Source organism: Notolabrus celidotus, chromosome 5 (genome assembly GCF_009762535.1).
Source record: "Notolabrus celidotus isolate fNotCel1 chromosome 5, fNotCel1.pri, whole genome shotgun sequence".
Taxonomy (NCBI): domain Eukaryota; kingdom Metazoa; phylum Chordata; class Actinopteri; order Labriformes; family Labridae; genus Notolabrus; species Notolabrus celidotus.
Window position 1 is genome coordinate 22,587,135 of NC_048276.1, and position 61,551 is coordinate 22,648,685.

At 38.5% G+C, this 61,551-nt stretch overlaps 3 protein-coding genes across 5 annotated transcripts; 2 read left to right on the forward strand and 1 right to left on the reverse strand.

The window, feature by feature from the left end:
* Positions 1 to 8,381: 8,381 nt before the first annotated feature.
* Positions 8,382 to 25,875, forward strand: slc37a4b (solute carrier family 37 member 4b). 3 transcript variants are annotated; one of them, XM_034684554.1, is made up of 11 exons: positions 8,766 to 9,049; positions 9,200 to 9,362; positions 11,155 to 11,654; positions 13,858 to 14,090; positions 18,634 to 18,880; positions 20,842 to 20,994; positions 21,074 to 21,159; positions 21,246 to 21,359; positions 21,442 to 21,507; positions 21,598 to 21,736; positions 24,845 to 25,875. In XM_034684554.1, exons 3-11 carry the CDS (start codon positions 11,507 to 11,509, stop codon positions 25,009 to 25,011), a joined length of 1,353 nt encoding a protein of 450 aa, XP_034540445.1. In that variant the 5' UTR covers positions 8,766 to 9,049; positions 9,200 to 9,362; positions 11,155 to 11,506; the 3' UTR covers positions 25,012 to 25,875. The 3 variants fall into 3 exon arrangements, with proteins under 3 accessions (XP_034540443.1, XP_034540445.1, XP_034540444.1); XM_034684552.1 differs by lacking the exons at positions 8,766 to 9,049; positions 9,200 to 9,362 and adding an exon at positions 8,382 to 8,728; XM_034684553.1 differs by having other exon boundaries at positions 8,766 to 9,362.
* A 4,318-nt stretch (positions 25,876 to 30,193) lies between these two features.
* si:ch73-1a9.3 (non-histone chromosomal protein HMG-14B) lies at positions 30,194 to 33,655 on the reverse strand. The gene is made up of 6 exons (XM_034684178.1): positions 33,454 to 33,655; positions 31,811 to 31,834; positions 31,626 to 31,655; positions 31,494 to 31,535; positions 31,290 to 31,397; positions 30,194 to 31,204 (listed from the first exon to the last, which is right to left on the reverse strand). Exons 1-6 carry the CDS (start codon positions 33,469 to 33,471, stop codon positions 31,157 to 31,159), a joined length of 270 nt encoding a protein of 89 aa, XP_034540069.1. The 5' UTR covers positions 33,472 to 33,655; the 3' UTR covers positions 30,194 to 31,156.
* A 14,122-nt stretch (positions 33,656 to 47,777) lies between these two features.
* Positions 47,778 to 59,684, forward strand: igsf5a (immunoglobulin superfamily, member 5a). The gene is made up of 5 exons (XM_034683611.1): positions 47,778 to 48,213; positions 50,626 to 50,717; positions 51,195 to 51,279; positions 54,447 to 54,761; positions 59,365 to 59,684. The coding sequence occupies exons 1-5, from the start codon at positions 48,186 to 48,188 to the stop codon at positions 59,682 to 59,684; spliced, it is 840 nt and encodes a 279-aa protein (XP_034539502.1). The 5' UTR covers positions 47,778 to 48,185.
* Positions 59,685 to 61,551: the final 1,867 nt, after the last annotated feature.

Here is a 61,551-nt window from a genome sequence, read left to right on the forward strand (position 1 = left end):
TTTTGTAAGTAAGTAGGTAAGTAAGTAAAATTTTATTTATATAGCACTTTTAAAACGCTCAGTTACAAAGTGCTTTACAGGCACAAAACAATAGATCAATAAAAACAAACAAAATAAAAACAAAATACATGTGCATAAATAATCAAACAAACAAAGCAATAGACAGACAACAGTAGAGGTTAGATGGGAAGTTCTATGGAGGCTTATGTATACAGATGCGTTTTGAGTAACTTTTTGAATATAGTTTTCAAATTTAGTCTTTAATCTATAATTGTAGAAATTACAAGAAACTTTCATTTCAGTAGGATAGTTACATCATCAATGTCTCAAACTGAAAGTTGCAGAAGTCTGCAATAAATGCGTTCTAATGTTGATTCTTCCATAGCTCTTTCTCTGTTATCTGGTAGAATTGATTTTATTTTATTTATGTGTCATGCACACCAAATCTCCACCTTCAAGGGTTACAGAATATTGCAAATATAGTTGCAGAGGTACAATAACTTATAACAGAGTTGTTTCAAAGTTGCGTGTCCCTTTTTCAGCTCATTTCATTGGAAGGATTTCACCTGCTGTGGGCGGACAGGATACAGGAGAGCAAGACTGAACTAACTGGTGAAGAAGGTCAGCTCAGTCCTGGACCCTGTGGAGGTGGTGGCTGACAGGAGAATTATGGCCAAGCTGTCGTATCAGATGGACATTTCTTTTCTATATATATTCTTGTTGAAATTCTGGTACAGTACACCTTCTTTTTTGCTGCTGTAACTTCGTAAATTTCCCCGTTGTGGGACGAATGAAGGAGTATCTTATCTTATCTTAAAAATTGCTATTTTCCTTTTCTTTCAGGTCTGCAAATAAAATCTAAAAAAGGCCCTCTTCAAAAGCACATCTCATGTTTTTCATGATCATCCAACCAGACGAATTAACATTAACGGAGATCATTTTACTAAAAAGTGCACTCCTTATGTCATTATAGATCGGACATTGAACCTGCTGCCCTCTAAAGCAATTGGTAATGTTCCTGAACGTAACTGGGTGCAGAGGGATTGTTTTCTTTGATTAAACTATGCTTAATAGAGTTCTGCACAATAGGTGTTCATTATGAAATAATAAATATGTATTTTTTGTTTACTTCAGACCATTTTTCTTTGTACATAAAACAAGAAACATGTTCCTCACAACTCCTGAACTTCACAGAGTAACATACTGAAAAATACCAACTCTACATTATTTAACATATAGATTTCCCCTCACTGGCCCCGGGTTGATGATAAAATCCCAAATTAATACTTTTTAGTGAGTCTCTGATCAAGCAGCTTTACAAGTCTATTCCCAAAACATTTGTGGCTGATATTTAGAGGCTCCCATCCCACATCTTCATTCCAGGGAGGACTGATGTGAACTTATGAACCTTCAAGAAGGACCTGATAACTCTTTGATGTCCAGAATTACAACTTGTAAGTTCACAGAAGTAAGTAAGTAAGTAAGTAAGTAAGTAAGTAAGTAAGTAAGTAAGTAAGTAAGTAAGTTTTATTTAGTATAGCACCTTTCATAGAATACAATCACAAAGTGCTTCACAGAAAAATATCCAACACATTAAAAGAAACGGAAAATAGCATAATTAAAACATTAGTCTGAACACGGTGAGTCGAAGGCCTGTTTAAATAAATGTGTCTTCACAAGTTTTTTAAAGGCGACAACAGATACAGCTGAACAAACATTTACAGGAAGAGCGTTCCACAATGTTGGTGCCACCACTTCAAAAGCACAGTCACCTTTTGTTCTTAGATGAGCTTGAGGGACAACCAGCAAGCCCTGGTCAGAAGACCTGAGTGACCTACTGGTGAGGTAGGGGTGGAGCAGGTTGGCGATGTATTCAGGAGCCTGACCATGCAGAGCTCTGTACACAAAAACGAGAATCTTAAAATGAATCCTAAATTTAACTGGTAGCCAATGTAGGGAAGATAGGATCGGAGTGATGTGGGTTGTCCGGCTGGACTTGGTCAACAGCCTTGCAGAAGCGCTCTGGACTAATTGAAGACGACGGCGGGATGACTTACTGAGACAGGTGAAAAGTGAATTACAAAAGTCCAGTCGGGATGAAACAAAAGCATGAATGAACATTTCCAGTTCAGGATGTGACACAACAGACCTAAGTTTGGCAATATTTCGTAAATGGAAGAAACATGACCGGGACAACTGTTTTATGTGGTGAACGAAATACATGAATTGATCGAATATAACTCCAAGATTTCTGAGTTTAGACTGGATAGCAGAAGAGAGGGAACCAATACACTTAGCAACCTTGGAAGCTATAGTATCAGAACCAACAATAAGGACCTCCATCTTGTCAGCGTTTAGCTGCAGGAAGTTGTCAGCCATCCAGTCCTTAATGGCAGTCAGACAATCAAGCAAAACTATCAGTTTGTCTGTGTCATCAGGCCTAAAAGACACATACAGCTGGATATCATCAGCGTAACAGTGATAAGAAATACTTTTGAATTTACTGATAATGTGACTGATGGGCAGCAAATACAAGGCAAATAATATAGGGCCCAATACAGAACCCTGAGGGACACCACAGGAGAGAGCAGCAGTTTCAGACATGTATGGACCAAGTGACACCGAAAAACTCCTGTCAGAGAGACAGGAAGAGAACCAATCCAGGGCGCTCCCAGAGACACCCACCCACTGCCTCAACCTCTCAGTCAGGATACAATGATCAATCGTATCGAAGGCCGCACTAAGATCCAACAGCACCAAAACAGAGCATTCACCAACATCAGAGGACATCATAATATCATTGGACACTCTCAGAAGAGCCGCTTCGGTAGAATGCTTCTGGCGGAAAACAGATTGAAATTTATCTAAAATGTTGTGTGAACCCCCAAAAACCAGAAGCATAATCAGACAGAAGACATCACATGAATTATAATGCTGTGTCTCAGTAAAGGATTAATTAATCTTTAATTCTTTTCACAGAACATACATGAGACAGTCTTAAATAATTGAACACCAGGTCGAGGTATGTGCTGTGTGTTTTCATACAGAGTTGTCTCCCTATTGAATCACATATAGATTGCACTGTGTGCTGTAAATATCAGCCTTTGTTTTATCTGATGCAGAGCAGTAAACTCTACAAGACATAACAAATGCTTCTACTCTGAAGGACAGAGTTGAAAGAAAAAGTGGAAAGAGATTGATCAGTGTGCTCTAGAAAAGTCTGAATGACCTTGTAACACTGACATGGAAATCCCCATAAAGCTCTGTGAATGAGCTCTTTCAGTTTTGCATGCTGGGATATAGTAGAGTGTGTTGATCAGAACAGGCTGTTTGTGGGATGATGTAGTGTCAGTCATGTGCTCAGTCATGTTGTCTACAATAGGATATTTTTGTACAGTTCTGTCTTTGTAAACACGTAGTGATCATGCACGTTAATGTTTGACTTTGTTTTTCTCAGGAGCTACAAACCATAATGAGGCTTTTATGAAAATATCTTTGTGAAAACAGCTGGAGAAAAACAACATTTTTGTAATAATTCTGTCTTTTCGGAGGTCGTTGATCAGGACTTGAAAAACACTAAACACCAAAGTTGCTTCTGAGCAACCATAGTAGATTAGAAAGAAGGATTTTGACATTTAAACTGAGTAAAGTGCAATATCAAGTCGATTTGCCTCAGTCATCTGTTGATAATGTTTTGTCGATTTTAATCTGAACAACAACCAATTCACTACACATTATCCCTAACAAAACAACTAGGTCTGTAACATGTGAAGCATTGTCACTTGGACTAATCCAAAAAGAAGTTTGAAACAGTATGATCTTTCATGAAAACTTTTCTTGCTGTTGAGTGCAGTGTTCAGTTTTGCTCCTCTCTGCATCAATACAGTGTATTATTAATTGAGCTATGTCTATGGGTTTTTCTTTTGAACTTTCCTCTAAATATTTCACAAATGTCCAAAAAGTAAAGATGCATCTGTGTTACAAAATTCTCAATTCTCAACTTTATCATCTCATGATTCCTCTTCTCACTTCTGGGTTGGTTTTGTTATGTTTTATATACACTTAAAAGAAGTAAGGTGTCAATCCAGTAAAGAGGATTAAAACATTTTTAGAGCAAACATCATGTATCATGGATGACATCAGCAGAAATAGGCTTAGGATTTTTTTTATTCATAATAATTGAACTTATCTTAATGTGTGTACAACCTCCTGAATACTTTATCCTATTATTTAGACACCAATGCACACACTTCACCCTCTCTGTGAAATCACACTTAGATAATGAATTTATTGAGACATGCCCGTCTCACTGCACAACTCATCAACTGGAGATATCATACTACTGTGGCTCCATCTGTTGGCACAAAGTGTACATATCAGTATAAAGACAGATTTTCTGTTCTACCGTTTATTTTTTATATTTCACAGATTTTCTAAGAAAAAGTCAGGAATGTTTGCTGTCATGAAGTATTTGCAACTCTAGTAAAAACACTGTTGGATGGAGTTTAAAAAAAAAAAAAGATTTAGTCTTTTGAAGACAAGCATGGCTATTTTTTAAGCTGACTTTAGGTACAGGATGCTAACACAGAGGTCTGAGGACTAATGCCATATCGTTTTCACTCTGAAGAAATACTGGTACATAAACAAGTTAACCAGTTATGGTATGTGTATGCCATGCTGGCTAACTTTCAGAGGTCTTTCTTATGAGCTGCTAAATCATGGTGGACAAACATCATACCCTTCTGTGCTGCCAGTGGCTTGATATTTACACCCGGTAAGACCTCAGAGGCAGGATGATCGGACCAAGTTGTCTTTCCTCTGTCATGCTTTTGCAGCACCACGATGCAATGTGAAATAACACGCCTGCAAACCAGTATTACGTCATTGTGGGATCAATATAAAATTGACGTCAGCAGAGCTTCGTTTTGGCACTGTTGCAGACTGAAATGTTCACAGTCGGTCCTCTGTAGTACTAGTCATTACCCATATCAAAGATCCTATGAGGGTTTTTTAGTTGATTATGAAACAGACTGAAACCAACACTGATGATCTAAAAGTGCAAATAAGTCCATCAAGCATAACAATTATTATATTTAATCACTGCCATGTAGAAGATGTCAGACAAAAAGAGTAACAGCTACAGCTTACTGCTACAGGAGCAGCCTTTGTTTACACTCCCACTGAAAAGATCCAGATTGAATGATGATGTTAACAGAAAGCAGGAGAAGATCACAGAACAAAATCCTTAAAGAGCGAAAAGGAACCACTTTGTCCACATGGGGGCGTTAAAATCAACACAACCTGAAAGTTACTCTCATGAGCTATAAAGAGCTAAGGACACGTTTGAACCAGAACTGTTTTCTACTTCATCAGAGGTGTTTTCTCCTCATATATACTTGGAATATTTTGGTAATGCTTGTTGAAATAATTTAATTTATATTGAGAATAATAGTTTGTATGTCATAAAAACATGTAATTTAAAAAATGTTCATTTAAGGAAATTAATTGATTCATAATTAGTTTGATTTTGATGGTTTAAGACTGTTTCTTGAGATAATTACAAAGCTTCGTAGATAAGTTTCCAGAAGAGAATGAATCACAGATGAGATGCTTATGCACAGGACTGCACTCACATGTTATTATTTTAAGGTAAAGGAAACATTTCTCTGTGGAAGCTTTTAATCCCTTAAACTCAGCTGGTTTGGTTCATTTAGGATGGACACAGCCTTTTAAAGGATTTTGAGTTTAACACAGTACCCAAACCATTCAAAAATATACCAGCAATTTTGCAGCACATGTTGACAACACAAAGCTGATAAAAGAAGAATGTATAATTGAAATAGTCTATTTTGAACATATAAAAAAAAGCAACAAACCTACAAACAGAAACAAAAAATCAAAATTTACAAACAATGCAAACAAATATAAATTCAATTTACATACCTGACAAGAAGCAGGAAGAAGTAGCATTCATTGAATCCCACCCCTTCTCCGTTATTGTTAATAAATAATGATCCAGCCAGCTTCCTGTTTTATGTACCAACATAGAGGCCGGCTGGATCATTATTTACTAATCAAATAAGGGTCCAGCCAGCTTATCTGTGTTGATATATGCAGTGGGAACAACATGGGGTAAAGCGCTGCAAGCCAATATAATGGGTAATTTAACTATGAGGCTAAACCAGCGCTCCGGCATTACCTCACTAACACTAAACGTTTGTGAACCAAGGAGACCACTTTTCTGAGTTATGAAAGTGAAATATCGTCCCCTTTTTGCCTGATTCAGGGTTGAAGCTGCTCATCAGGTCGAGGTCTTCTTTGTTGTATTTCATTTCATGATGCATCATAATGGTCAACAAGTCGGGACTGCAGGCAGGCCAATTTAGCACGCAGACTCTTCTGCTACGGGGCCATGCTGTTTTAGTACGAGCAAAATACGTTTTGGCAGTCTCTTGCTGTATTATGTAAGGTCTTCCCTGATTAAAAGGCACCGTCTGGATGTTTCTCCAAAATCTGTCTTCCCAGATGTGTAAACTACCCATGCCATGGGCACCAATGCATCCCCATACAATCCCGGATACTGGCTTTTGAACTGTGCTGATCACAAGCTGGTAGTCGATTTCCCCTAGAGCAGAGCTTGCATTGTCCATGATTTACGAAAAGAATGTCCAATTTTGATTCAACAGACCACAGTACAGTTTTCTACTTCACCTCATTCCATTTTAAATGGGCTGGGCCCAGAGAAGTCAGTGTTTCTGGAGCGTGTTTATAAATGGTGTCCTCATTGCATGGTGAAGTTTTAACCTGTATTTGTGGATACAATGACAAACTGTGTTCACAGATGACATTTTTGGAGATGTTTTGGGCCCATGCAGTGATTACTACAGACTCATGTCTGTTTTTAATGTGATGCAGCCTGAGAGCCAGATGATCACAGCCATCCAGTATCAATTATCTGTCATATCTCTTTTGTACAGAGATGTTTCCAGGTTCTCTGGATCTAAAATTTTACTCTGAGGAACATCATGAAATTGTTGCTCACACAGTCTCACAGAGTGTTGAGCCTCTTCTCATCTTTACTTCAGACAGACTCAGCCTCTCTAGATTGTATTTTTTATGCCCACTAATGTCTCTAGACAATTTTCTCCCTGATGAAAATTAACCTCATTGGTCCGTGATGTACCTCCATGTGTCCTCTGATTATTCTTATTGTCCCTGTTCCAACTTTTTTTAAATGTGTTGCTGACATCAAATTTAAAATTAGCATATTTTTCACAAAACAATAAAGAAAATCAGTTTCAACATTTGATATGTTTTCTTTGCACTATTTTTTAGTTAATCATAGGCTTTAAGTGACATTTCACACAGCATCCCAACTATTTTATAGTTAGGATTGTACAATGTAAAGTGCTTTATTTTTTCTTTCAATACATGGAGGCAACACATTCAATATCTTTAACCCTCCTGTTACCCTCAAATTTACTAACATCTTTTATCCTTGGGGTAAATTTTACCCTAGCACCTCAAACCTCCAGAAACTGATTGTTACCCAGGTTTATGTGTCAGGTACTTTATGTTTCTTTGTTGCCTACCTAAATAGCCCTTTAAATAAAATATATTTCAAGCATAAACATAATTTAAAGCATTTAGAAGGACTTTATTTGTAAAACAGAACATCAAACTGCTGTGAGTTTGTCATGCTCTCGTCTGCCCTGCCTTGTTTCTATGTCATCAAACATATGACACAGGACACATCATTGAATGTCTTTAGAGACATGATGGCTGGAAATATTATATCTCAATATAAAGGTTGGCGGTTCGATCCGAGCTCCTGCAGTCACATGCGGAAGTGTCCTTGGTTATAGTGACCTCTATATCACCCAAAACAACCAAAACAAATGTGTGTGAAATGTTGATATTTCTTGTTTTAAACAGCTAAAACAGCCTGGAGTCAAATTGACCCCAAAGAACACTGATGCGTAATTTTTTTTTCAGGAAATTTGAACATGTCAACATTTTAATTTTATGTTTTCCCAGTTGTCCCCATTAAATTAGGAAAAGTCATGAAATATGAAGCCAAAAAAATTATGTTAGTCATTCATTTAGAGACGTTTAACATTGAATGGGGTCCAATTGACCCCAAGGATAATAGGAGGGTTAGCTGCTTTCTTATTCCAAATAACCAACCATTTGTACTTTAAAACCTCTCCTTAAAAAAAAAAAAAGTTTTCCCTCTATCTCATTCTTTTCAGTGCAGCCGCACTTCAATGTCCCACAGCCTCCATCCAGCAGAAGGGGGCAGTAGTGAGCACTGGGAGGATAATTCAAGGATTACATTGAAAGAACGAGATTATCGATAATGCTGAATTAATCTGCAGGTCCAGTTGAAGTAGACGCAATACTACATCTTTTTTTAACCTCACGTTGTCTACGTCGTATAAGGACACACATATAAAGTCACACACATTTAAATGGAGTTTGGTGACGTGAGATTTCGCCACATGCACAATGACACTGCAAGTGCACTCTCGCACTGACTGTAATGGTGGTGCTACATTGAAAACAGCCTGCTGCTGAATTTGCCTCCGGTGTTTGCCACTGCAGCTCGAGACTGCCCCCTTTCTCTGTGTGTCGCGGGGACGCGCTCGAGACGAGAGCTGCAGACTCGTGCGCGCGCGTCGTCACCAGTCTGCATGGATGGGATCGGCAAGAGGGGCACGAATGAAAGGTAACTAGCTCTACCAGGATTTCCTCATTCAGGCTATCAGAGAGAGGGTACATTTATGTCTCAGGCAGCACAAAGCGTCAAAAACTGCTGACTTCTTTCGGTATTTTTTAAGAATGTAGCTATTATGGGAAGGTCCGCCCCGTAAATCAGTCCGCCACAAGAAACAGAGGGTATTTGTAGCAACTTAGGCAGGAATGGTGCTGTTTTCAGAGAGTAGGATGTTGTTGGATACTAAGTAGCCTATATGAAGTTCCTGGGAGGCCAAGTGAGATGTAATGGTTTACATTTACAACCAGTAGGACATTGATCGCTTGTTTCCGAGTAATTTAAGTTAAGCTTCCTACTTATTACTAGAAAGTGTACTTCTAGGTCATGTTAGCTCATCTTAATGTATATATTTCTAAAAACAGACTGTAGTCACGGGAGTCCTCTGAGTTTAAGTTGCCTGTGCACGACACTTGATATTTTCAGAGTTGTCGGAGAGACCTCCAAACCAGATACCCAAGCGTGCTAAATCAGAGGAACCACTTTGACATTTGCAAAGCAGCCTACTACACTAGTGTAACTTAAAACATGACGAGATGTTGGACTGAGTTTCACTTTATCCTGAACTGAACTTGGGACGACTGAAAGGGTAAAAATAACAAGACACATAACATGTATTAGAAAATAATAACACTATCTTTTTATTGCAGTCTTGTGTTTTTTTGTACTGTACCGAGTCTTTAAAGTCTGCTTATATGTAACTAACACATTGTATATAGAAATACATGTCACCTATGTGTGTATTCCTTTGCTCATGCTGAATTATAAAGGGACTCTATTAAACACTAAGGCAAATTCTTCTGCTCTGATTGGATCAAAATCTAAGCTTTTTGGTAGTGCTGGGTGATATTATGTATATATATATATTGAATTTCCCCGTTGTGGGAAGAGTAAAGGACCATCAAAGGACCAGGCTTTTATGATTCGATACAATACTGAATACTTTAGGCAATTTATTCAATACCAGATACTGATACTTTCAGTGATTTAAAAAATATATAAAATGCAACACTTGAAAGACAACTCCCATGACAAATAATGTTCATCTAACAACTTTAATATGCAAATCCTTTGGTGGCCTTTTTTTAAACAATGAAATAACTTTAGAAAAACACATAAATAATTAACATCCTAAACTTAAATTCTCTGAGTGGAAAGCTTTAAACAGCCTCTTTGGTACAAAACTTAATGTAAGTTACCATAAAAGATTCAGAAGTGACACATGCGCTTTTATTTCGCATTCATTGATTAGTATTGATATTTTATTAGAGTAATCGATACTCAAATGAGAAGTGTGTGAGAATCGATATATCAATACCACAGAATCAATACACCCACCACTACTTTTTGGCTCAGATCTTCATGCACATTGTATATCTGTAAAATAGGATTCAAACAGGAATGTGACACATTGCCTTCAATATGTCTATTAAATAAAATATGTTAAACCAATGGGATTAGGTGATGACGTGACCGGTTGAATCTTTGTGCACAAGCTGAAGCTACTTCAGACTTTTTTGTTGCTTGTTGGCATGTTCTTTCCCAGTCATCTGTTGATACTGTGGATATATCCAATGTTGAAGGCAAACCATTTTATATCAGTTGTGTCCCAATTCAGGAGCATCAACTTTCAAGGGCGCATTTGAATATTGATTATGTCAATTCGTCCCATCCTCCATAAGATCCTACCCCTGGATTGGGACACAGCTTGTGTCAAATTCAGTCTTGGGGTCCCCCATATTGGATATCTTGTAAACATTTCACAGTGGCTACAGCTGTGTCCTTGTGAGATCCCCCTGCCGCATTCCCGTCCACCATGTGCATGTGTGAACAAGCAACTTGGGAAGATTTCAGTGGCTGTCTGTCCAGAAAATCCCTGGAGTACAGTTATAAGAGAGTATAAAAGAGCTATACTGTAAGAAAGGCAGTATATTGTGTTTTGTTTTTTCAAATCTAATTTTAGTAAATAAGATGTAATAAGAATTCCATAATTTAAAAAAGAGGAAATGGTTGAGTTTAATCACACTCCCTGAAACATGCTAACAATGCATGGAAAGTATGAGCAAAGTTATCTAAATTTACGGGGGACAGAATGTTAATGAGATGAATACACCCTGTCTTATGATATGTATTATATCAGTAGATATTGCCACTACACAGCCCTACTAACTAAAGTATTACAGCAACCAACATGTGGAGGAATCCTTATCTATAGAGCCTTTATTCTTTAGATTATGACCTCTCTGAAAACATAATGTCAGATGTTACATTTGATCTAGGAGTGTTCATGTAAAGAAAAGTTTAATATCTCTATCTGCAGAGTGACCAGTCCCATTTCTGTCTGCCTAAAGTTATTTTTGTTATGTTGTACTCATTTTCAGACGGGTGTCAGGTTTCCCTTCTCTGTCCTGGCTTCTACAAGCAGCAGCCTCACAGATAGACTGAGCAGCCTGCCTGCAGGACGACTCCTGTCAAGACTGCTTCTCTTTCAGGAACTGAAGGGAACTGGGCTGTCAGGCCAAAGCTGCACCTGGTTTTGAATCTTCTTTGTCCCGGTGCAAACAAGTAGTATACGGCATCAACTTTGCACTAAGAACAACCCAAAAGTAACACTTCTCAGCACAATTGGCTTTAATCTGGATGCCAGAGGTGCAGCTAAAAACAAGTCTCCACTAAAAGAAAGGCTGAGGATTTCTGGTCTCCATCACCACCGTTCTTCAATCAAGTGCAATCATGGGGGCCACGGGATATGGCTACTACCGTGTCGCCATCTTTCTTTGCATGTTCACCGGCTACTCGCTGTACTTCTTCAACAGGAAAACCTTCTCCTTCGTCATGCCGTCTGTGATGGAGGAGATAGCGCTGGACAAAGATGACCTGGGTAAGAGATAAATGCTGATTTTTAAAATATTTATTTCAACATTTCAGTTTGCATTGAACAAACACCCAAAATTAGCCTAAACCTAGCTTATTCAGCTCACCCAAACATGCCCAGTGCAGAGGTATTTGCATTAACTGTTGCAGATGGAGAACTACTGGACAGAAGTGCTTCCAGTCTGCTCAAGCTTTTTATCCTAAACTTAGTTGAACTTTGAATGCTGGATGTCTGCTTCACTCTCCGCCGTCTGGCTGCTCGTGCACGAGAAGTGGATTCAATTTCTGTTTCGACTATGTGAGGCATCTGTTTGGGTAATGAAAGAGATTCTCATCACCTCACTTGACCTTAAAAACATTCACTTTATAGTATGCAAATTATAGTAAAATAAGAGTGTAGTGAATATTTAACTGGATACAAACCATCAATTTAAGAGCACAAGACCAATTCTTTTAGTACAATTAAATGTTTAACACATTCGTTGATTGCTTTAATGTGCAAAATCTGTCTCTACAGTTTGCACATTTCAGTCACTAGCTCTCTATATATTAAAAAGAAATGTCTTTGCTTATTGCTTTGTAAAATAGAGAAAAAATACCCCCCCCAAAAATGTGTTAATAACTTTTCACAAGAAACCTGATTTTGATAAAGAAGTGAAGACATGGGACAATCTGCACGCTAACAGTCTCACTGACAGTGCTAGCATGGGGTTGTTTAGCAATTAAAATTCACATGTTTACCATCAAAGTTAAGCATTTGAGCTTGCATTTGCAAACTAGGAGTGAGAATAGTCAACCAATCGATCAATCAAGCAAGCAATCAAGCAATCAAGCTTGATTTATATAGCACCTTTCTCACAAATCAAATGCAACCCAAAGTGCTTTACAGCGATTGAAAAACAAGAAAGAAGCAAAAATAAAATAATGGCAAGACATATTAGGGAACAATAATAATAATAAGACTAAAAATAGTAATAATACAAATAAAAATAGAAATCTAATAAAATAAAATAGAGACTAATGCACACCAACAATATGTGTAATTAAAATAAGTTAAAGCATCAAAATTAAAATAAAATAAAATAGAGACGAATAGTGGATTAAAAAATGCTTGCTGTTTTGATGCTACATGTGTTTTTTGGATCCAGAAATCAAAATATATATGACATATTTGGCAGGATGAGATGCAACGATTGAGAAATAAGAGCAGACAGCAATACTGATTTTTTAAAATAACAGTTCAGCTCATAGCCAATTCAAATACCAAAGTTTTTGTATCGCTTCTTTGTAATCCCTCGTCTTTTTTTTTGTACGAGCCAATAGATGTTAAATCGTTTAATTGATGCTAGAGGTCCCTCTTCTTGAAATGTCACTGGAACATGTCTTACAAACATGCATGTTGTTAATTAGGTGATTTCTTCTGCCTAATAGAAACCTCTTCTCTTAGGCAGCAGTCAGGTATACTAGCTTGCTAACACTAAATTGATACGATAAAGATAGAGATGCAGTAACACAGAGATAAACATTGGAGCATGGCACATTATTTGTTAAAAGGCCAGAGTCTGTTAACAGGGTAAATATCTGCTGAAAAAGACGTTCAGCTGATACACTGGAGAATGTATTTTGTCACCAGGTCACCATAGTATCAACTTTTAAATCATAGATAGCCCTGCCCTAAATAATGCCTTGCTTTATCGTCTAATATACTTTAAAAGCGACCATAATTTACAAAATCCACATCATGCTGTATGGGAGAAGACTTCAAACTGGCAATGCAGACCATAAACTAGTTTTGGGAATATTTACTGAGGTGATGAAGCCACTGAGAAGCGGGCGCATTATCTGGTAGACTTCTCAACAGTCAGAGTTTACCTTAAATTGACCATGAGTACATTGTTTAGTTGCAGCTCTCGTCTGGCCCACACTGACCAGCTTACGTTTCTCTCCCTATATTCTCAGTCAGTGTAGCCTAAAAAGGACGACCTCCACCGCCTCTGTACTCCTTCATGAATGCTTGATAATGAGTTCAAGTCGTGAGAGAATTAATAGAGTTTTATGTTATGATGGTTCAGCTGAGGATAATCTTGAAACATATATAGGAAGATGACGATGAACAGTGACTTAAAACTCATGCTCAGTGTCATTCAGTGAGCACATGTCTCCTCTATTTGAGCAGCTCTAAAAGTGACTATCATGTTGTGTCCCTGCAGGTCTGATCACAAGCAGTCAGACCATGGCCTACGCCATCAGTAAGTTCATCAGCGGCGTGTTGTCGGATCAAATCAGCGCTCGCTGGCTCTTCTCCATCGGCCTCTTTGTGGTGGGCGGCATCAATGTGGTGTTCTCTTGGTCCTCCACGGTGTCCATGTTCTCTCTGTTCTGGTTCATCAACGGCCTGGGACAGGGCTGCGGCTGGCCACCCTGTGGGAAGGTGCTTCGCAAGGTAACACCACCCAGGCTACTTACTGCAGTACAGATCACTTATAATTGATAAGAACTAGGGTTGCAAAGGGGTGGACAATTTCAGATACATTTGCGAAAGTTTCCGGTAAATTTCCATGGGAAGTTAAGCTGGGGAATTTGGGAAATATTCCAAATTAAAAAAACTATGGGACTTTATGGGAATTAACTGGGAATTGAGGGTAATTTAATTGAAAGGTATCATATCCAAGCATAAATATTTGTTTTGTTATAAGCAGACATCCATCCAAAATAATACAATTAAAACAGATTTATTTGTAAGTAGAACTTTATCAAGTGTTAATTATTTTATTGAACAATCAATTCATTGAAGAACAAAAACATGAATTTTGAGTTAAATATTACTCATCCCCCCGACCCAACCCATTCAAAAATTAACAAAAATGTAATCCCAACAAAGTCCCACCCAAAATGTTAAATGAAAAGATCCTCTCTCCCTCCAAAAAAAGTCCCATTCAACATTCAAATAAAAAAACATCTTCTTGCATGAAATCTGGTTGTTTTAGTCAGGATTATTCTAAAATATATTTCCCCCAACTATATTTAAGTTCCCTATTAAGAGCAAACCTTCAATTTAGTATATTCCTGGTTTATTCCAATAAATTCCCGTAAATTCCCATGGAAAGTTTCTAACTTTGAAAATTCACAGAATTTTGCAACCCTAATAAGAACCTGATATACAGAACTTACAGAATGTATATCATGATGGGGTTCAATGTATTGTGATATACAACAACTTCTGACTACTGATAGCGTATAAAGATGGACGACACACCTCTATATCCTCCCATTTTAAGAAGAATGGAACCAAAATAGGACCCACATGTGTGCTGACCATGCACTGTATAAAACATGGATATCATCTTAGTGATGTCTCCCCTGGTGGTTGGCATTGTAGAAATGCTAAGGAAAATAGCTATTCAGGCCAAAACCATGTTTTGAACCAGTTTGTAAACGTGTTAAATTTTGCTATAAATATAGTTATTCTTATGTTGGTGTCGATGGGGTTCCCAGGGATTTTGGAGGCAGCCTATAGTGGACAGATGTGGAACTGCAGTTTTTTTGCACTTCTGCGTTGGCCTAGTTTCTCACTGGAGTGAGCGTGTTAGAGCTCACATAGTGGGCTGGTGACTTATTTTGGAGTTCAGGTATGGGCAGAAGTCATCTGGCTGGTAGATGCTGCATCAAAGATCCCTCAGGTTGATCCAGTCCACAGCAGAACAGATTCTTATGTCGACTTGAAGCAGACAATCATGGTTATGGAAAGTTTAGAGACTCTTTAAATCATATTCATGTTTTTATGTTTTCTCTCACGTTCCTCCTTTAGTCTGATGATTCGGTAAAGAGCACTGCAGGAGCCTCATTTGTCAACAGAGCTGTCAATCATGACATCATAGTCCCTCTTTTTTAACATCAAATACATTCTTAAAACTAAACTTCTCGGAAAAATTAACACAAGTCAGTATGATAAGAACGAACTATAAGGATTTTATAGTTTGACCCGTCTTCCACCTGTTAACATGGAGGAGGTGGGCTTTTTGGCTTCACTTTTAGGGAGGATCCACGTCTCATTTGTTTTTTTATACAGATTATGTTTCTGACTGATCTGATGCATTTCATTAAGACTCTGTTTGCAAGACAATATAAAAAATCTTCTAATTTAATACAATTCTCATACTTTAGAGATGCACCAACATATGCATGAAAGTTAAAAACCATTATTTTATATGCACTCAGAGCAGTTCAGCTGGTATATTTATCCCACTCCCAGTAATATCCTACATAATAACATTAGTTTTTGCGCTATGTGAGCAAAGGAATCAACATTTTCCTACTGCTTTTTTGCTGTATTTTGTAGCAGTGATTACAGATCCACTGTGTTCATGTTTCCTGCAGTGCTTTTTGGGGATGACAATAAAAGGACATAAATCTGCACTGGTAGTCACCTGCTGTTAGCATCTGTTTTTACACTCTGGTGGACACCTGTCTGTAGGTTGTAAAAGTGAGTGGAGGAATCCATCTCTTGCAGTCATTCAGAGCTGACCTCTGGGTCAGAGGTGGCACATCCTAGTTGGGTGAGATACCAGTCAGATATCAACACTGATTATCACAGGCCATAGTTTTCATATAATTGATTACCTAAATTGACTTTTTGCAGACAGAGGAATTTAAAGGAGAAAGTCTTCAAGCATAAAATAGCAGAATGCATTAGGGACCTCTTACGTCTTGTGAGGAGCTGCCCTTAGTAACAGTGTGCAAAGGTGGGGAATAAATAGACTTTGGCATGTGTTCAGCAAGCCCAAGGGGATCAGATTACAGCAGAAAGTATTAATAGAAGATCCCCAGCAAATCTTTCCAAAACAGGACAACTTTGACCAAAGGTTTGATTCTTTTATAGTGAGAGAAACATCTTTAATCGTACATCTCTGCAGCTCCTGTTCACAGCTGAGTCAACATGCACACACAAAGGATCAATGCGGGGTTAAATCAGCCTCTGAGCTGCCTCAAATGTTTGCTCAGTGGATTCTCAAGTTGCTGGTTACTGTGCCACTCTGTTGGGTTTCTGTGAGAGGAATGCTTCTGGGCGACTTCAGCGGTATTACATCATGAGGGCGTGTGGCTCTGACGCCATGAGTCCTGAGGCAGTTGTAAAGAGAAGAATAAATCCAGTGTTTTAGATGTAAAAGTATGTTGATTATGACAGAAAACTTTTGTAATGCTTTTACATGTTGTCCCTTCCTAAATGCCCTCTTAAAACCACAGAAAATCTAGCTTGAAATTTAAAAATTGAATACAAGTAACAAAGTTCAGATTATCATTAAGTATCCACAAAAATCAGAGTGAAACAGGCATTTATTAGGGGTCAAGAAAACTTCATACAAAACAAGTTATTTTGTGTCTTTGACCAATTTAAAGACTGGCTGATCGAAATAATTATGATTTAACATTGGAGCAGATTTCAACTGTGCATTCGGAGTTGTTTCAGAATCAAACGTCCTTTCATCTAAAATACAAATCATTTTAACTAGTCACTGAATGTAATTAACAAAAACATTTGCTATACATGTAGCTGTAAAATGTTTCATTTTTCAGCACTTTAACACCACTTGCTTTATACAATTCTATATCCATTATTTTAATGTTCCATAGTGTCACTGAAGCTTATAGAAAAGAAAAACAGATCTATGCTCTTCATTTAACCAGAAGCTGCCACGAGCAAATGAAAGAGAGCGACGGAAAGTGAACAGAGGTGGTCGATAGACATAACAATACAATACAATGCTATATCTCCCCAAACACAGGTCAGCAAATACTCAGTTTTTGTTCAGTCTTTGGCGTCACGTAAGATGCACATGTTGCATTTATGTCAGTTGCAGACAGACGGAGAGCAATGGAGACAGACAGCAATGTCATCTGGTCCATGTATGACTTGTATTAGTCCTGACCTGCAGACTGCTGACAGGGACCCTTACAACGCAGCACAATGATTGACGTCTGTGACAAGTACGAAAGAAGTACGAAAATGAAAATAGACAGAGAACACACACTCGGCAGATACACACACCAATACACGCCTCACCTGGATTATCATGAATGCTCCTTTTGAGACTTTCAATGACTTTTTCTGTACAAGCACTCATTTTGGGTGTGCAAGAGTTAACTCTTGCACACCCAAAGCAGGTGTTAGTATTGTTAGATTTTTTCTGGTACAATTTAAAATTCTGTTATTGTGACAGCTCTATCCATGTAATAATTAACAGACTGAATACGCATCATTAGCTGAGAAAATACTATATATTTTTAATAGCTAATAAAACAATGCTAAATTATGTCTGCGTAGTGTTACCTAGTTCTAAGTCATTACAAACGTAAAGTCAACATGCTTATTAACTGCCCTCAAACTAGATCATTGACAAGCTGCACTGAAGTCCTGCAGCTTAAAATAGACAATCATTATCAGTACTTTGCACGAAGCTCATGTTGAGTGTAAACAGCCAAACAGCTGCCGTCTGTCTGTTATTTTATCTAGTGCACAGTAGTATATAGGTCTAGTATATAGGGATGCACTGATGTTTTGGTAGTTTGTTCCCAGCGGGTCCTCGTCCAGTAAACAGGGCCTTTGCCTCTCTGCAAATAAAAACATTAATCTGATGTTTCTGTTGTGTTGGATCAGTTTAATGAGGGCAAACTACAGTAGGCGGTGAGAAACAATGCAGGCGCGGACGTGCTAAAAACTGCAGTTCCACTAGTGTCCACTTGAGGCTGGTTTCAAAAACTCTAGAAACTACATGGACACCCATTCAAAAAACTCAATCTTTACATCAAAAATAAACATGTGTCCAGTCTGGTTCAAAAGACAGTTTTGGTCTGACTACCTAATTTCTTTATCAGCACACATTTTACGGGGGGTGAATTTCTCTATAACTCATTAGTTTAGAAGATATTAATATATTCATTATTTCACTCTGTCTGTATTAATGTCTGCTGTGTGTCTCCTCCATCAGTGGTTTGAGCCATCCCAGTTTGGAACCTGGTGGTCTGTCCTCTCCTGCAGTATGAACCTGGCAGGGAGTCTGGGTCCGATCCTGGTCACAGTGCTGCTGCAGTACTACGACTGGAGGACCATCATGACCATGTCAGGCATCTTCTGTGCTGCCTTCTCCTTAGTTTGTCTGGTGTTTGTGAAGAACGAGCCGAAGGATGTGGGTCTGCCCAGCATCGAGCCTGCAGCCAAGAAGGGAGCAAAGGGAGGTGAGTAAAAATAGCGGATACGGTGGGTAGAGAGGAGACTTGAAAGCATGTCAGTCACATGGTGCTAAGGTAGCTTTGTTTTTTCTTATAACATCCCAACAGCCAAGACAAGACATTTGTGAGTGTGTGTGGACCAAGCCGTATCCTCCGGTCTTAAAATATTAAGCCAATGCAGAAGTTCTAAAAACTGCAGATCCTTAAGTGTCCATTTGAGGCTGGCTGTAGAGGCACCAGAAACCACATACACACCCGTTCAAAAAAGCTCATCTTTACAGCAAAAATAAACATGTTTATAGCCTTGTACAAAAAAAAGTTTTGGTGTGAACAGTTCATTTCTCTATTGGCACACACTGTTTGGTGAAGCTATTAAACGTATAAGTTTTGCCTAATTAATGGCATGGCTGACTTGACTGAAAGGTGTGTTGCTGTTAGCAAAGAGGCTAAAGAGCCCACCTCAACTCTGTGTCTTTGTGTCATACTAGATTGACCAAAGTTGGGTTCAGTCAGAATATTCAGTATAGAAACTGCAGATGATGTGCTTCAAAACTCTGCTTCAGAAACAAACCGGTGATGTCACGGTCTGTGTATTAGAGATGTACATTTTAAGTATTTTCTGTGATCGATTTTTGGAAATGTTAACGATCAATTATCGCTTAATCAATAAAAAAAACATTATTATTCTTATGTCAAAACAATGCCAAATACGTTTTTCCGCCTAATTTATATTTTCTACAGCAACAAAGTGCATATAACTGACGGTATTGAATACGGGTACATGTTTAACACTGATTATCAACATTCAGGCTCATAAAAATACTCTCTGTGGACATAATCTTATAATGTGAAGGCTCATAATACTAACAGCAAAGTACTCCAGACTCACAGTGTCCAGTTTTCTGCCTACTCATTCTTATTGCGAAAAATAAACGTGTATTCGATCAGGTGTCAGCCGGGAGCACAACCATTGCTGGTCTGCAAACATAGCGTATTAGCAATTCCCAACAATCTGTTAGCTTTGTAACCAAAGGTGGAAAATGTCCTGTTTAAAGTTGTCAACCTTCGTGTCCATGTCGTTGTTGGCAGCAGTTGCGTATTGATCCTCTTTGAAAAGCGCTTGTGGAGACCTGACGCACAGTCGCTGCCGCCTGCTGAACGTCTCCGCTGTGCGCAACACCTTTAACAGCTGATTCACATCAAAACATGCTTTAAACTTAAAACACCTACCTGATAGCTGAATGAAATATCAGACCACATGATGTTTGTTCCACGTGACGGAAAATTGAAAACAAAAATGCATGTTTCGAATGTCTTTACAATCAATTAATCGATAATCGATTAACATCCCTACCGTGTATCATACAGTCTATGTTGGGAACATACTAAGTGAAGGAATTAGAGTCCTGACAAGGGGAAGGGATTTTAAGCAGCGTAACCACCAGTTCACTATACATTACCCTATGTATTATCAGCTACCAACCAAAGACAATGACAGGTTGACACAAAATATTGATTTAAAGAAGTTTTTATTGATTTTAAAATGATTTATTTGATAGTCAAGTTAAATAATTTGCCAATGTTTTTTGTTATGATAGACAATGTTACTGTCAGACAAACTGCATCGGACCTCTTGCAGGATTATTTATGTTGACTTTTTTCCTCGTTCAGCTCTCCTTCTTTTCTAACATTACAAGACTTTTCAGAGGTTTCTTTGCAGATCTATGTGACTGTTTGTTTGTGGGATGAGTAAAAACAGGCAGACACAGAATAATATTACAGAATAACTACATGTAAGCTGCATATGTAATCCTTGCTAATCAACACAGGGCTTGACTGCACTGTGGGAGAGATATACAGAATAAAAAATCCAATCCTGATATAACGCATACATTCTCATAACTTGCTGTAAAGTGCCTGAATCTGTATCAATAAACTGTCAATACCTCCCTATCTTTGTTCACCAGGAAATAGTGAGAGCACCCTGAGGGAGTTCCTCCTCTCTCCCTTCCTGTGGGTGCTGTCTCTGGGTTACCTGGTGGTGTTTGGTGTGAAGACGGCTGCCACTGACTGGGGACAGCTGTTCCTCATGCAGGAGAAAGGACAGACTGCTCTCATGGGTATTTATTTCAACTGTGTAAATCTTCTCACTGATAGAAACTTAACCATATGTTTGCTGACCTCAGCTTTAATTCACAGGCAGCACGTACATGAGTGCCTTGGAGGTGGGAGGTTTTGTGGGTAGCCTGGCGTCAGGTTTCATCACAGACAGAGCCGTCGCTCGGGTGAGTAACAGACAACGATGAATATGGCAAAATACTTATTGTTAAAGGTTCAGAGTTGAAAAGATCCTGTCTTTGACTTCATTCAGAAAGGCCTGGGTACTCATGGTAACCCTCGCCATGGTCTGCTCATTCTCATGATGGCCGGTATGTATGTGTCCATGTACCTCTTCAGAGTCACCATCACTCCTGAAATCCCAAAGGTAACCGCAAAGTTATTTCTCTCATCTGCAAACTTTTGAAATTAAAAATGTGTCTTTACTGAAAATATATTCCCTTCTTCAGGAGGCTCCTCTTTGGGTACAAGTAATTCATCCTGTCTCTGTCCTTATTGGTGTGTCAGAAAAGGAGGTACGTGCAAGACATATTATAGGAATGAAAGTGTACTAAACTTCATCTCAGAAAAGCTTTTAAAACACATTTTCTTCCTGTCACCAACAGATCTGGATCCTCTTCCTTGGTGCTATGTTTGGATTTTCTTCTTACGGACCAATTGCCTTGTTTGGAGTGATAGCGAGTGAAAGTGCTCCTTCAAACTTTTGTGGAACCTCCCATGCTGTTGTAGCTCTGATGGCTAATGGTAAGCTGCAGATTCACATGACCACTAATGTGTCAATGCCGAATTTTAAGTGTTAGGTTGTCAAAATGTTCTATTCTTCAATATTTTTTAATGCAATACAATCTTGTTTAACTCTGGATGGCATGCAAAAGCTCAGAAGCCCATGAAAAACACAGATCTTCACTCATATTTTCAACCTAAAGCCTAAACACAAGGGTCAACTGATTACATGCTGTGTGTCTCTGTGCTCTGCCCTCCATCGCTGCTTACTCTAATCACTGACATGTCGGCAAGTACCGAGGTTTGTTTGGTCCTTTTAGCATCTAATAAAGATGCACGTGTGATGTTTCTGTCTGTTGCACACAGACTAAGAGCAGAGGACAGAGATGGTGGTATCACTTCGTCCCTCAATGTTTTGGTCCCGACCTGTAGACTGTTGACAGGGAGCTTCACAGCACTGCCTGCACTACTATGACGCTCATAAAATGAGAAGATCCGTGAGAAAATGAGAAAATACAGGCAGAAAACACACACTGTCTGCAGACACACACACACACACACCACATACACCTCCTCTAGATTATGAATGATAGAGGAAACATTTCACTTTGGTCCTCCATTATTTTGAAGAGAAATCTTATATTAAATTTTGTCTTTCATTACTGTTAACAGTGGGTCAAATGTTAGTGAGACTTTTTCAGTACCAGCTCTGTCTGAAGTTTGAAAATCTAAGATACTGAATGTATCTCTTTTTTTGTTGGTGTCAAAACAGAGAACAAAGTTCTTAGTCACATATAATGACAACTCTATTTTAACGGCAATCATCCATCAATCAGTGTTTATATGTAGCGCCGATACACAACAAAAAGGTTCTCGTTTCACTTTACATATTGAAAAAGTCTTGCAGGTCTATTTCTTTTTGTAACTGTATTTTTAGGTACTTGACTTCATCCACCATGAGTGGGCTTTTGGCAACAAAAAGGTGGCAGGAAAAAAATATCGTTTTAACAGGCAGAAACCTTGATCAGAACTGGACTAGTTGGGCTGAGAGAGAGCGATGCACAGAGTGCAACAGTCTTAACATCAATAGATATTATATTACGAGAGATAATGAAAATACTAAGTTAATTTATCTTATTTCCAGTCTAAGTATCTCTTCACCCTCAATGTAAGCTACATTGACCAGACAGGTTCGAATTTAAATGTTATTTTAAGATATTTTAAGACAAAATGTTCTTGATAAGTTCCTGGGAAGAAGTATCACATCATGTTTCAAGAAACTTATTAAGAAAATGTTGTTTGAAATATCTTGAAACAAGCCTCTGCTCTGCCTGTCATGACCTGAGTGTGCAGGGATCTCAAAGTGCTATGCTAATAAAACAAGCTGTGAAATATTCAGTAACCTTCACCCAGATAGGCACACGGTCAAAATCACTTCACACATCAATGCTGTTGGTTATTTTTAAACAATTACTTTGGGAAACTGTGCTTTTACTTGAGTTGGATGGCATATCTTACTCCTCACACCCCCACCATGTGTTCAAATTAAGTACTAAGAACTCACTAGTTTTAGTACACTTCAGATAAATTACTTTATACTTTCACTTTAGTAGATTAACTGACTGGTAGTTTTACTTCTACTTAAATAAAATGTCAATAAAGTAACTGCTTTTGCTCAAGTAGAGTAGTTAAGTACCCTTTCCAGCCTTGGGAAGCGGGGCCAGAGTTGAGCTAGACTCTCGAACAGGAAGTCAGAGTTTCCATAACCTCATCTCAGCGTTTTCACTGGAGATTAAAAGACACTGAGTCTCACTACCATCTGTAGTCTTCGTGAAGGTGTCTACTCATCTCCAGCTAACAGTGTAACGTGTACAACCCATGTTCACATTATCTCCATGACTTTGTCATCATGTTTGGGCTCTGTCACATTTTAACAATCTGTAAATATTTAAACATCATTTAGAGAGGCCCAGGCTTCAGACTAGTTAAAGCAAACTGAACTGACCTGGTGCATATCTGAAAAGGAGGTGTCATGCAAACTCTGGTGATGGATGTAATAGTATTTATTCACACTTTGTATGATGCAGGCCCAGACAAAGTCCTGCTTCTTTATGGTGGCTGTTTAACTCTGCTGCTGAATATTTTGGTTCTCAACCTTGAAATCAAACCAAAGACACAAGGTATGACATCAGCCTAGACCTGAGGCCCTTTAGTGGGAACTGCCTCCACATGGACCCAGAAGAACAAAAATAAATGCATAATTTGACCTTAACATGAAGGGGTTCCATAGCCCTCTAGTGGGTGTAAAGTGTACCCATGGCAGCAAAGCAGTCCAAAACCAATGTCTACATCAGTGCTTCCCAAACTTTTTCTTCAGGGCCCCCCTTTGATAAATGAATTTTTTTCAAGCCCCTCCCCTTCCCCTAAACATACACATTATCACACAAACATGTGTCCTAGAGCAAGCTATCAGACATATCCTTTGCACACAAAAAAAATCCTACACCTTTAGAATTTTGGACAGTCTGCCAAAATACAGTATTACAACTTCAGTGTGTGACATGGAACTGAAAAACCAACAAGCCACTTTTAGGAGGGGAGAAATTGAAAGTGAGGCTACAGAGTATGACCACATTTTCAACATGTGTGCAGCCCATCAATGGTGGAGATCCATTTTGGGCGAGATACGACTCTTCATAATTTATTGTCATTGTTTGAGTAGTTGTTATACTTCATTTTCGGCCTAACCTTTACCTGGCAGTGCTTTTACTAAATTGGCCATGCTGTGAAAGTAGTGCAGAACTCTGTACCCCCCAGTTTGGGAATTACTGGTCTACAGGAACCTATGATTCAAGAAGAGAAAGAGAGAAGGATAGAAAAGCTTGGTGTGGTAATCTAAGCCTGTTGCAGCATCACTAGGGGCTGGCCAATACCTAAGCTAGCCCTGACTATAAGCCTTAAACTCTCAAAAGTAGAAGTATGTCTGCCTTTAAGACCACCACTGTAAGATGGCAGACAGGAGAAGAGCCTGATATGTTTGTAAGTTTTGTCTCCCATAATACTTTTGGAGTCGTGACATTCAATAACTAAACAACCCTCTTTTTCTTCTTTTTTTTTTTTTTTTTACAGTGGGTGCCTTCATGGCTGGGCTACCCTTCAGCACTATTGCCAAAAAGCACAGCTGGGACATGGCATTCTGGGTAGCTGAGGTGTCTATGGCCATTGCTACTGTCGGCTTCTTCCTGGTACGCAACATGCGCACCAAGATGGGACGGATCGCAGAGAAATTGGACTAATGTATCTCACTAAACTCTTCATGTAATATGACCAGATGAACTGTGTTTTGCACTTGTGAATGCTCAGTAAACAGAATACTGCACATGATTACAACTCCAATCTGACCAAACAAAACCTACCGAACACAGACTAAAGTCAGTATTTTTTACAGATCAATGTAGATGCTCACAATAGATGTCAGTCATAGCCCATGTTGGGATCACAATCCTATGAACACACAGTTTTTCATCATATTCACCAGCATGGAAAAGATAACAGTTCATCTTAGACTTACATTTCTGTGCTTCCAAATTGATAATGTAGGCTGGAATGAACTCAGACTTTAAGTTAATAAAAGCCTGACTGAAGTTTAAGATACAGTGAACGTGTGCTGCTCATTGCACACCTTTACTTCAGTGAAGGTCAAATCTATTTAACTCACTGAATGTGCACTAGACACCCTGTGAGTTCTAGACGATTATATGTCTAGGTATTTGCACAAATATTGTAGCATGCATCACGGTCATTTTACTGATACCTCAAGTATTTGTTCAAATGTAAATGGCTCGTTGTTTCAGTGATAAGAATAATAGGAAATCATGCTATTTTTTTACATAGTTCTATGCTTCGTGATACAGAATTACACTTTGTAGGCCATGGAAGAATTTATAATCTGGTATATTTATAAGGAAAATTTTAAACAGACATGCACTACAGGTGTTTTGTCACTGCCAACATAGGTACTGTTAACTTTCTCATCTCTCAAATATGTAGTAATTAAAAATGAGTCTACACTTAGTGCCATGTCGGCATTTCTGTATCTTACTGGAATTGTATGATGTACCTAACAAGTGAAGGGCATCTAATAAATGCAGTTAACTTTGTATTGATTGAGTGTGTTTTTTCTTCAGTTTATTTTGTTTTACTGTGAGATTGTGTTTATGCAAATGCTTTGCAAATTAATTTGTATAGAAGAGGGTTGCACCTTCTAAAAGCTACAAAAAAAGAGATGTCTGCTCATGCAAGATTGATGCACAGTTGTCACTTATCTAAGCAATACTCCTGGAAAAGCTTTCAGTTCCCTCCGTCCTTAGTAGTTACAGAATTGCATGCACTCCACTAGAGCTCATTTCAAGTATTTTGTATTTTGTATTATTGTATTTCCCAAACTTAAAAAACCTTACTTTGTCCAAAAGTATATTCACATTAACTCAGTAAGATACACTGAATGGAAATACAAAGAAGACTGGGAAACTGACTGCTGAGTCCTCGTTAGCTTCAGATCCTTGATTGGCATACTGAGTCCAGTCAGGGACGTTATCATTCGTTATCATGATCAAAAGTACATTCATGTTTCTCTCATTTCCAATGCTGATGATTACAGGCACATTATAACAACCCATAAACAAACACAATTGATCACTGAAATGAAAAGAAATCAATTAAAACTGATACAATTTGAGACACAGTGGCTAGAAATCAAAGTCTCAAACCCTCCAAGAGAGGGACGAGCTTTAATCTTTGGAGTTTGTTGGAGGGTACTCAAAGAGTTAGGGGCATCAAAGGAAAATACAGATTAGTCGAAAGAAGGATTTAAGACATAGCAAAAGACATAGCAAAAGCACAGAGGTTTAATAGAGGTCCCCACCCTCCATGGCTTAACATTGAAAGGACAGAGTTGAATGGTGACAAACCATCAGACTTGCTGTATAAATGGGATAAAAGGCAATCCAAAGGGTAACAGACAATCCTCTTATTAACCATACTGTTCAAATCTGGTTAAAATTGCACAAACTTTGTAAACAAGAGGGATTTCTCTCCCCTAAAACTCCTTTATGGAGAAATAGATTGCTAGCAGTGACCCTTCAGAGTATTAAATTTAAGTTATGGTCTAAGAAAGGCATAACCCACCTAGAGCACTGCTATGAAGATGGAATTTTTATGTCTTTCGAACAGCTTAAAAATAAATATAGTTTGACAAATAAGAATGTTTTTCTGCTATCTTCAGCTACGTGACTTCATTAGGGTAAACAACAAGGGCAGGTGGACCCTACCTACTTTGACAGCTGTAGAGCAGTTATTTAACAGTGACCGACCAACCTTTAAAAGCATCTCTAGGATTTATGAAGCTCTCATGTCACATCTAACTATACCTGACTGGGACAAATCTAGACTGAGATGGGCGAAAAACCTGGGGATTAATCTGGATCTAGATCTGTGGGGCAGTCTTTGTAGAGATAGTGTAAAATCTACGTTAAACTCTAGATATAGATTGACACATTTTAACTTTCTTCATCAGCTCTACATGACCCCACAGAAACTACACAAATACAACCCCAACATATTGTCCCTTTGTTTTAGATGTGGCATTGAGGAAAGGACATTCCTGCACTCTACCTGGCAGTGCTCTAAACTTCAGGGGTTTTGGAAGGGAGTATGTGATACTATCTCTAGCATTTATGATGAAATTCTTCCATTGGATTCAGAGATTTGTTTGCTGGGCAACCTTGCTAATTTTAATTTCAAAGATAGCTATGCTATCAAGCTCATACAAATCTTGCTGATCATTGCCAAAAAATGCACTGCCTTAAAATGGAAATCAAATGTGGACATTCCTGTCGGACTCTGGCGCTCTGAAATTAATAAATGTGTTCCGCTAGAGATGATAACTTACAGCCTGAGAAATAGGAGTAAAACATTTTATAAGATATGGCAACCCTATCTGGACTACATGGAAAACCTGCCATCTCACATTATTGACTGTGCCACTGTATAACAAAATTGTATTGAGAATGTCTTGATGTTTCATTTCTGTCTCTCATCTATTTTTGTAATTTAAAAAAAAAAGTATTATTTGTATTATTAGTCTTTCTTCTATTGATTTTAATCGTTATTCTGGAACTACCTATTGTCTGTATTCTGTCTGTAATATTAACTCTTCTCAGACAGTAGGCTTCCTTATATTCCTTTATGTCCTTTGTATAAGTCTATTTTCTGTCTACGTGTTTAAATTTGAAAAGCAAAATAAAATATATATGTAAAAAAAAGACATAGCAAAACCTTTGCTCAATATTTGGAGAGATAAACAAGTCTTGAATTTCCTCGTTGTGGGACGAGTAAAGGACTACCTTATCTGAGAAGTGTCATAGTCACATTCAAGTCATCTGACTAAAGTAATGTAAATTTGACTTCTGAATGTCATTGGATGAAAAAACACCATCAAAGGTGTTTGTTATTGGGATTTATAGAACACTTAGTTCCCACCAAGAAATCTGATTGGACAAGAGGCATTCTATGAGTGCTAATATACAGTAGCCTATATTGTAGAGTACAACTTCACTAGGACTATTACGTTGTGTATCATTCCGCTTCAACCAGATGTTCTAAGTCCTGGGTATTAGAATAAACACATAGTCACACATACTCTTATTTCAGTGGTTTGGCGATATATTCAAATGAAAAGAAAACGTACATGAAGCAGGAGCTGATGTGTAAACACTGACACAAAGCTATACCGATCAGTCGACTTTCAGTCATAATTTGGTAGTTATTACTTTACGAGCTGATTGAATGATGGATGTATATAATGCCATGCTTTCATACTAAGAACCAGCAGTGTTGTGTTATCTTTGATAGCAGTGATATCTATGACATTACTCAGACTATGCACCGCGGTGACGAACGTTAATGATTTATCCATTAACGCAAGGGGTAACAGTAAGGGCCGTCTTTTTTAGTCTTGCATATACCCTGGACTGTATTTTATTGCCATAAGATACCGTGTGAAAGCTGGATCAGAGAAGACACGATCAAAGTCTATTGCAGCTCCATTATTAAAACAGATGGACCAATCACAGAACAGCCGGAAGTGACCGCGCTACGACTAACGGGGGTGCGCGGTTTGTTTACCAACACTGGAGGTTAATTAGTCTTACTTTTTTATACGAAGGCATCACGAAATGAGGAGGAATAAAAGACAATTCATCAAGTACATCAACTGATTCACCAGAGAGCTTAGGAGCTGTCCCTGGTGCTGAAACTATGCTCTTTCTGTAGTCAAGGGCATACCGTTACTGGATAGAGATGATGTAGTCCTCGTCTCCTCTGAATAACGCTTTACTTCCAGTAAGTGCGAATGTAAGTGTCAGTCTTTTTTGGGCACATATATTCTTATCATACCTGGAGTACAGTTACAGTTTTAGCTGCCTTTTTTTATAAGGGGTTATCGCTCAAATTTGCCTGTGCATGAGATATTTAAACTTTCCCTTTGAGCCATTGTTTTATGTTGTACCTATGCCAAAATTAACATTATTTTTTCCTTTCCTGAATACACACATCATAAGTTGAACTGGGTAAGTGATAACTCACATCAATTCAACAGTCTTTAAAAGACTACAGAACGTTCATATAAATTCAGTAATCATTCACTGATCAGATACAAAACTCTAATCATGACTTACAAAGCAGTAACCAAAACCGCTCCAGTTTACCTGGAAACCCTCATCCAGGTCTACTGCCCTTCTCGCCCACTACGCTCAGCCTCAGAAAGGCGCCTAGTGCTTCCAGCACATAAGGCCTCAAAATCACTGGCTTGACTCTTCTCTTCTGTTGTCCCTAAATGGTGGTCAACTCCATTCAATCTGCAGAATCCCTCTCTACCCTCAAGTAGAGTAGCTTAAGACCCAGCTCTTTAGGAAGCACTATGCACTTCGCTAGACTGTTCTCCACTGTTGTCCCCAGTGGCAGATCATGTCGTCCAGCTACAGTTGACTCACAGTCCTGCTCTACTCTGGGAATCAGTGTTCAGCTCTGGAGTGATCCAGCACTTGGCTTGTTCCTTTTTTTATTTAAAAAAAATAAATAATAATAATCATATTTACTTTTGTGCATTGCCTTTACACTGCTTGGCAGTACCTGCATCCAAATTGACTTGAAGCACTTTGTTACTCTTACTGATCTTGTCTAAGTCTTTGCTTGTGCTGTTCTTGTTCTCGTATGTACGTTGCTTTGGATAAAAGCGTCTGCTAAATGACATTGTAACATTGAGTTTATCCAACCTGCCCTACAACTGTGTACTTTTTTTTAAAGAAAAATCCCGTTTTAATTTCAGTCAACCTCATCTGAGATAGAAGTTTGACCTTCACATTTCTGCACTCATTTTGTCAACTTAAGAAAATCAAACATCTTTTCAGAATGAACGAGTGCAACAACTACCAACCGAGTTTTATTGTTTTGTTGATAACAATCATTAAACAGGTACACCTATAAACAAATAAAAATAAACTGCACACTTGTACTTGATACAGATACCTAAAACTCACATGAATATTGCTACTGCTGGTATGCATTTGACATCTCAAATAAATGTACAGTTGTCTACAAGCCTTTAAGAAGCTCGTTTCAACAGATGTTTTTAAAGGTTATACACCTCATTAGCTTGGCTAAGAAAACAAATTCCATTTTTACCATCCTGAAATTGTACCATGACACACTGCATATAGAAAGATTGAAAATTCTCGTCACAGCAGCTATACAAATTTATTGCAATGCTATCACAGAACAGAGACACAACCAACACACGCGATGCACAGTTCTGATAGGGAGAGCTCCAGTACTAGCGATTTTAGGTTTTATTGATCAGATTTGTTAAGAAAACTGCATGAGTACAAGAGTTAACATAGAGGAAGCTTACAAACATTCTAAAACACTGTTCTTCATCATAAACAATAAAACAATGAGTTGCCCTGTGACTCTGTCCAGCCCCACCCCAGCAGATTACATACAATGTCCCTTATAAAGCATATGGAATGTAATCCACGCAGGCAAGTATCTTCCCGTTGTTTACCCAGTTCCTGTGAACATCATGCTTGCGTGTTGTCACTGTAACCTATCCCTCACCCTCCCCTCCTTCACATTTAAAACTGAAATGAAATCCACCAACAGTAACAACAATGACCGCAATATTCTATGGCGATTCAAAATTGTGGGATGTGATGAAATTCCTGTCTCCAAATCGACTTTTTTTCTTTCATTAAAAAAAAGTGTTCTCTACAATCAAACTACTAAAAAACCTGTATTTAGAAAATAGTTGATAAAAATATTCCCCTGAATTGTACAAGAAAAGAGGTACAGGGAGCACTGGTAAAAGACGCGGTTTGAGAGGTGTTATTCTGCTGCCTCATCTTTTTCATCAGCTGCTTCTGTGGCTGGTGCCTGGCAGACAAAATTCAAAGTGTCAAAGTTTCATCAACATACTTTTATTATTATGCATGTTTATATTTCCTTTTCTGACTCTTACCTCTTCCTCAGCTTTGGCTTCGCCATTCTCTGCAGGGGCCTCGGGTTCTTTCTCCTCAGGCTTGGCCTTCTCTACCTCCTTGGCTTTCTTAGGCTTAGCGGGTGCCTTCTGTGAACAGAGATATTAAAATGTCAATCACTGTGTCTGCAGTCAGTACTGTAAAAAAAAGCGTTGCATCAGAAACATTTTGAAAAAAGTTCTTACCTTTGGCTTGGGTTTGGCCTCAGCCTTTGTAGGTACAGGTTTCTGCAGAAACAAAAAAAATTAGTTTCAAAAAGAGGAATGCAATGTCACGCTTGCATTTATCCAAGACAGTCTAGACTTGTCTGTACTTACATTTTCCAACCTGCTAGATCTCCTTTTGACCTGCAAAGGAGGGAAACAAAAAACGGGGGTTATTTTCAAACTTTTTACTTTGGCATGATGCTGACCCCTGGTGGTTGGGTTCAATAATGGTGTATATTTTACATTTAAATTAAACTCAAAAACTGAAAGAGTATCTTAAATAAGTTTTAACTTACTACTGGTTCTCCTCCTGCTGCCGACTGTTGAGAAAGAAAAAAAATTAGATCAATCAGATGTCTGTGCATATGTTTTGCCAGTGGTGGGGAGTGGATTTAAATAAGTGTTATGTAACTCAAAAGTGGGCGTCTCCCTACAAAATATTAGCCTACGGCTGCACATATAGCTTCATGCATTTTTTAGTTCGGAGCCAGCACTGTGATTGGCTTCAAAATATGGCACAATAGAGCTGGAAACCCTGAAAAAAAATTGTAGATAATAACCATAGTACTCACGGAGAGAGAATTTACATTGTCCATTTTTAAACTGTCACTGCACTACCTGCACTGTGGACATAGGCTGTTTTATATAACTTTATTTTATTATATTTTAGATTTAAATTTTAAATGTTTAAAAGCTGGGAGAGAGAAACAGCATCTCGTTTTTCCTGTATGTCTGGTATATATAGTGAAATTTGACAATAAAAACCTTTGAATCTTGAATTTGGAGCCGCACTCATTAGTCAGCATGGCCACAGGGGTTGTATTATGCACAATAACATGATACTTGGTAACAATAAAATGAAGGTTTGTTTAGGGACCACTTTTGATTATTAAATGGAGCTCAAGCAAAGGGTTTAAAGGACAAAATAAAAACATCTCGTTTATACAGAGTCATGTGCTCGGGCACTCTTTGCCGACTGTAAAACTCCGGTGGAGGAGGGGGCGGACTCCGCCTCCTACTCCCACCATTCATTTGTAATAAATGGGATTGCCAGTGAACGGAGAAAAAAACCGAGCAGTGTTCCCGCCATGAATTTGAAAAGAGCCCCTCCGAGATGCTCAGCGACTCCGTCGATCTGGTAGCAGAATCTCCTAGAACCCCCAGCAACAAGAGCAGCGCTTCGCTGACGGAGGCTCGCCATTGCATAACCTGCGAGTGGCCTGAGCCGACAATACACCGAAAGCACACACGACGAATGCCTTCTAAGAAATGCATTATCACGCGTGAAAAACAAGGGCCGCCATGCAAAAATAACAAATCCACATGCATGGAGGATTTACTAAACAGAACTATTATATTATGAATCGTCGTTAAAACTTATATTTTGTCAAAAAAATGTGTTCGGATAATAAACAATCCCATTAAGAAGCATAAATCCTGCAGACTAACTTGGTATGGAGGCTTAAAACGATTCCAGTGTCCCATTTTTTGCAAGAGAAACTTTGGTATCCAGCGTGACGACCCCCATTGGAAACAATCAATATGCCGCCAACTTTCTCTGCAGAAAATGCCCTACATCGACGGAGAAAACGACCCCGCGTTGTCCTACACGGCAATAAAGTGCAGTAAAACACAACTGCTTTCGTGCATATCACAATCATGCGGTAAATTAGCCCCATGCACACGGAAAATCACTTGGCACAAAGATAATCACTGCACGAGAAGAGATAAGACCAAGAATCAGCCACTTGAGAAAATCAAAACAGACGAGTAAAACTCTGACTGCTGCACGGCGGTAACATTGAAGACATTGAGGAACACGGATATATGTAATAACATCTAAACAACTACGGCTCTGTTACAAGCCAATTTAACACATTGCTGTTGGGGGTTATTAACGCTGTATTACTGAATGCATGAAAGATGTCGGTCTACTCACTTTGCTCCTTTTAGGCATGGTTGGTTTGTGTGGTGTGTTTTTAAAAAGACGAAAAACGAGCAAAATAAAAGTCAGTACGGGAGAAAACACAGTGGTATATTCAGGATAAAGCTGTGCCAGTACAATGTTAGACAGCGCAGCGAGACGTTAATGTTCCATTGGAAGAAAAACTAGCTCAAACCGGATTGGATTCTCCCCCTCCCACCCTATTCACACCGTTATAGTTCCAGCGTGATTGACGGGGCTAAGTCCCGCCCCCGCGCGTCGCTGATTGGACAGCGCAGTGGTCAGCAACACGATTTCAAATCCGGGCTCTCAGTTGTTTGGCTACGTCACACGTCAGTTAGTAAAAATGGCGAGATATTTGTCTGTGTGCAACCATCTGCTTTAACAAGGCGAAATTCTCTTTAAATCTGCCCTCCACGTCTCCGAACAAACCTTTCTTTGGCATTAAATGAGACTCATCGTTGGCACGTTTGGTCATTGTGTACGTGATATCACAAAAAGTAGCACATTTTCTGTCTTTTACACGAGTGGTAACAGAATAGGCTTGTGTATTAAGCAGAAGACTGAAAAAGGGGTGTGTGCTCCTTCAGCCAAGTCTTTTGTATTTTAGCTTAGGAAAATGGCGACAGGTTTCGAGCGGTTAGAGAGCGTCCAGCATGTTGGTGCCCTGAAGCAGCGTGCTAGCAGGATACTCGCCGTCTTCTTCCTCCATTGTGTGTGTGCAGTCTGAGCATGACTCGAGTGGAAACCTCCGCTGTGTTCCCTCAGCTTTGTGAAGAAGTCATTTCAGACATTTCAGCTAGGAAAAGGTTCATTCATTTCCCCCGAGAGAATGTTACAGACACAGTGGCCTGCCCGTGTTACCTCATATTTCTGTCCTGCTCTCGGAAAAACTTAAAGTTCTGTTTCAGCTTTCGCACAAGTAAAGGCTTCTGCAAAGAAAATGCTGATGACTCATCATGTTGAAGAAATATATTTCTGCCTTTAATGCTGATATAAAGAAATCCATCAACATACAAACCAAAGTATCCCTCCTCTTTTAGAAACCCTCAAACCATAGTATTTTCTTTTTTTTTACAAAGACTGATATACTCATTTTGCTTATTCAGACTATCAAAAAATCTCTTAGTGTTGATGATTTAAGAGAACATTACAAGCAAGATAATGCAAAGGTCAACACATCAAAAAAACAAAAAAAATTCAGAACTGGACAACATTAGATCTGTATGTATAGGCTAATGTTAGGTGAAAGTTGTTGGGTTTTTATAACTGTAAAAGTATGCAATGTTCAGAGACGTTATAAACAATGTAGAGGTTTCATTTAAATATGAAAATTTAAAAAAATGCAGGCCACAAACAAATCTTTGATTCTGAGAATATGATGCAGAGAATGCAATATTTAAAAAATAAAGTAATATATATGAAGTTATAACCTTTTAAGAGAAAAGTTGTATTTCAAGAACAAAACTGTCTATATGACAATAGTTGAAGTTTTGGGCCATAAATACCCTTTATGTGAATTTCAAAGAGAGTAACAAAAGAGATGGTAGACGCCTGCTTTGAAATGAGGAAAGTGGAGCATCTTGTGAAATAACTCTTCTGTACAGGTTACACAAATATTTAGACCCATACTGTCTTGGGACTCAGAAAATACTTTTCAAGAAATGTGTTTATTCAGAAGAAGCACTAATGGTCAGCCTTTTAATATTACATTTTACTCATAAAATTCCAACTTTTCTCATAATATTGGGTCTGTATTCTAAAAAGCTTCAGATATTTTTTTCAGTGTTGCTTAATACTGAACTTTTACAAGAATCTCCTCAAATTTTTGATCTGTAAGTGATCCGTTATTCATTTCTCAACTGTTGGTTGGTACTCTAAGTTCGTGGAGTGGAGTTAACTTACCAAGTTAAAAAGGACTTACTAGTATATAAAAAGTGTTGGTTCTTTACATAGTAGAGGGGAAAGTAGATGTGATGAGTGGAGATATTCCTCATAGTTTTTGGGTAAGCCACAAATAGTTACCACGCCTGGCCATCCCTACAAAAGTCAGTGCCCGAGTCTTGCCATCCCAGTCAAAAAGAGCCTGGCTGTGCCACTGCCTGATATGCAGGTGCTGTTCACTGTTAATAAGTAGTTTTCTGGCTCATTTATTATGACCAAGCAGCAAACCTCAAGAAAGAAGCTAATGCGGAAGTGCTAAAAACTGCAGTTCCTGAAGTGTCCTCTTGAGGCTGGCTCCGGAAGTACCAGGAACCACCAATTCAAAGCTGATCTTTACAGCAAAAATAAACAAGACATATATTATAAACACATATTTTAGTCTGATTAGCTAATTTCTCTAACGGCACAGCCTGTACAGTGGTTTAAAATATATTAAGATTATGAGTTTTGCATAATTAGAGGTACAGCTGACTTGATTGACAGGCGTGCACCCCGCAGCTGTTAGCAAAGAGGCTAAATGCCTGCCTCTTTACTTCACACTAGCTCGACAGAAGTTAGGTTGAGTTTGGCATTTCCAATATGGCTCCTGTCGATGAAAGGCTTCAAAACTCCACTTCAGAAGCCAATGGATGACATCACAGAGACTGCATCCATTTATTTTCCAGTCCATGGTTATGTCCCAGGCTTCATACACAGTAGATTTGTGTGCTTGTCTTTAGCTAAACCATGATTTCTTATTTAAAGACACAAAAGATAGAGGCTCTGTCTTAATATTTGACAGTCTGTGTGACCAAGATGATGCAGTCATCAACATAATGATTGGTATATTTAATTGTATCAACACAACAGGATTTTCCGCAAAAATTGGCCACTTTACATTTGTCCACTTGCTAATGTCATCTATCCATTCACTGACATCACACTGATATGATTTGAATTAAGATCTTCAGGGTAAGACCAAGCGGCAACCACCGGTCTTAAGTCCATGCGGAAGTGCTAAACACTGCACTTCATCGAGTGTCCGCTAGAGGCTGGTTGCAGAAACACCAGATACACACCCATTACAAAAAGATGACCTTCGCAGCAATAATAAGCATGTTTACAGCCAGGTTCAAAAAACGGTTTCGGTCTTAGCAGCTAATTTCTCTATCGGCACACACTCTGTGTGGGTGGGTTTTTTAAAAACAGGGTATTTTAGAAGATATTAAACTTGAGAGTTGATTGACAGGCGGGCACCCTTTAGCGGTTAAAGGAAAAAATAGAGGCCTGCCTTTTTACCTCACACTAGCTCGGGCTAAGTCTGGTTGTATTTAGCATTTCCAATATGGCACCCGCTGACGAATGGCTTCAAAACAGCGCTTCAGGAACAGATGGGTGAAGTCACGGATTCCACATCCATATTTTATACAGTCTATGGGTCAGACCCCTCGCATAGGTAAACTATCTTACTCTGCCATACTACTGATGCCGAACTGCACGCACACTCTTCCTACCTCATCAACAAACTGTAAATAGATCTATTATTTTATATATTTTTCAAATTATTCACAAGGCAGCTGTTTTCCTCTGAAGTCAGCTCTGGGTATGAAGTTACAGCAGATGAAAAATGGGTCAAACTATAAAACTGGGGAAAAGCTTTGCACGTATATTTTATAAGCCAAATACTTGGGAGATGAATGTGACAGAGACAAAGATCTAGGACCTTAACATTGCTATTAAATGTATGATGGTCAGTGATCATTTTTTTTTATTAGTTATTTGATTCAAGAAACGATACATTAACATTTCTGTTGGGAAAAGCAGCATTCTGTAACGTATTAGCAGAGTAGAGGAGGCAAGAAGAGATCAAACGTAATGACCACTTTAACAAGAATCATATAACTTTCCATAGCCCTAGGTGTCTGTTTCAGATCAACATAAGAGTCTGCTCTGTTGGGAACTTTGTCAATCTGAGGTACCTGTGACGTTTTATCCGTAAGTTAAATGTTTCCTTTGGTTTGGAAGTTGTTGACGTTAGCCCCTCAGCTCCACCAGTGCAATATGTCAGCGCCCACAATGGGACAAGATGGAGATGCGTTGTCCATTTAATAAACAGTGAATAGGTTGCAAGCCAACACTGAATAAGAAGCTGGTATCAGGGTTAGAGCAATCAATACAGTTAACAGTATTGTGTTTATTTTCAAACATAATATTAGCCTGGAAGAGGTTTAATGCTAAAAACATTGTCTAAAGATGGCTAACAAGCTTGGAGTTGTAGAACCGTTATGAAGCAGTACATAATAAGGGCATTTGAGCTTTGAGTCCTGAGCAGTAAGTCAAAGGTATAAAGCCTTTTTAGTCTTCTGAATACCTTACGGGGCTTCTTTTCAACATTATGAAAGCTGTTTGTTGTGTATTTAAAGTATAAAGAGTTCAACCATCTAAAACTGAAGGTAGGCTTTAGCATCTAGAAAAAGGATATACCCATGCATTGGACTGTGTGACATTATTACTGAGTGGACTTTTATGTAATGCCTCCATGATTTGTTGACAGTCTGACATCCTGATTCGACATGAAGGCAACATGCTTTAAACAATAGCTGCAGAAAGTTCTGTGACTCAACAATGTTAATCCACTTTCTTTGAAACTGAGCCCAAACACTAATTTTTATTAAGTTGAATTTGGCGGGGTATCTTGTAGACTAGATGAGGTAATTAAAAAAAAAAAAAAAACAAAGCTCCCTGCAGCATTTGGTCCAAGCCTCTATCAGTATTGAAGTATATTTTATTGACATTGAGGAAAGTAATAACTTCATTCACAAAACTTCTTCATCATCAGTTTGACATATATTATGTCTGTAGTGATGCAAGCCAAATAAAACAACCAAAACTGTATTAATCAAACCATGAGTGAATGGAAACTGATGGTGAATTACACTTCTGCATGCCTCTATCTTGTTTGTCCCATTCTCACTGAAACATCTAAGCTCTTACATCTGGTGTGAAAAGTCTTTAACAATCGGATTAGATTCACGGTGAGCTGGCATTTCCTGCCGAGCTTCATTCAGCTGCAGTTTCAGATCACACCAAATTCGATTTGTTTGTAGAAGCCCTCCAACCCTCGTCACACCTGTCTGTGACATCTGCTAACAAATGGTCCAATACACTCAGGTCACATTGCTGCTGCTGCTGCTGTTCTGAGGCATTTGCTGAGTACTTCAATTTAAAGGATTTTTAAAAAATAAAGCAGCTTGAATTGAAATAACAGGCGATTAATCTCTACAAAATATGATACAAATTTGATACAGTGGGCTTGTTCAAGATATACCAATAGTACTTTACTGTCAGAGGCACACACTTGTTGCCTGAGGTCTTCTTTCCATTCAGTCAGATATCAAAATGATAACGCTTTAAGAGTTGCTGTGGGGTTTGTTTATGGTGCGGGCAGGAAAATTGTATGAGAAAGTTTAGAGAAGTGTTGGAGAGCAGACATGCTCTCATAAAAAGTGCCCACTACAGTTTTACTGTTCCCTTTTATTAATTTTTCTTGATTTGATATTAAGTCTCATAGAGTTTGGGGGGGAAAAAAGGAAGAACTGCTGCAGACATTATGATTCAATACAAGGTGTAATGTTCCTCCTTTTTAGAAGTACATTTGCATCTAGACCCCAATTTGACACCCTGTAGATTCCCGCATTTTGTCCAAATAAAAGGTTTCAGGCCGCTCCCTGTGGTCACAGAGGTGTAAACAATTAGGCCCAGTCACATGCTGATGCTTGCAGTATTATTATGGTAATGATATCAGGGGTTTCTTCACCCCACCAGACAACCCGGTGGAGGACGGGGCGGTTAATGCATAAATTAGATACCTGTATCTGTTGTCACGGTTTGAAACAGCCTGCTTCATTTGACTGATTTCAATACTGTTGTTGTCTGTAGTTAAAGTTTAAACCACTTTCAAACCCTGATTTCTTAACCCAGAGATTACACAGAGTTTGTAGTCCCATTTAAGCTTAAGGGAACTTCTGAGCTGATGTTCTGTTTGTATTTATATGTCATCTGAACCTGACCTTTCCTTCATAGGACTGATGTGGTTAGTGATACATAGATAACCTGCAGGCCTGTGAATACTGCATATTATACTTTTGACATGTGGAGTTGCTTAGGGCTGCTTTATGGAAAAAGCAATGTTACAAACAAAGTTTCACAGCCAACACATTGTAAAGACAGCTACTTATAATTCCTTAGGCAAGAAAAGCAGGTATTATAATTTTCTTAAACAAACGGTGTGCTGGTCTATTTTACTAAACAACATACTCATCCTCAGTTAAACGCATAGTAACCCTGCATGAATCCAGCAGGTTGCAGCTCCACTGTGTAAGAAGTTAAGTGCAAACATCTTTACTTTTTGTTGTGTATGCTCTGTTTATCTAGAGAGTAGACAATAAAAATACTATTTGAAAATATTCAGCAGGGAAATGTCTCCAGGATATGTTATCAAGAGTAGTAATAACTTTAACATTACTGTTATTGTAATAGAGTGCGTGCACAAACAACTTCTCCTGCTTTGTTGAAAGCTCATGTGAGGAACTTTCAATTTGTGTTGATTTTTGTGCCCCCATGTGGACAAAGTGTTACCCCCTTTGTTGTTTTGTCCTGTTTATATAATAAAAATAATAGTTTTGTTTTTTTTAACTCACCGGACATTATTTAAACTGAAACTGGGACAGCAATATTAGCATTTTGGGGAGCTATGTGTAAGCACAGAGGGGTGGTGTTGGTGGAACCTCATCCCAACACTGTTGTTGAGTTACAATGTGTAAAAGGCAAATAACTATAACAGGCAACTACCACCCATCAGCTGTTTCAGAAATAAAAAATAACTATATGAAAACAGTCAATCTATGTGCTGATGTTCTGATGCTTTTTTAGCTCAGGAAGTGGCATCACTGTTGATTTCATTTTGTTTTTTAACCAGCTAAAAACTGCTCACAGGAGCTCTAAGTTTGTTGAATTGAGGACTTTTACTTGGTGTGGAATTTTTTTAAAGCATGGTGGCTTTATAGCCTGCAATACTGATCACTACAATACAAAGATCCAGCACTGGTTGTCTTCAAAAGCAGTAGTTCTATGGATTTTATCAACAATTACCCCCAAACTTACACTCCAAAGTTATAGAGAGATACAAAGTGACTTGAATGAAAATCACTTCATTCAGTGCCCTGGCTTCATTCAAACTTAAAAATCTGGAAGTCATCTGTTTGATTCCTTTGATTAATGTTTTACTTTTAAGCGCTGTACCAATCCTATTTTTAAGACCATTGTTTACCAATTCAAGGACGTTAGCAATGTCTGTGAAAATAGTAATCGGAAATAATACACAATGTTTATAAGACTTTTATTTACATTTTAATTCAGTTTACTTTTGGTATTAGTTTCAAGAAAAAAACCCTATAAAAATGTCACGCATCTCATGCAGTATTGCAGAAGTACTACTGAAGAAGAGCACATGCACACCCCTATTTGAGAAACAGTGCTTCAGAGTGTAAAATAAGAATAAAGGAGTAGGAAAACATGAGGCACATGGAGCTGAGTTAGCATACTGCTGAAATAAGCATGCTGGGATAGCAATACTTCACACAATCTGAAGAGGAACTGCAGCCTATTGATTAAAATCTTGATCAAACAACATGAAGTCTGCTTTACAGTTTCATCTGTTTTTCTGCAGGCAGAATCCAAAATGGAGGGAAAAGTTGGAGCACGTTTAGCTTAACCACCAAGAACATGATAAATCAAATTCTTATATTACAGACAGAGGTAGATAGTCTCTACATTTCTTCTTTTATGTAAATATGCAATGCAGGAATGAATAATCAGCATGTTGTAAAAGAAAAATGTCCTGCAGTTCTCTGCAGGAGTCTCTCCGTATACATACTACTGTATACATGACGTATGGAGGGAAACATACAAAGGCTAGGCTGAGGGAGGGGGCAGGCGTGAGGTAGTTCTCAGATAACAATGCTGTTGTTGTGTGGAGGATGGAGGAGCCCCTCCGTCACAGCTGCTGCCTGTTGCTGCCTTTTCCCTCCTTTTTACTCTGTCGTTTTCCCTCTTCAGTCGTAACTACTGTGGGAGGAGAAAGCAGGGCTGCTGCTCCAACAACTGCTCCGTCTCTGAAAAGGCTTGATTTAACAGACAGAAAGAGCAAAGAAAGCAAAGCAGTGTCTTGTTTTTACGTCTCTGCAGGCAGAGAAGGATTACATTTAACTGAATGAAAGAATAAATTAAGCTGGTCTGTCTCAGAGGTAACTGGGACAGTAACACTGGCATAATCCTCAGGCGAAGGTGACAGGATAAAGGTAAAGGCAACCTCATCCAAAGCCTCTTTGACGGAGGGCGATTCCTCCATTTAGCTTTATCTCTCTTACACAAACTTGTCTAATGCTGCAGGTTGTGTTCTTGTAGATCTTGCAAAAACAGGTTAGGCTGGGCAGCTGTGATGTAAACAGAGATGTAGAATGTGCTGCAGGCAGAAGAAGGTTATAAGGAAAGTCTCTCTAGCATTCTCTCCCTTACTAAGTGGATTTCTCTCATGCAGTGAATGTAGACGCTCCATATGGAGCTGCAGGTAAAGCCAGATTATACCAGTGTGTGTGTGTAAGGGGGGCTCCAGCAACACCACAGCTTCCAGGATGCCTTGAATTCACACGAACATCGAGGACAAAAGCTAAAGATCAATTAAAACAGCAGCTGTATTTAGCCTGTTGTGCAATCAATTAAAGAGTCGCATGGATTCACGTAAGACTAAACACACTGATGGAAATAAAATATGAAGTTGAGCTGAGATCAACAGCCCTGCCCTTGTTGTTTATATAATATTTATAATTATATGCATAAAAAATGCCAGAGTTATCTGAAGCTATGCTACATGTCCACATACAGAAGCACACATTTTACTATTTTTACCACACAAATAAGTATGGCATTGTTTACTTGTAACCTCTAGCTTCAGTTTTCCAGATGCTTCTGCATCAGACAGTCCCACTGTACTACACAGCACAGTAGATTTAATCCTTGACCTAACTAATACAGTGCACAGACTAAGGGGGTGTGTTTGAAGAAGGTGTGTCCTGTATCTCAGTGCACTGTTGTTCATCTCCAGATAGGCTTGACTGGATGAGATGGGGAAAGAATACATACGGCTTTATCAGTATCAACAATCTGCTCAAATGAACAGGAAGTGTTAGCACATTGTTCGGGTAATGCCCTGCATTCTTAGAAGAAGTAAACCCTGTTGTGTTTGTTCAGATTCTTGAATTTGTTACAGATACTTACAGATTAAAGATACTTATTTGAAACAGTCAAACCTTTTTTTTTATATTAAAACATGATTGTTAAAAGAACTAACTGGAATCTAAAGCTGTGTTTACATGCACAAAGCTCCTAATTCTCAAATGATTTAGGGTGAGTTGCATGTGTGAACACAGAGCTAAACTTTCAACTAGCCTTACCTGTACTTTCCCCTCTAGTAGAATTTTCTCAGAAGTCAGGGTGAGCCAATCTGGGAAAAAAGCAGGAAGAATATTATTTTAATTTCCTGCAACAAGTGGGCGGGGTCAGTGATGTTTGTTTCATGTGACCGGTGCAAATTCAGAAGAGCAATGTGTAACAGGATGAATATACAGGACTGCACACTGCGGAGGTCCTAAGAAGACATGCATCCATATGTTATATTTACTCTATTTCCTGTTATAAGTGGATTTCTGTTGTTTTGATTATTTATCTTAATAAGCTGTTTTTCCTGTATGAAGAAATAATTAATCTGACTTTCTCAAGATCGTATCCTGTTTTGTTTTCCCGTGTTAAACAGGATTATTTTCTGCAATCTAGAAAACCAATGTGGTCAGCGGGATCACCACATGCCATGCAGCACACTGATGGGTTAGTTAAGTTATTTCTGTGTTTGTTCTCTGTTTTGCTCCCGGGGGAACTAGTTGTGATCATTTGACTTAAGTTGAGATCTCAAAAAAACACTAACCAAGTTTAAATGTTTTTGTGGAATTTGAAGTAAATAAAAAGTACAAATATATGTCTGCTTAGGGCTTCCATAGTTGCAACATCACACTTACACCCAGATAGATAATGCTATTTGTTTATTGATAAAAGATTTGCATCTGACACTTATATAACATTCAAACAATGTGTTTTAAGAGCTACGTAAATAAAGCTGGACTTACTTACTCAGTAGTGGAGAGAGAGAGAAACTCAGTTAGGGGGGAGAGGCGTTCTGTTGGTCATTTTAAAGGGGGAGGGTTACAGACTCTGAAAACACATATCACAGGTTCTTTTGTTTGTTTTTTCTCTGTTTCATTTCACACAAAATAAACTGAATGTAAAGTTTTCACAAAAAACAGTAACCTTTTTTTTTTTTTTTGCTCTTTAGATGATATTTATACATAATTTATCATGTTTTGAAGAATCATGCAGTAGTTTGTTGCACAAAGGAAGCACACATTTTGGAGGAAGACGACATTATTGGCATATTTGATGACTATTTGAGAATTTTTTTAGTGAAAAATGTTTATAGAAACAATGCAAAGTGACACATGCAGATTCAAAAAAATAAGACATTGTTTTGTAGTCATCCACTCAGCAGTGAAAGGAATGTATGTGAGGAGGGGAGTGGCCCTGACCTGCCTTTAACACACACACACACACACACACACACACACACACACACACACATCTACATAGGGCAGAGGGTGGAGGCTCACCCAGCACCAACACAGCTAATAAGCTCAGTTACAATGGACCTTAGCCGGCTTTAACCATTGATCAGCCAACAGCTGACATAACAAAAACAAATCCTACAATGACTGTTAATGAATGAACCGAAGGCGTGCCCCCTTTGTTAGCACAGCATTGCATTGTGGGGGTCGTATCTTATGCTCTCAGATAAGGGGGCAATTGAATGGAACTAATCTGTGGCTGCAGACAATGAAATGAAACAACAGGACGCTTCGATGCCCGAGAAGTCAAGCAGCCGACACAAGATGGAGCCCGTATGATGAGTTATGACTGCTGATCTCTGACACAACGGCTCTGGTGGCAGAAGAGGCCTCTCACTGCAGGCCACATGCTGTTACGGACCCTCCCCCACTATCTACTTCCTGTTTTTCATGCTTGTCTGCTTGCTTCTGCCTATACAATACCAGCTGTGTCTGGAGACATTCCAGCTTGCACTATACTGCCGCCCTTATAAATCCATGACTGTGTACTGAGGAGCCAATAAACAGCAGTGAATGGACAGATCATATAGCACGTCCCCACTGTATCATATGAGAAATGCTAATCAGGAGGCCGTTCCACTTACGGCCTGTGAAAGGGTTTACCCGCCAATCAGCTCTTCAGCTCCAATGGGCCTTTTTGTTTTTTTAACCAGGTTTTACACTGATAAAATGAGGAACTATCCAAGAGGTAAAAGGGAAAAGAACATTTGTGGCATCTAATAAAAATTTGATGCCACAAAAGCAAAGCCACCATGTACAAACGTAGGAATAAAATTGAGAAATTGAAAATTGTATTTGCTGCATCATGCACTGAAATGTTTCCTCTTTTTTAGGAAGAAGCTTTTCAGACCAATAATAGAAACCTTTTTCAGAGACGAAATCAAGTCACTTTTAGTCGTTTAATGTTCTTTTATAAATTTCCTTCGACACATTTTGGAGGGAAAATATTTTTCACTCAAAAATATTAATTTCACAGCTTTTATTATCAGACACTTTGAAGATTCATATTTTGATTAACTTCAGATTATTCTTGTGCAAATAACATTAAAATTAGCCCCATCTCAACGGACTACATCAAATCATCCAGGTGTGCAATGCACAATGGATTATACAAAGAGAAGAAGTCCACATTATTTAAATATTGTGTGGATAAGATATGTACAAGTTGTTATCTTATGTGCAAAAGATAATTATTTCATGGACACAACTGATCTTGTGCTGCCAAAATAATAACTTGTTCCCACAAGATAATTATCCTGTGCTCACAAGTTAATATCTTGTGCACACAATTACATTTTTCAATAATCTTTTGCGTACGGCATGATTATAACTACAGAGCAAGGAACACATCTGTTTGTTAATTGTTTATTATCAGTTTTTTTATTTTTATTTTTCATCAACATTTACTGGGCTGCACAGTGGTGCAGTGGGTAGCACTGTTGCCTCACAGTGCTCAAACCAGGTTCCTGGTTCGAATCCCTGTTCGGGCAGGTGCCTTTCTGTGTGGAGTTTGCATGTTCTCCCTGTGCATGTGTGGGTTCTCTCCGGGTACTCCAGCTTCCTCCCACAGTCCAAAAACATGCTCACCAGTTTAATTGGTCACTCTAAATTGCCCATAGGTGTGAGTGTGTGCATGAATGTTTGTCTGTCTTTCCATGTTTGCCCTGTGATAAGTTGGCGACCTGTCTAGGGTGTACCCTGCCTGCCGCCCGAAGTCAGCTGGGATAGGCTCCAGCCCCCCGTGACCCTAAATGGGATAAGCGGTCAAGATAATGGATGGATAAACATTTACCATTTTCTTGTTACCGAACTTCACTTCCGCCAACCACCATAGAAAAAAAACCAACTAAATCTGCTGACCTAATTTATTTCTGACCTCCGCTTAATGATGACTGCCATACTACTGTAATGCTCTTCCACCCCGATGTAAACAAGCACAGATGACAGGTGACATCAACACGGGTTTGGCAGTATTTTGATCAAGAAAATGGAGAAAAATGTTTATGTTGGCTGTGTCTGGTTAAACTGGCATAACCACTTGACCAGAGGAATGCATAACCATGACCAGAGGTAGATGTTAACCTGCAGAATGATCCAGGGTTAGTGGTGCTAGCTATAGTCATAATAAAGTGGTAATGTTATGTGAAATAAGATGTTATTTTATGAGAAAGAAGTCGTAATACAGGCTGTGGTCAATCTATATGAAGGCTGAAATATCATATAGGAGGATATCAAAAGATCAGCTAGCCTCCTGTGCTCAAATGAGGGACATGGATCATCTTGTGGAGCTAAACTTAAGAGCTGAGGACAAACAGCGATTGCAGAAGCGATACTCACTATGTTACACAATCGATTCAGAATCCTTACACTTACAACATACTTATGACACCATGGTGCTAAAGTGCTAAAACCATTAATTCTTAAATGGAATTAATATTAAAGTATAACTTCACAAGATGCTTCACATTACTCATTTAAGTTTTGGCGAGCACAGGCTGCTCTTCTGATCTGTCCCATTAATATAGCATAAAGGCTAAACAGAGCCTTAAATTCAAACATTTGTCTTGTGTAATGTACAACTTTATTCTTGTCATAATAAGACTTTAATATAGTAAGAATACAATTGTATTCCCTGTTATTGTACTTTCTTAATATACCCCCAATCCTCCATCTTAGCTTCAGAAAATCTCTGAGGGTGATTTTTTATATGTCTATCTTTAGATCATGTTAGTATCCGGATTTTTCCAAGCAGTCAAATGTATCAATGATTGAACATTTTCTGAAAAAAAAAAAACTAAGGAAAAGGAAATACTGCATCAGACACATGACCCTTTGCAGAAGTACAGGCATTATAAATTACAATGTAGAAGTTGTCATTCTGGTTGTTGATGATCTGGTTTGCCTTTATAGGTCATAGAGAGGCCTTCTTGTTAACTTCAATCTGTTTCATAACCACTCAAAAACTCCTCACAAGGGCTTTAAGCAGAACGTGATCCTACAGTGACATCTAGTGGCTAATATAGGGAACATCATCCAGAGATTAACAGCATTGTGGCAAGTTTTTTTTCAGCTCAGTTTTAAAGTGGGTCAGACCTGCAGTGATATTCCTGCAGCACATCCGCCTATGTTAAACCTAACCAGTCCAGATGACATCCTGAAGAGCTTGTTACAGCCATCCCACTGACTCTAATCAAAATGTATCACAGGTCCACAGGCTGCTCCACAGTAGTAGCTCCAGAGTGTGAATTCGGGTTCTCTTCTACACCTCCACCGTTATTAATCAACCTGCTTCAGGGAGAGACAATAACCTTCAGACAAGCATCTCCAGTGGACAGTAGTTATAGTAATGAGAAGATGTAAAGAGGGAAGCTGAATTTTGTTGTGATCATGTCATGAGTTCATCTTGTTTGGTTTGGGATTTTTCCTTGTGTTTTAATTGTCTTTGATTTCTTTGTTTTATTTAGCAGTGCCTACCCAGTGCTTTCTTGTTGTGCTTGTATTTCCTGTCTGTATTAGTTATGAGCTATCCTTCTCCAGTGTTGTTTCTTAGTGATTAATGTCCTGAGTCTTATTATTTGTTACCTTTTTGTGTTCTTGTGGTCCTTGTGTGCTTGGTATTTTATTTTGTGTATCTTTACTCCCTGAGAGATTTCCTGTAGTCTTGTTGTTTAATTGGTTTTCAGTGTTATATTTTGTTGAATATTCTTCCAGTTTGTGTAAAGTTTAATTTTACTTCCGGTGTTACCCCCTTTGTGATTGTCTACACCTGTGCCTGGTTGTTCTCACCTGTGTCTCCTTACTCGTTACCCGGTGTGTATATAGCCTCTGTGTCTCCTCCTAGCTTTTGTCAGATTATCATCCCACCTTCCTAGTCTTTGTGTCACTATTGCGTTTTCTACAGACAATGTATCTGTAGGTTCCCTTTGTTTTGCCTTTGCCATAAATTAAATCAATCCTTGCGTTTCTGCGGATTGGTCCTCTGCTTTGTTTCTACATACTGTGACCGATCATCTTATGGGGGACACACGGCTAGGAAAAACTAGTAATGTTTTTATTTCATTTATTAAAAGTCCTTTCCCCATACAATAATGATTTCAAGATTTAAAGCAAGGTGCAATACAGTCAAAACATACACATGAGTATGTAAAACAAAAAGGTTTCAGAAGTATTTAAGTCAAATAATTAGAAAAGGCAATTTAATTTTGACATTATTATTTACCATACTTCCCATTATCTAATGACAATTGATAGGACAGGGTTGCATACATTTAGTTTCTCTTGGAATAATCCACCTATTAGCCTTTTCTGAAATAGCACTTCAGTTGAGCTGAGCACACAGCTAACGTTAGCACATAGCTACCATTAGCTCACAGCTAACGTTAGCACACAGCTAACCTTAGTACACAGCTAACGTTGGCACACAGCTAACATTAGCACAAAGCTAACCTTAGCACACAGCTAACGTACTGCTGATTGAATAAATGTGTAGCTAACAGTTCTGCTAGCTAGCAAAAGGAATTCAAGCTTGCAAATTGTTGTGTTAGCAAAGAGCTGATTGAATGTTAATGTTAGCTGCTGTCAGTACAAACTAAAGTGGTAGGTAGCCTGATTCCCCTCAGGGTTTCTACTGTCTACAGACCAATTTTACGGCATTAATCGCAGCTTCCTGCCCAGACAATGTTTAACAATGTCTTATTGCTGTGTTTCAGGTTTTAAGTCCCTTAACCAAATGTAATCCGACAGTTATCTTTTTTAACATGTCCGATTGATCCCCATTTCATCTATAACAAACAATTGAAATAAAGAGGGAAATCACACCATATTAAAGAAAAAAAAACATCTTTGATACCAAATTAGCTACAGTCTGATAGGGTTAACACTCAACCACTTTTAAGCTAACTTTACATTAAGCTATGAATGCTAACGCAGTTAGAGTTTGGCAGTGTTATTAGATACAGTGTTGAATCTGATATTTTGAGTTCAAACAACATGTTTTCTAACCCATTGGTTGAATTTGTGAAAGCTAAATGTTAACATTAGCTAACATAGCCATTTCTAAGTAGCTTTGTGCTGGAAGCAGTTAAATGACAGTTAGTCAATAGAGCATAGAGCGAGCAATAGAACGAGCAATGGAGCAAGTAATAGGAGTAATAGAGCTTCCTAACTTGCCCATGACTTTAGAGGAACTTGGCTGCCATGTGAATGTGATCCGTTATCTTTTTAGTTGATCATCAATCATAATTGATCCGTTCAGTACATTTATATAGTGTGTAAACTTAAAACAGAACATGAGTAAGCACAGTGGTTCTCTGAGTGTGACTTCAGAGGAAAACGGCCGCTCTGAGTATGAATTCATGGTAAGTAGTTTTGAGGTCATCATACTCTTCTCTCTTTTCTCTCCTCAGGTCACTGTCAGAGCTCTCTGTGTTACGGTCGCAGAGCTGGCTACATGTATTCATTACACTGATTATGTCTTTTTGCACTGACACTTTACATAAGCCTGATTTGAGTCTGTTAGTGTTTAGGCTGGGAGCATACTGGAACCTGTGTCAAATCCTGATACTGTTCTGAGAAGATAAATGTTTTTTGATATCACATTTTGAAATGCTTTTAAAAGTGCACTATTAAAGAGTGTTGGTTTAGCAATGGATACTGTTTTGTGTGCTTTTTTTGGTCAACTACAGGATTAGTTAAAAGCTACTTTGATTAGACCAAAAAGTGTAGTAAAGTTTAACAAAGATCAGTGCCAAGAGCTCCATGAAGAAATAAGATATTGTGAGTATTATCAGCAAAACATAGTTTTTAGAGGTCCAGAAGAAATAGTCTGTATTATGAATAATATTATTGTCAGGCAGTGTATTCTCTCAATATGCTTCATATAATTATGCCAATTTGTCATAAGGGTATTATCATGAAATATAGTAACAGCAATAGATTGCATTTCTTTTTGAATAATTTTAAACTTTGTTCATTTTGGGGCCAAGAATGTGGAATCCTTCTGGACAGTTATGTTTGCAGAAAAAACTTTACACACCTCTACCAAACAGTCAGGAAAAGGACACATTGTTGGCACTATTCCCCCCTATTTTGAGTTAAATTATAGGTTTTAATTAGCTAGTGCAGACTTTTCCTTCTTTTTATTTTTATTTCTCATCAGCGCCCCCCTCTGAAGAGGACTGTATCGCTAGATAGGGTGATGACCAAATAAAATAAGAACTTAAATGGAACATTTAGAAATCTTTCTTTAAAAAAAGGAATTCAAATGTAAACACAGCTCACAACTTAAATATCACAGAATGAGTCATCTAGTAAGATATACCCTCACCTGTTTCCTCACCAGCAGGTGGAAACTGCCTCACCTGAGCGTCTGTTTGGGCTTTTATGGCTGAATGACTGTGAGATGATAAGAGCTGCTTTCATGACCAGACCTGAACCTTTGCTCTCTGTGAGGCAGTCACAGCTTCAGGTGGAGTCTGCTGCTCACCTGCCCTTTCAGGAAATGAAGCTTTGGTCAATTCGACGCAACGCAGCAGGAGCTCATACACAGTAAGTTTATTTCACTTCAGATGATGATGCTTCTTAATAAGATATAGTGAATAAGGAATATAATTCACCTTGTGAGGGAATTTATCAGAGTAAGATGTTTTGATATCAAGACTGGACAAGTTTTGAGAAGCCATAAAAGCCTGTTTAATGTGCTGGAGTTCAGCAGTGTGGAAGCCACAAAAGACAATATACTGCTAAAATCTTCAAATACAAGTGAATATCTTAAACACATTTAGCTTGTAATGAGTTATTTTTTCTTCCAGTCTTGTGTCATTTATAAGAGAGCCTGTATTTCTCTCGTCATCATTTTGTACTGGCATCCATTGCATTTTCTTCGGCTTTAATTAAATTCCCTCTAACAAAAATATTGTTGAGTAAATAATCTTATCCCTGAAGACCAAATTTAAAGAAGCTCTCTGTGAACATTTTGAAGTATTTTCTGCAGATTCTCACAGCACTCTATATTTTATTTTTGAGGAAAACAACACAAGGATGTCTGTCTACTGGAAATCATCTTGGCCAAAAATCCTGTGCATCTTTTCACTACTCTGTGCAACCGCAGGTAACCTCTCATTTTCTAATAACTGTGTGCAGTAATGATTAAAGACCTGCTTGGCACAGATCGGAAGAATAAACCTAAGAGTTAAATGTGTCTTGAATTCTCGCAGATGTGTTGTTTAAATATGGATGTATGACCTTTTTCTTATATAGTGAAAAAGTATATTCAATTTAGACTTAAATTATTCTAGTAAACTTTCAGTTAAGATTAAAATATCACAAACCTATGGGACATTTTTTTCTTACAGTACTTAAATAGACCCTGATGTGAATGAATCGTCTGACATAGCAAATTGTCACTTTTGCAGTATAATGTTTGAAGTGTTAGCTAATCTCTATTTAAAGATTGTACAGATTATACATCAACATGTATACTCTGTGCTGATAGGTCTGTATTTTAGTTTGAGTAGCTTTGAGGTTTTTGTTTGTAGTAGGTTTGATGTCTGCATAGCCTTGACTATCATGTATCAACATGTATTAATCTCTATGAACAGTTTACCAACAATCCCTTCAACAAGTAAATAAAAAATATTAACACCAATGACAAATGCTTATTTTTTACCTTCTTTAATTTTGCTAATAACTTTTTAATAATTGTTACTTTATAGGCTCTTGTTTGCTTTATATATTTCTTTTGCACTGTCTACTCTGTTACTGTGACACTTGAATTTCCCCGTTGTGGGACGAGTAAAGGACTGTCTTATCTTGTCTTATATTAAATCAGTTTGGTGCTATGTTGGCAATCAGCGTTTAGATAACTACAACTCCTGGACTACATCAAAAACGATCGATCTGACCTCGATTAAACATTTGAGTATTTCCTTTGTCTCTTGTGGTCAGACCTGACAAAGCTTGATCAGTTAGTTTAATTACAGGGAAAGGACAATACATCTGTTTAGTTTTTCCAGCTTGTACTGTTGAAGTAAACTGGAGTGAAGCCTCTTTGTGACTCATTGTTTACAGTGAAGCTAAGTTCCCCCCGAAACAGATGAACAGGTGCTATTTCGGGGGATGTAATGAACCCAGAAATGTTGGTTTTAATTTTGCATTCATATCAGGAGGGAACTTTGATTCGTTGATCTGGACTGTAAACAATGCAGTGCACAGAAGGAGGAAGTCTCTGCTGGAAGTCATTTATTGCTTCTGCTGTTTATGCCAAAACACCCATAGACTTTGCCGTTGTTTGCAAAGGCATACATCATCATCAGACCATAGCAGATAGGTTCTGGGATGGGATATAAGCTAAATTGAACAAGAAAGATGAGTCTGGATTGAACATTCAAGTTTTTTTACAATCGAATAATCGAATAATGTGAATTATTTGTGAAGTCAGACTGTGGTGTAAAGAAGTTCATCATCAGTACTTGTAGAGGGTTTTTCTCTGCAGGTAAACATTAGCCTTTGTGCTGCCATGAAGAAGGTGAAACAAACCAAACAGATGCTTCCCCTTATCAGTCGGTCTCGCCTTAATGCAAACAGCTCAGATTGTTTCAGACACAGAAAGGACAGTTTCTCATCATGGTGCTAACTTTTTTAAAGATGCAATAATAGCAAGAAACATTCAAGGAATAATTCAAGTGTTTCTACTGCCCTCTCTTAAAATGTCCACATGTGAAGGATTAGTCAGGATAGATGAGTGTTTGAGTTTCAGTCTTGTCAGAAACCAACAAAACAAAACAAAACAAACATCCTGTCACTATTTACGTTCCTTCAGCAAACACATCTCACAATGATTTAACAAAGAGTGTTATGTGTTTCATGCTTTTTGTTCTGAATGAAGTAAAAGTTCAAATAAAGTTTCCTGACTGATTTATTAGTTTAAATAGTTTTATGTCATAGTCACTGACTCCTTTATTTAAAATCCATCAACTTTTTTTTCTCACATTGTATGCCATTGATAAAGCACTCCTGTTGTTCCACTTTTGCAGTGATTGAACACCTGCAGTATGCTACCTATCAGAAATCTGTAGGAGCATACTGCAGGTGCTGTGGAATAGGTTTTTTTGATTGTAAAGGTACAGTGTGAAGAAATTTGAATAATTAGCTAATTCTAGCGGTCAGACAAGAAGCTCCTGTGATGCAGGATACGTATTATCCTCCATGTGTCAAGTTTTCATTGTCAAAAGTGTCTCTCAAAACAAATTACTTTGTCTTGCAACCAATGCATTTTGTGCAACACAAAAACGCATATGTTACTAGTTTGTGACGGCCTTCATGGAGAGGGATCCGCTCCTATGTAGATATAAAAGGCTCACCCCAAGTGAATTCTAAATTAATTAATTACATTCAGGTGATTGTACACTAATGTAAACAGGTCTGTTCCGCAAAATATTACCAAATACCACAGAATACCACAGAATACCACATTGTACCTGTAAAATGGTCAGTTTCTTAAGTTTGGAACAGTTACTATAGTAATCCATATATTTTGTGCAAAATTGGTGAACGCAAAGTTTATAAAAGGTCTATGAATGCTCCACTATCACAGGAAAAGATACAATGAAAATGTCCTCATCAACAAAGTCATGCATACAAAAGCATTGTTGCAGGACTGTGTTTGTTCAGTCCACAACAGGAGGCTTCAAACCCATCACAATCCACATGGAAAACATCATCTAACTCCATAAATATTGTTCATTATGGTAGACCAGGTTTGCTTTTGTAGAAATTAGTTCCTGTATTTTTTTAATTGGTAACATTTTAAAATTCTATTAATATCTCAATAAAATGTATACACAAACTTCACATAATTAAGTGTCAATGCCTCTTCTGACAATTCCCTCAATAACAGATTGAGAAGGAGGCACTGGTAATTAAAATGTAATGAAATAAAATGCAAACAATATATAATATAATCCAATATATAATACTCACCTGCAAAACTACATTTCCATTAGTTTAAACTTTCGCAGTTTGTCAGATGAAACAGAAATGGCCTGAGATATTCATCAATAACACAACACCAAGTTGACCAAAGTATTAATTTAAATCTCATTAATCTCTATTTTAAACCTCTGTAAAATACAATGACATGGTGTGGCCAAACAGAAACCCTGCTCACAATACAGAGTCCTGTGCCATAATAACAAGATCCAGAGAATATTTTCTTGATCTTTTCTCCTATGATACATCTTTCTCTCTGAATCCTGCCTGTCACGTTGTCTCTTTCAGATTCAGCAGATCAGTTCCAGCTGGAGCCTCTGAACTCCACCGTGCTGCGAGGCACTGATGTGAGATTCAACGCCTCCGTGCAGGGGAGCTGGCAAGTCATGACCTGGACTGTCAAAGATCTCCTGGTCCTCACTATCCGTGTCAGCGGTGAAATCACCTCCTCCTCACAGAGGTTCTCAGCAGAATTCTGCTCTGCTGGTGACCCCAGCTGTGTGGAGTTCACTCTCCGTAACGTCAGCCGTGGAGACGCTGGGTCGGTCACTTGCACCGTGCAGGGGGAGTATGGATCAAGGACGGCAAAGCTTAATGTGCAAGGTAAGGTCATCATCATTTAGTAGCTGCAATTATACGTTCAACACTCTGGTTGTGGTGTTTCTTTAGTGTTTAGAGACACTGTGTGTAGCTTTAATATCTGACCTTACTGTGGATGTAAAAATCCCTCAACAAAAAGTTCCCTTCAGGCTCTCAGTGCTGCTGAGCAATATGCAAAGTATGAATCTGTGGGCGCTTCACGGTTCATGCTCCTCATCCCTGAAACAATGCCCAAACTCTGCTACAAGCTGATCTAGTGCTCTGCATGTTTGGAAGCTCAGAGGCTACCTGTGTGAGGAACTTTGCTCTGTGATGAAAATAAACAAAACCACACACTGGCTTGTGTCACTGATGCACACCTTCACTCAATCCTGAGAGTTTCTACAGCTCAGAACCTCATATAATGAACTTACAGCTAAGAAAAGATGCAAAACATAAACAGGTTGACATAAAATATTGATTTAATGATGATTTTACTGCAAAAAAAACTAGTCCCTCTGATCCAGAGGTCAGTAACGCCTCCATGGCAGCAGACTCTTTAAATCTAAATCATATTTTTTGCACTAAAAGAAATACAGCTCCAAAGCTTCACAAGGCTTCCTCCCCTCACAATTTTTTTTTCCTCTTGCATAATGTAGCATGCTTTTTGTGGGTGTGAGGGAGCTGTAATGACCAGGACGGACTCTAGAGGGCAGCAGTGGATTACAGAAATGTTACAGATGATCTCTCTGTCTCTCTTGCTCTGTCTCTCTTTCTCTTCCTCCCTCTGTCTCACACACACCTGACATGAACATGTAATTGCTCACCTGTTATCTTCTGCTGTTAGCATGAAAGTTTAGGGCTTATCATCTCCCACTCACCTTTAAAGAGGAGCTGCGTTTAATGGAGGAACTCTGCTCATTTCAGTCGACTTAAAGTGATTTTCCTCCGCGCAGGCACCAGATGAAGCGAGAGACTCCACTTAATGAGGCTGTTTTTGTGTGTGGGTGTTTGTAATGACTTCTATCTCAGACTGTAACAACCTTTTACTCTAATTGTTGTTGCTTCTAAAGAGAGAAGTTGTTCTGTTGTCAGGATGGAGTTATGAAACCTCAACAGCCTGCATCACAGAACAGAAATTCAAACAGAACAGGAATGGTTATAATTTTTATTATTACAAAAGCTTACCACAGTCAGTAATCATTTTCTACATGTGTCATCTTGTTTGTAAAAATTAGGGATGTTCTGAAGCGACTAATTTCCAGGTAATTTCAACAGAAATTAGAATTACAATCAGCTGATTGGTCTAAAGGTACGAAAACACTCAGAGAAACAGAACAATATGAATGCAATTTATTCAACATGGCTAAACAAGGGATGGCAGAGTCTGCTGGTGAACCACGTCACATTGTTTTAACTGAGTGTGGCTAACAGTAGCAGAGCTAGCACCACCAGTACCAGTGACGGATTCTTCTTGTCAAGTTATCCTGAAACCATCATACAACTTTATCTACATTTTCTATCAAATGCTGACAAACTGTGCGGTGCTACAAGATGCTCTCTGTCATCTGTGTGCTTGCCTACATCCAGGTAGTGGAGCTTTATCGCATAGCCCAGCGAAAGTACCATTCCCTGTGGGAGCTGCAAATGTACTTACTCATCATTGATATTTACATGATAGTTCATGATCTCAATGCAATGTACTAAAGTTAATGTCAGAGACTTATATCCATTAAATTAAATAAGCTGATACTTTCAGTAAACTATTTATGGAATAACTATGATTTTGTGGCATTGCTTCATCTTTTAGTTAATCTCTCTTCTTATCCCACAAAGTTTATGTAGGCTCTGTCTAATCAGTCAAGCTGTTTCAATTGTTGGAAAATAATCATGAGTTTGGGCTCACTCATGTTTTATCCATCGTCATAGGTCGTAAGGTCATAAAAACTTGGTATTTCCACAAGTCAATTTCTTGTCTTGGCGCTCATAAAGTTGGACGCTTACTTACTGTTCAGACACGGTTCATACTTAATGGCAGCAGTGGCCACAAACTGCCTCTGTTTCTGCTTCATGTTCCTTTTTTGCTTTTGAAAATCCCCACAAGAAATAGACCTGTAAATAATCTCAAAAGGAGTGTAGTTTTAATCTTGGTTGTAAATTGTGCTCCTGCAAGGTACACAGTTTGCAAAAATCTCAAAGGTTCAACAGAAAGAGTGTCAGACTCAACCTGGTTGGGCTTTCAAAGTCTTCCCAGTCTTTGAATCTATGGTAGGCATAATTTGTAGCATCATGAATATGCATAATATGACTGTAGGGATGTTTACTGTTTTGCTTACACAGGCTTATAAATGTAGAAGAAGTGGGACATGTTATGACATCAGACGCTCAGAAATGGAGATGTGGGGCCTGAGAGAAAATCTCTGACATAAATTTTGGATTAAAGTTACTCTTAAAGAAAAAAAACATTAAATATTTTTTGTTAGCACCAGCAGGAAAAAGGAGGAGACGTTTAACACATCTTCATGTCTCTGTGAGGCAGTGTTTCCACTTCACCAGCCTCCAACCAAAGGCTCTACACATCAGTATGACATGAATCAAACAAAACACTTCACATTTGCCTCCTCGTCTCCGTGTACCAACAGCTCATGTTGTAACCTGAAGCTAATCTCGTTGTGCAACATCTGGCCTGCAGTCTCAGACTGTGAATTGATATTGATTATTAGAGTGTTGTACCTCACGCTGTAGATTAGGACCTCCATGATTACAGACATTCTCTGTGCATGAAGAAAACCTGCAGCCAAAGCAAATAAATCCACTTAATAGACCTGCCAGGTGAGCACATTGATTCCTTTCTGCAAGGATGCGAGTAAGAGACAGTGACGAGGTATGGTTAGGCTCGGTGTATAGGACATAAGCTGCATAAACACAAGCTGGACTCCAGCCCTAGGTTCTTAGCTGCATTCTCATCCCTGCATACATAAAATTCAAGGCTTGGTTGTTTGACATTTTTAATCTGGAACAGAAAAATCCAGAATTTCCAAATCCTACTTTTTTTTTCTATCCAGGATCAGACAGTCAGTACTTTTGTTCTATTTCTCTCAGGAAAAAACTGGATCAGATCATCCTTACTTACAAACAGACTTAAACACATATATCCTAGAGATTGTAATACATATCCATCCATCCATCCATCCATCCATCCATCCATCCATCCATCCATCCATCCATCCATCCATCCATCCATCCATCCATCATCCAACCATCCATCCATCCATCCATCCATCCATCTATCCATCCATCCATCCATCCATTCATCCATCCATCCATCCATCCATCCATCCATCCATCCATCCATCCATCCATCCATCCATCCATCATCCATCCGTCCATCCATCCATCCATCCATCCATCCAACCATCCGTTATCTATTTTTCATCCATCCATCCATCCATCCATCCATCCATCCATCCATCCATCCATCCATCCATTATCCATTTTCCATCCATCCATCCATCCATCCATCCATCCATCCATCCATCCATCCATCCATCCATCCATCATCGTTTTTTCCATCCATCATCCATTTTCCATCCATCCATTCATCCATCCATCCATCATCGTTTTTTCCATCCATCATCCATTTTCCATCCATCCATCCATCCATCCATCCATCCATCCATCCATCCATCCATCCATCCATCCATCCATCCATCCATCCATCCATCCATCCATTTCCATCCATCATCCATTTTCCATCCATCCATCCATCCATCATCCATTTTTCCATCCATCCATCCATCCATCCATCCATCCATCCATCCATCCATCCATCCATTCAACTCACTTACAGTCTAGGTACCACCCCATGCATAGTTTTTTGACGGCTTTCTTACAAGGTTCTCTGAGCCTTCTTGTTAACATCACACAGTCAACATTTGACCGTTTAATGATTGTGTGGAAAATGTGATTAAAATTGTATATTTTTATGGATTACACCCTGTTTAGAAGATTTAACTTCCACTCTTTTATTACTTTTCAGAAGAACCATATATTATAGAAAAGTTCTTGCACCTCTAAAATAAATAAATGTTCAAATCATATTAAAAAAATTATCTTTTCTGACACTTTGATCTCAAAGCTGGTTGAAAACTAGTTGAAAGAACTGTATGTCTTTGGCGTTCAGTCCTGATTTCACTTTGTTTACAACCAAATCTCAACATGAAATCCTTCTTCTTGCTCACTGGGAAGGATGTTTGAATAATAAAACATAGCAATTAAACATGACTGCTTATATAAGCATGAGTTATTTGGTCATAATATATACAGTGTATATTAGAAAAATAGACTGTATGTACAGACACATAGTTTTGTGTTGATACAGTTATAATGTTTATGTTCTGAGAGCAGGGCACACTCAGCAGTTATAAATAAATAATAAATCATGGGAATAAAGTGACTGGCAGAGCAGATGATTATGTCAATGGATTATAGCACACATATTGTTCCTGACACTCTGGGACTGAGTTTAGAGTCCATCAGAGTCTGGATGAAATAAAAAAAAACATGCACCTCTGTATAAATTTCCCCTGGCTCACACACTAAACTCTGTCCCTTCTTTATGTCTTAGAAAGCGGAACAGTCAGCATCACTGGAGGAAACCAAAAGGTGAAGCAGGACGAGCAGGTGGAGTTCAGGTGTGTAACAGCTGCTTGGTTTCCCACACCATCTGTAAGCTGGGCTCTAAATGGTCAGCCACTGGACACCAGCCTATACAACACCTCCCACATGGATGATGGAGATTACTCCAACTCCACCAGCATCCTGAAGTTTCAGGCAGTCAGAAACACATCCGTGGATTGTCGGGCGACGGTGGAATCGCTAACAAACCCACAAAGCAGCTCTGTCTTCTTGGTGGTCGGTAAGAAGATCTCACAAGCCTTCCTCTAATTTAAAGTCTTCAAACATCCTCTCTGTGCTCTTGTATGACACAACAATATTGTGGGTCTATTAGTTAATCAAAATTAAATGCACAAATTCTGCAAACAGCATTACGATCTGCTGCAGTATGACTCAGTAAAAAAACACAGTATTTCTTTTGGCATGGTTCCTTATATCCTGCATCCTGCAGAGTGCCGTGTACCTGATGTGCTTTCTTGACTCACATCAGGTTACCTTTTACTTTTTGGATAAATTACCAAAATCATAACCAAAAAATTATCTATTGTAATCTCAAGGTTTAATTTTGTGAAGCTCTATCACACTAATAGCATTATTAGCTGGCAGTGTCTACAACCTCACTGGTTGTTGGATTATCAAATTTTGATCTGATGATGGACAAACAGGTTGGGTATTACCAAAATTGATTCAGCTCATCCTGAAGGAGACATACATGTATTCACATAGAACAAAGATAAACCTTTTTTGATACCATAGACTGTATAAAATATGGACGTAGTATCCGTGACGTCACCCATCTGTTCCTGAGAGCTGTTTTGAAGCCAATGGATGGTGGCAGCCATATTGGAAATGCGGAACTCAACCAGGCAGAGTGTGACGTGAAGGGGCGGAGTTTGAGCCTCTTAGCCAACAGCTATGTGTTCCCGTACGGGAGTCAAGTCAGTCATGTCCTTATTTGGGTAAAAACTCTTAATCTTAATATCTTCTGAATTGCGCATTAGAAAAAAATTAACCCCCCTTACAGTGTGTGCTGATGGAGAGATTAGCTACTGTAGCCAAGCCGTTTTTTGAACCAGGCTGTAAACATGTTTATTAATGCTGCAAAGATCGTATTTTTTGAATTGGGGTCTATGTGGCTTCCGGTGTTTCTGCAGCCAGCCTCAAGAGGATTCTCGATGAATTGTAGTTTATAACACCTCCGCATGGGCTTCATCGTTTGAGACCGGAGGTTGCCGCTTGTTTGATACGTGTCATGATTTGCAAGTATAAGGAGTCATCATCTGGGCACCATGAATATCTACTTAATAGATATATCTTACTAAAACACATGGCAAACAATTTTTCAGGTATCTAGATTAAAGAAAAACAAGAGTGTCTAACTGTGGGTGAGGATTGAGAAGTTGTCCAAGGCTCAGCTGGGTAGTTACAATAAGTAGTTGAAGACCATTTGTGCACAATAACAAGAATATCCAACCAACATTTTAATTACTTCAGTCATGACTCAGCTGGTGAATCAGCTGACAGACTGACATTACCATTAGGGTTTGACATCTGTGGTGTGAAGCCGGTACAACACGCATCTTAAAAGATACATAAGCAGCAACTACCGATGAGATATGATTCACACCTTGATCACAATGCAGTGATTCAACAGGATCTGATTCAACACAGTGCGATTTAATGATGAAAGGAATGATGCGATGCAATTCAGTGGGTTGATTATTTATTAATAAAATACAATTAAAACCTTTTCACAAACTGGCCTTTTGTCACAACTACTGTATAAGTGTTCTTCTGTGTGTTTAGAGTTTACAGTACAACACACTTTTAACACATCCGACTGAAATAATTAATGATGCTCAGGATTAACAAGTGCAATATGAAAACAATGTGCTTGAATTTTTTTCAGCAGTAGGTGGGCTCAGCAGTGAGCAGCAGAGAGGGATTTTTAATATTCTTAGAAATAAAAAAATGAAATAACCTTTCACAAAAATGTCTTTCATAAGACCTTTCATAAGTTTTAGCATCACTTGTTATCTGTGAATGAGAAGAGAACTTGCTATACTTTAGTAGCCTTAGATGAATCAAAACCTGATGCTGGGGCTTCCACAGTCACTCTGTTTGGCACCTTTGGGTG

Coding starts and splice junctions, on each gene's coding strand:
- slc37a4b (XM_034684552.1), top strand. CDS start 11,507: ATGGGGGCCACGGGATATGGCTACTACCGTGTCGCCATCTTTCTTTGC. Junction 11,655..13,857: donor GCTGGACAAAGATGACCTGG/GTAAGAGATAAA, acceptor GTGTCCCTGCAG/GTCTGATCACAAGCAGTCAG. Junction 21,737..24,844: donor TGTAGCTCTGATGGCTAATG/GTAAGCTGCAGA, acceptor TTTTTTTTACAG/TGGGTGCCTTCATGGCTGGG.
- si:ch73-1a9.3 (XM_034684178.1), bottom strand. Junction 31,656..31,810: donor CAGCAGGAGGAGAACCAGTA/GTAAGTTAAAAC, acceptor CCTCCTTTGCAG/GTCAAAAGGAGATCTAGCAG. Junction 31,398..31,493: donor AGGCCAAACCCAAGCCAAAG/GTAAGAACTTTT, acceptor CTCTGTTCACAG/AAGGCACCCGCTAAGCCTAA.
- igsf5a (XM_034683611.1), top strand. CDS start 48,186: ATGGGGGACACACGGCTAGGAAAAACTA. Junction 48,214..50,625: donor CACACGGCTAGGAAAAACTA/GTAATGTTTTTA, acceptor TCTGTGAGGCAG/TCACAGCTTCAGGTGGAGTC. Junction 54,762..59,364: donor GGCAAAGCTTAATGTGCAAG/GTAAGGTCATCA, acceptor TTTATGTCTTAG/AAAGCGGAACAGTCAGCATC.